We start from the raw sequence: 72,089 nt of genomic DNA, 5'->3' as shown, positions 1-72,089 counted from the left end.
TCCTTTCATCAATTAAATTCAGTATCTCTTCTATTACCCAAGGATTTCTATTAAACCTCATCTATTTACCTACTTGATCCTCTGCTGCCTTCACTATTTCATCTCTCAAAGCTACCCATTCTTCTTCTATTGTATTTCTTTCCCCAATTCTTGTCAATCGTTCCATAATGCTCTCCCTAAAACTCTCTACAACCTCTGGTTCTGTCAGTTTTCCAGGTCCCATCTCCTTAAATTCCCACCTTTTTGCAGTTTCTTTAGTTTTAATCTACAATTCATAAGAAATAGATTGTGGTCAGAGTCCACATCTGCCCCTGGAAATGTCTTACAATTTAAAACCTGGTTCCTAAATCTCTGTTTTACCATTATATAATCTATCTGAAACCTTCTGGTATCTCCAGGGTTCTTCCATGTACACAACCTTCTTTTATGATTCTTGAACTAAGTGTTAGCTATGATTTAGTTGTGCTCTGTGCAAAATTCTACCAGGCTGCTTCTTCTTTCATTCCTTACCACATTCCATATTCACCTACTACTTTTCCTTCTCTTTCTTTTCCTACTATAGAATTCCAGTCACGCATGACTATTAAATTTTCGTCTTTCTTTACTATCTGAATAATTTCGTTCATCTTATCATACATTTCATCAATCTCTTCGTCATCTGCGGAGCTAGTTGGCATATAAACTTGTACTACTGTGGTAGGCGGAAGCTTCGTATCTATCTTGGCCACAATAATGCGTTCACTGTGCTGTTTGTAGTAGCTTACCCGCATTCCTATTTTCCTATTCATTATTAAACCTACTCCTGCATCAACCCTATTTGATTTTGTATTTATAACCCTGTAGTCACCTGACCAGAATTCTTGTTCATCCTGCCACCGAACTTCACTAATTCCCACTATATCTAACTTTAATCTATCCATTTCCCTTCCTAAATTTTCTAACCTACTTGCCCGATTAAGGGATCTGGTATTCCACGCTCCGACCCATAGAACACCAGTTTTCTTTCTCCTGATAACAACATCCTCTTGAGTAGTCCACGCCCGGAGATCCGAATGGGGGACTATTTTACCTCCGGAATATTTTACCCAAGAGGGCGCCATCATCATTTAACAATACAGTAAAGCTGCATGGCCTCGGGAAAAATTACGGCTGTAGTTTCCCCTTGCTTTCAGCCGTTCGCAGTACCAGTACAGCACAGCAAGGCCGTTTCGGTTAGTGTTACAAGGCCAGATAAGTCAATCATCCAGACTGTTGCCTCTACAACTACTGAAAAGGCTACTGCCCTCTTCAGGAACCACAGTTTGTCTGGCCTCTCAACAGATGCCCCTCCATTGTGGTTGCACCTACGGAACGGCTATCTGTATCGTTGAGGCACGCAAGCCTCCCCACCAACGGCAAGGTCCATGGTTCATGGTGATACAGGAAAGGAAATGACAAGTAGTGGTGGGAAGTACCATCCACCATTCACGGTATGGTAGCTTGCAGATTATGTATGTTGATGCAGATCTAGGTGTTCATCTTTTGGTTGATATTCGCTTTATGTCCGTACCTACTTTCAAATACGTTGTTATGAAAACATATGTGTGCCTTGAACAAACACAATTTTCTTCAGTAAGGGTGTTTGCTCAGGACAGAACCTCATTTCCACAATGATGTAAAATCAATGGGGCTGGTACGGACATCGTTAGTTTCAAGTTAGGTTTTCAACGAATTACCATATGCTTGACATACAACCGTTTGATATTCAGATGAAGAGCAAAGTTCTGAAATTTAACTGACACTGGCATGCATAACGCTTCTAATTAACTACCAAATGTGGATGCAACTACAACAACGATAGTCTGTGCGCCAGGTTCCGTTCTCAGCGGCAGGGACGGTAACTAATGTTCAAAAGAAAACTGCCAGGCTAACTCCACGCGAAGCCTGTTGACACCTGTGCTGGAGAAGCGTCAGAAAAATCACCAAACGATCGTCAACAGGCCACATGCTAAGAACTACATCTACATGATTACTCTGCTGTTCACAATAAATTGCCTGGAAGAGGGTTCAGTGAACCACATTCAAGCTGTCTCTCTACCGTTCCGCTCACGAAAGGCGCGCGGGAAAACAAGCACTTAAATTTTTGTGTGCGAGCCCTGATTTCTCTTATTTTATCGTGATGATCGTTTTTCCCTATGTAGGTGGGTGCCAACAGAATGTTTTCGCAATCAGAGGAGAAAGCTGGTGATTCGAATTTCATGAGAAGATCCCCTCGCAACGAAAAACGCCTTTGTTTTAATGATTGCCACTGCAATTCATGTATCATGCGTGTGGCACTACCTCCAATATTTCGCGACAATACAAAACGAGCTGCCCTTCTTTGTACTTTTTCGATGTGATCCGTCAGTTCCACCTGATGCAAATCCCACACCACATAGCAATACCCCAGAATAGCTACGAAAGCCTCAACAGATTTACAAACGTAAGTCCCTTTGAAAGGAAATGAAAGTATTACTTTTATAGGGGGAGCTTCCAATAAATAATGCAACACTATTTTTCTCGGCCAGCTTCGTTTGAAAAGCTTGCAGAATTTGTTGTGGGACATCGTAGAATATTCCGCCTCGGCCCCTGTAGTTTCACAAAGTTCCGATAGGTGTTGAAAAGTGATACAGCTGTGTACCACTTCTGCACAATAAATAATATTTTAAAATATATTTAAGGTTTTCATTTGACTGACCCTCGTAGATGTGTAGCCGAAGGAGTAGCGAATAATAAGATATATTGGAATCCTGAATAAAACCAACCTGGTTTCAGAAAACAAATGTGCTGCATTATTTATTGAACGCTCCACATATTTAGACTTGAAATCATCTGAAAATGTTTACCACACGATTGTACTTGCGGCAGCTACGGTGCCCGCTTGGAGAAACAAATAACGTGAGGCAGCTTTGCTTGGGTACACGGCGGCATACTAATGCACGGTATTTGAATCTGGGCGCAGCCCAATTTGCGGCAATTAGAGAGGATCTCGCGAGGGAAGATTAGAGCGCAGCGTGCTGCGCGGGGCGAGGCGAGGTGGGCCCTCACCTCCCGAGCTGCCGGCTCTCGGGTAACGAGATCACCCGGCCCAGTGGCGCTGGCGAGCCACGCCTCTCTGGACGCCGCTTCGGAAGTGTTCGTGCGCGCTGCGAAAAGTGCGAGTGATGCGATTGTAGTAGAAACAGTGGACGTGGTCCCGTTAGTAATAAATCAGGACAAAAAGTTTGTCACTCACTGTAAACTATCACGGATTCCTCCTCTATTACTACCGGGCGGTTATAATTAGAGTTCAGCTATTCACAGAGCTCCAGCGCCGGCTGTCATTACCGTATAGCAGCGAAGCTTGGTATATGTTCTAATTTTTTAATGCGGAACCGATTTACGCTGAAAGAACATTAGTTTCAGTTTCGGCCAAGAGGTGCAAATCTGGCGCTGGGAATGCAAGAAAGACGTCATAGAGATGCTTTCATATGAAACGTATTAGGAATGGGACGTGGGCAGAAAAGGTCAAACAAAGTGTAGTGTTGATTTTATTACCAGCCGGAGTGGCCGAGCGGTTCTAGTAGCTTCAGTCCGGAACCGCGCGACTGCTACGGTCGCAGGTTCGAATCCTGCCTTGGGCATGGATGTGTGTGATGTCCTTTGGTTAGTTAGGTTTAAGTAGTTCTAAGTTCTAGGGGCCTGATGACCACAGATGTTAAGTCCCATAGTGCTCAGAACCATTTCGACCATTTTTAAACCCCTTGAAAAACTTTAGTGGAATACTTGTAACGCATTTTTATCGCAACGGAAGGCAATTTGAGGTCATGAGTGAGCTGAAAAGAGCGATACGAGAAGAGAGGGCTATAATTTCGCTGCAAGAATGTCAAAACTTAGCAATACCAATGCCGAAGAGAATTTTTGAGGTAATTAGGGAGAACGAAGTTTCGACAAAGTACTAACAGAGAAATAACACAACGGAACTGATGGCCTCAGAAGTTGAGTCCCATAGTGCTCAGAACCATTTGAACCATTTGTTGATTTTATTGTTAACTGCCACTTATATGATTTGTTCAAAATAAGCACTAGAGGCACTGACGTGATGCTGTAGAGCGCCATATTTGCCCCTGGTAGCCAATATTCCAGCGTGCATCGTTTCTACATTAGAATATCCACCAACTTTCGCTGCCATATGCTAATTAGATCCCACACTGGACCTCCTTTACTAGTTGCACTTTAATTATTAAAATGGTTCAAATGGCTCTGAGCACTATGCGACTTAACTTCTGAGGTCATCAGTCGCCTAGAACTTAGAACTAACTAACCTAAGGACATCACAGACATCCATGCCCGAGGCAGGATTCGAACCTGCGACCGTAGCGGTCGCTCGGCTCCAACTGTAGCGCCTTGAACCGCACGGCCACTCCGGCCGGCTTTAATTATTAACTCCCATTAACAATTCACATGCGTTTTTCTAGAAATGAAACCACTAAATGCGTGCAAAAATTTTAAGCGAAAAGGAAATTCGAAATAATAATGAAAAACTAAAGTGCACTCATCTGGTTCCCGTCGATTTTCGTCGAAAATATGGCTCTATGAAAAAAGGACTTACTGAAACAATCATTGTCACGTCTAGGAATATGATTGGGTTCTTTTACAATATAGACACTGCACATCTAAGTTTCTTCATCGGAACTTTTATTTTCTTCATTTCATATTCCAGTAAAGCGTCACGAATTATTTTCCATTCTGATACAATCCATAGATTTGCTAACTGCGAATTTTTTTAAATAATTTTCCTAGCACGGCTAGACAGTAGAGGCCACCCAGGCAGGGTGGTAATCAAGTAAGCCACTGGACAGTATTGCCGACATTACGACGAAACACTCCGGCTGGACGGAGGTTTGCAACACAGCGTGGAACAGCTAACACAGTGTGACCAAGAATGGAGCAATATTTTGTAACTCACAAACTGGGCCTAGCAACACGTGCTCGATACCTAGCGCGCTAGAAAAAAGTGATAGGACAAGTGCTATGAAGCAAACCTCTAGTAGGACTACGTCAGAGGCGTAGATATAAGAGTACAAATAATGGAGCTTGGGGGGAAAGCCTCCATTCTACCTGCGTCTTGGAAAGGAGAGAATGACGGTCTTTTGAGTTTCGGAGAAACCACGACCAACAATTGGTGATGGAAATCGGTTGGCAACCTGCCCTCAGAGTAACTCCTCAGGTTGCGGCAGGAGGCTCGCCATACTTGCGGCGTGCGGTTGCGGGACTTGGGAGAACTGAGGTCCAGCAACTGTCCGCCCTCTGAGCGTCTTCGGCCAGAGGCTGGCCCTCGTGGCGTCCTGACCACCTAGGCCTCTTCGGACACTGTCCTGGTTTACCCGTGGGGTGGGGGAGGTGACCGGAGCATCGCTACTCGCCTTCAGAACACCTAGCGTCAGCTATCGCTCCCAAGCGCACCACATGGGTACTAAGAGTACGCGCCGGGGTGCCTAGCAAAAACAACTCCGGACGTCCCGGGCGATCCGCGGTCCTCTTTGCCGCTGGTGACCCAGACGGGGCCGCGGCAGCCGTCGCTGCGACCCACGACGTCGCCGGGCTTGATAGGGGCGTCAGCGCATTCCGCACTCGGTTGAGTTTGGAAGCTCACAGTGCGGTCCCGAAGCAGGCGGCCGTGCTGTATAAGGCTGCTTGAACAAACATCTGTCAATGCTACCACTGTTGCACTGCTCGCTTACTGGATCCACAGTTCTTACCGTCTACGGCTCCCTCTAGTTCCATGGAAGTTACTTCCTGATGTCTTAACACATGTTCTACCATCCTGTCCCTTCTTCTTGTCAGTGTTTCCAAATATTCCTTAGCTCACCGATTCTGCGCAGAACCTACTCATTCCTTACCTTATCAGGCAGCCTAATTTTCAACATTCATCTGTAGCACCACATCTCAAATGATTTGATTCTGATTCTGATTTTCAGAAAGTCATTTTTCACTGCCACACAATGCTGTGCACCAAACGTATATTCTCAGAAATTTCTCCTTCAGTTTGAGGCCTATGGTTGATGCTAATACACTTCTCTTAGGCAGGAATGCCTTTTTTACCAGTGCTAGTCTGCTTTTGATATCCTCCTTGCTCCGTCTGCCATTGGTTATTTTGCTTCGTAGGTACCAGCATTCCTTAACTTCACCTAATTCGTCACCATCAATCCTGATGTTAAGTTTCTCGCTCTTATCATGTCTGCTACTTCTTATTACTTTCGTCTTTCTTGATTTACCCTCAATCCACATTCTGAACTCGTTAGACTGTTCATTGCATTCACTAAGTCATGTAATTCTTCTTCGCCTTCACTCAACATAGCAATGTCATCAGTGAATTGCATCTTTGATACCCTTTCATCTTGAATTTTAATTCTGCTCTTGAAACTTTGCTTCTTCAAGTTATGAATTGAACAGTAGTGGTGAAAGACTACATTCCTGTCTTACATCCATTTCAATTCGCGTACTTCGTTCTTGGTCTTCCACTCTTATTATTCCCTCTTGGCTCTTGTACATGTTGTACATTATTCGTCTCTCCCTATAGCTTACCCCTGTTTTCCTCATAATTCCGAACTTCTTGTACCACTTTACAAGGTCGAAAGCTTTTTCCTGGTCGACAAATCCTATGGTCTTGACTTTTCTTTAGCCTTGTTTCCATTACCAACCGGAATGGCAGAATTGCCTCTCCATAACAGTCACTCAATAGCTTTTACCAGAACTTTGCAACTAACTTCCAGCTACTTACCAAGAAATGGAGCACATGCTGGGGACTCAAGTTACATGCCAGATGTCGACTCCACAACGACTGCAAATCAACTGAAATTGTTTTCATGCAGAATTTGTTTTCTGGTGTGTGTCACTGGATCAAATTACTATTTGTACTGATTTACTGTTTTTCAGTCTTGGCCTTAATGAATGCAGCCCACCTAACACAGCTGCAATGCACTTCCTTCTTCATGGCAATTATCAGTCGAAGTTTGCAGGGGCAGTGAAGACACTCCTGCAGCCTATTCGATGGAAAGTGATCGATCACCCACAGCACAGCCCTAATTGGCTCGACCTCAGTATCATCTCTGTTCATATGGAATGCTAGATACGAAGACAACACTTCGGCGCAGGCTACGCGCTGTAGACCAGCTTAGAGAATTATCGGAAAGCACAGGCGGCTGCCTTCTATGTCGATGGTGTTGGAAATTTGGTATAAGGCTCCGACAAATGTTTAAGTCGGAGTGGCGGCTATGTAGAGAAGTATCTGGAAAGAATAGCTAACTCTTGTAAATAAAATGTTTCCGACTTTCAGGTTTCCATTTAGCGACCGATCGCAACTTACTTTCTGGACAACCCTCGTATTTAGCTTTTTCTTTTATGTGAAAGTATCTACGAAAAATTTAGTATGTTTTGGCACATAACAATAATTTTTATTTATTGAAAAAAATGAGTTCTGCGAACAATTACACAAATAATATTTTGACAAATATCTGAAATCCATGGAATTTTTAGTAACTCATGTAAAGAGCTAACGAGAACTGATTTTCTTAGCACAAAATTAATTCACAGAAGTGCGCAAAATTATTACTACGCTGTGTACAAATTTGGGAAGATACAAAGTTTAGCAAATACATCGAGAACCGTAAATATCATTATTTGCAGCTGAAAATCAAATTAAAAAGTACTAAAAAAAGGTGGTACCACAAATTTCGGGTATCGCAAGAAATTACCGTAAATCTGGGTTCGTTCATACCGTCAAAAACGTCTGTTACCTTGCTAATGACCTCAATTCAGTGTGGAAGAGAGTTCACGAGTTTATTCTCGTAATTTCTTTTCCTACGTTACAATGAGCTGCTGTCTGGTATGCAACAGCAGGCCTTGGAAACGATTATGCTAATATAAAATGTTACACAGAGTATTAGAGTATACAAGTGGTCCATTGATAGTGACCGGGCCAAACATCTCACGATATAAGCATCAAACGAAAAAACTAGAAACAACGAAACTCGTCTAGTTTGAAGGGGGAACCAGATGGCGCTATGGTTGGCCCGCTAGACGGCGCTGCCATAGGTCAAACGGATATCAGCTGCGTTTTTAAAATAGGAACCCCCATTTTTTATTACATATTCGTGTAGTAAGTAGCCGACCGTGGTGGCCGAGCGGTTCTAGGCACTTCATTCTGGAACCGCGCGACCGCTACGGTCGCAGGTTCGAATCCTGTCTCGGGTGTGGACGTGTGTGATGTCCTTAGGTTGGTTGGGTTTAAGCAGTTCTAAGTTCTAGGGGACTGATGACCTCAGATGTTAAGTCCCATAGTGCTCAGAGCCATTTTTTTGTAGTACGTAAAGAAATATGAATGAATTAAAGACTGATTATGCCTTTCAGCGTTCAGTCTGGAGTATAGCATAGCATATTTTAGTTGGACCACTTTTTTCGCTTTGTGATAGATTGCGCTGTAATAGTCACAAACGTATAAGTACGAGGTATCACGCAACATCCCGCCAGTGCGGACGGTTTTTCCTTCGTGATACATTACCCGTGTTAAAATGGACCGTTTACCAATGGCGGAAAAGGTCGATATCGTGTTGATGTATGGCTATTGTGATCAAACTGCCCAACGGGCGTGTGCTATGTATGCTACTCGGTATCCTGGACGACATCATCCAAGTCTCCGGACCGTTCGCCGGATATTTACGTTATTTAAGGAAATAGGACATGTTCAGCCACATGTGAAACGTCAACCACGACCTGCAACAAATGATGATGCCCAAGTAGGTGTTTTAGCTGCTGTCGCGGCTAATCCGCACATCAGTAGCAGACAAATTGCGCGAGAATCAGGAATCTGAAAAACGTCGGTGTTGAGAATGCTACATCAACATCTGTTGCACCCGTACCATATTTCTGTGCATCAGGAATTGCATAGCGACAAGTTTGAACGTCGTGTACAGTTATGCCACTGGGCACAAGAAAAATTACGAGACGATGACAGATTTTGTGCAAGCGTTCTATTTAGCGACGAATCGTCTTTCACCAACAGCGGTAACGTAAACCGGCATAATATGCACTATTGGGCAACGGAAAATCCAAGATGGCTGCGACAAGTGGAACATCAGCGACCATGGCGGGTTAATGTATGGAGCGGCATCATGAGAGGAAGGATAATTGGCCCCCATTTTATCGATGGCAATCTAAATGGTGCAATGTATGCTGAATTCCTACGTAATGTTCTACCGATGTTACTACAAGATGTCTCAGTGCATGACAGAATGGCGATGTACTTCCAACATGATGGATGTCCGGCACATAGCTCGCGTGCGGTTGAAGCGGTATTGAATAACATATTTCATGACAGGTGGATTGGTCGTTGAAGCACCATACCATGGCACCCACGTTCACCGGATATGACGTCCCCGGATTTCTTTCTGTGGGCAATGTTGAAGGATATTTGGTATAGTGATCCAACGACAACGCCTGACAACATGCGTCAGCGCATTGTCAATGCATGTGCGAACATTATTGAAGGCGAACTACTCGCTGTTGAGACGAATGTCGTTACACGTATTGCCAAATGCATTGAGGTTGATGGACATCATTTTGAGCATTTATTTCATTAATGTGGTATTTAGAGGTAATCACGCTGTAACAGCATGCGTTCTCATAAATGATAAGTTCACAAAGGTACATGTATCACATTGGGACAACCGAAATAAAATGTTCAAACGTACCTACGTTCTGTATTTTGATTTAAAAACCTACCTCTTACCAACTGTTCGTCTAAAATTGTGAGCCGTATGTTTGTGACTATTACAGCGCAATCTATCACAAAACGAAAAAAGTGGCCCAACTAAAATATTCGTATTTCTTTACATACTACACGAATATGTAATAAAGAATAGGGGTTCCTATTTTAAAAAACGCAGTTGATATCCTTTTTACCTATGGCAGCGCCATCTAGCGGGCCAATTATAGTGCCATCTGGTATCCCCCTTCAAGTTAGACAAGTTTCGTTCATTGTAGTTTTTTCGTTTGTCGCTTATTTCGTGAGATATTTGGCCCGGTCACGATCAATGGACCACCCTGTATAATATATCCCTGTTGTGAGTGTTCCAGCTCACTCACCCTCAGGAAGAATTCAAAGTTACCGAGTTACACGTCCCTGGGGATAGTAGACCTGGGTCGCCATTTAGTTTTCTAGAGCCTACATCGAAAATTTTAACGTAAAATTTATAGATAAATAAAAAAGTCTAATTACCATTACCAATATACAACACCCTCAAACCAACAGCAATCTCAGAATGATTTAAATCTACAGTCGTGCTCAAAAATATCCGAACGACCTGAACTGCATTTCGCCTGATTCGCATGCTACCGGCATAACGCAGCTGTCTATCAGGTCCTCTAATCGCTCCTTGGTACAGTCGTTCGACTATTGAAAATAGTTCTAACCTGTCACCACTAGAAAGCATTGCTCTGTATCGAAGTAACTCAAGATGTAAAGCGATACCACGATGCTACATATATCAGGGAACACCTTATCACAGATAAGACTGTCCTTAAGGCTTGTAAGCTCACATTTATTAGTATAATACTACTCACTTAGATTTTGATTTTATTTCGGTGATTACAAAATAGAGTCGAATGTATGCACTGGGTAGCCGAGGCATATAGTTCATGGTGATCCGGTCAACCAAGTAAATGAATTTACTGAACATGCTGCAATTTACTACAGGGAACCTGTGTGTCAGAACGGTGTTACGATAGAAAAATGAGTCACAGGAAAGAGGATTTGGTGGTCTGTTGGACTGATGAGAGGTTCGTATACCTATTGTCTGGTTTCGATTCTCACTTCTGTCAATGATTTTAGATAGGGAGAGAAAGATTCCATTCTCTTCTGGCTATACCAAGTGAAGAAGACATAATGGCAGTGTGGTCTGAAATTCACATTAAAGATGATATTCTTTCTCTGCCAAGTAGACGTCAGGTTGAACCACAATAAAGTCTGGAGTGGCGACATGTAGAAACTCTATCACCAGTAACCTTTCTTGTACTAGTTATTTATTTCTAGTGACGAAACAAACGCTATGTAGGGTCACAGGACACTTATTCAATCTTTTATCTGAGCTTCTGTATGTCGATAAAATTGTTTCTGAACTGAGAATGCAACTCAGACCGCCCTTAACGGGGAATTTGATCCCTTCGTGACAATACAGCTCGGCTACAATTTGTTGTTTGTTCAAAACTGCAGATTCCTCAACATCTCCATATATTACGCGTGAATGGGTTCGAATCCTGGCCCGGCACTAAAGATTTCATTGTGTATTATCAAGCTCTAGCATGAGAACACCTATCTGCTGGTGGATAATAATTTTGAATATTAATGTTTTTTCATTCGTTGTCAACTCTGTCGATATCTGACGTTTTTGACTCCCAGTGGGACACAAAACTATTTGCGAGATCACTGTAAGTTCAAGATGTTATTCCGAGCTGCTGGTGGAGAAAAATTCGGTAGCTGACGTCTCTTTGTGTGTAGTCAACAACGATATGTGTGGGGCTCTATTCCCAGTGAGCACTGAACTGTTCGTCATATTATTTCTACTTCAAACATGCTCACATGTCGCTGCTGGTGCAACAAACCCATATTTAACGTTCGTTTTCTTTAGAATATAACAGCGATAGGTGCCGCGTTGGAATCCTGGGAAGGAACAAATTAATGTTTCGTCTCGTCATTTCATTTAAAACATCTAGATACTGCCGCGAAAATCCGATATGTCACAATAGTTGTGCTTCGTTATCAATCCGACTAGGTTCTGGGTTCGAATCCCTGTCTAACACAAAGCTTTGCCTCATGGACTTTCAAGTAAGTTACTTATGAAGAAGCAATATTTAGCATCTCTCGTAGTTCGTTAACAAGGACAATAGATGCTGAGTAGGAATTCGCGTCCGTTAAAAATGTATGCGTTATGTAATTTAAAGTTGATATTTGCTAACTGATACTGTCTAAAATCGACGTATATCACTCTCTGTATGCCTAATCAGGAATGACTGTTAGTTTGCGTCAGTCACGAAATCTTTGCTTAGTCTGCCTGACCTGGGTTTGAATCCATATGCAGAACGAGATGGTTCGTCGTGTCATTTGCAGTTCATACATATTCTCAACTAGCTGCTCGTGGATAACTTAAATTTTTAATGTCCTTTTGTGTTAAATAATAAGTACTGTAAGGTACTTTGAAGAGGAAATCATGAATACGACGAACTTACTACGTGCATTACCTATCTGACGTAATAATGAAAGTGGTAACATTTCAGGTATGTCATTTATTGTAATAAATGTGAACTTACAAGCCTTAAGGACAGTCTTATCTGTGATAAGGTGTTCCCTGATATTTGTAGCATCGTGGTATTACTTTACATCTTGAGTTACTGCGATACAGAGCAGTGCTTTCTAGTGGTGACATGTTAGAACCATTTTCAATAGTCAAACGACTGTGCCAAGGAGCGATTAGAGGACCTGCTAGACAGCCGCGTTATGCCGGTAGCATGCGAATCAGGCGAAATGCAGTTCAGGTCGTTCGGTTACTTTTGAGTATGACTGTACCACTCCTACAGTTAAACTGCAAACTATTCCTAAAATTCCTACATGAGACGATCATCATCTAGTGAGACTATCTAATATTCAAGTTAGTAGAGTCCTCCTAGTCTGGTACTATTCTACATACAATATTGAAGCAACATTTTCTATTACTACGTTTAGGCAAAAAATATAGTCAAGCATGAGCTGCTGATAAAGTTCTTTATTTAACAACCAGTTTCAGCATGTACAATATCATACGTAAACGATAACACACACACAAAATGTTGCGGCGACTTCCTGAAACCAATGTAGCGATCGGAGACACAGCGTCGCATTGTGTGAGGGAAGCCAGCCAGGCACGAAATGTGGGAGTGTGTTCCACTTAGGGGTTAGTCACACAGCAGTATCTGTAACATTTTCCAGACTGAGTTTACAGATGTATGAAGTCTCCTATGGCGTCAGAAGGCAGCCGGACGTAAGCGTAAGCCGCGAAGCGGTGTTGACGCCTCGTCAGCGAGTTTCAGGCCACGGACAAGAGCTGTGCAGGCGGCAGCATAGGGATGGAAAGGTGTAGCCCACACAGATGTTCTGTAGTACAGTGCGCTCACACCCAGTGCTCTCGTACATTCAGGTGAGGGCAGCTGAATGTGTGCTCCAAGATGTCAGCTCTCGTGATGTCTAGGCCTTGGCCATCCACCTTGGATCGATACTACATCGCCCAGGAGACTTTGTGAATGTGGTACGCCTGGTCAGTGTGGAGATATCAACTGGAGGGCTGGGTGCACACTACTCCTCATCCGTGATATACCAGTAGGCTGCAATGGCAGGCCATGGCTTAGTATTTACAAGGTTGGCTGTGTCTCGGTGTTGAAATCAGCAAGCGGGTAGCAGGCAGACCAGGTTGTCTCGCTTTCACTGAAACTCGATTCTCTCTTGTTCCGTTCTAGTGACACGGGCAGAATGGCAGAATGCGAAATCCCCGTTATTGAAAGAGCCGAGCCCACTCCTCGCACTTCCACTCAATTAGTCTCGTCAGCTCTCCTTGCCTCGCTGTGCTACTTCAGTAATTGTTCTGAATTGCCGACCTCGAACCTTTCTGCAATGTTTTACTATTGCAGTGGCGTTCTGGAGCTGAAGTTATGGAGTGTTACTTCGTACGACGTTCTTTTGTAGCACTGCAGCGTTCGCGTTTTGTGCTTCTCTCACTAGGAGGCGTGTGGCAATGCTCTCTTGGTGACCTGGAAAAAATGGCTCAAATGGCTCTGAGCACTATGGGACTTAATTTCTGAGGTCATCAGTCCCCTAGAACTTAGAACTACTTAAACCTAACTAACCTAAGGACATCACACATATCCATGCCCGAGGCAGGATTCGAACCTGCGACCGCAGCGGTCGCGCGGCTCCAGACCGTAGCGCCTAGAACCGCTCGGCCACTCAGGCCGGCTGGTGACCTGACGTCGGTTACATAGGCGGTACTTCTTACTGACTTTCCGATTGGTACATTGGCTCCCAATTTACCTTCTCTGTTCTGAGCTCGCCAGGTAGAACTTTAAAAGAATTGAAGCATGAACAACGACATTACTCTGCGGTGAAATATGTGACATATTCACTTAAAAGAATTTACAACATCATATTAGGCAAATATAAAATCACTGGCGTCAGGTAATAAAATCATGGCTATGTCGCTAAAAATGAAAGTGTGTCACACAGTATGTAGCCACGTTCCACACGTGCGCTGCTGTGCTATGGACTGCTGTGCTGTGGCTGTAGTTTGTTTCACAGTATCGACTACGTCTTTATTGGTTTTATGTCTGTTGCCGCATATGTAACATGCGAAAGTTGCTATTAGGTGCAATATTCAAACTATCTGCTATCACATTTACTTAGCATAGCATGCGACACACATCTTGTATAATCTCACTATCGATGTATCAAGACCTTTGTGACCACATTCGGTTCTACCAGAAAATAGTGATCAGCTTTTCAGTCGGCAGCATGTGGTATTCTTCCGTGCATAGCGTTAACGCCGATTGTTAACCTAACATATAGAGTTCACTGCCTAGCACATTTGATATATTGACAATGTAATTTTTATTACGATGTGACAACAGGATAAAACACGAAGCATTTATTTTTCTATGATATGATTTTCTCGTAATTGGTTACATCACTGTATGTCATACTTCAACTTTCAACGACAAATTAATTGATATTATATGTCTAATATGATGCTGTAAATCCTTTTAAGTAAGTATGTGACAGTTTCTTATGTATGTGTTGCCGTTAACATTTACATAGCTTAACAGTTCAATCTTATGATGTTACTTATGTATTATATCGGTTTCGTATACATGAACTTGGCGATGTTCTGTATACCCTCAACTGGTTCTTAAATAAAGAGTGTTGTTATCAGGGGCTCGAGGTGCTAATCGTGACATTTTTCAAACACCTAAGGTCTGTGGGGAACCACCTCCTGAAAATATACATGTATTACATTGTCTTTCATACGTTTTAGGATGGTCAGGCGAGTGTTTTTCGTCCTTCTGTACTGTAGGCTCTGCATGCAGTAGAGTGCCTGCAGCCGTAGATGAAGACCTCATACTGAGTGATACCCAAAGGAAGCGTCGGCGGTTGGCATCGCCAGGTTCTCGTGGTCGTGCTTGTGTCGACGGCGTAGCTGAATCTACATTTGTGTCCCTGCCTTTTGTGGTGGTAGTGTGATTATTGAAACTATCCGGCATTTTCCCCACACGTCCCACACTGCCAAATCCTTTGGGCCATGACCCGAAAACGCGCCGTCTTCTTGGGCTTGAAAATGCCTTTCCTCGTATCGTACAGTACGGTTTCCATGGTAATATCTGAACCCTATCATTCAAAATGAAATTTTAAGCCGCATTTCTTTATCGGAGACTAAATTGTTCATATTATTATTGGTCCCTGCCCTGTCAACATCCTAAGTGGAACATTGAAAGGCTGCATGTTCCAGGTTGCTCTGTACACGACAATCACACACGATTAAATTTATCCATATTGTATAGATGTAATGTGAGAGCTGCGACTGTATTGTAAGATTTTAATTAAATAATATGTTGTATTGTATGGAACCGGGGACCTAGAAACGACGGAGAGGCTTCGTCCCCGACGTAGCCCTCAGTGGTTCACAACCCCACAACGGGCTACAGCAGTCCACTCACCCCACCGCCGCCCCACACCGAACCTAGGGTTATTGTGCGGTTCGGCAACCAGTGGACCCGCGGGAACGTCTCACACCAGACGTGTGTAACCTCAATGTTTGCCTGGTAGAGTAATTACGGTGTACGCCTACGTGGAGAAAGTGTTCGCACAGCAATCGCCGACATAGTGTAACTGAGGCGGAATAAGGGGAACCAGCCCGCATTCGCCGAAGCAGATGGAAAAATCGCCTTAAAAACCATTCACACACTGGCCGGCACACCGGATCTCGACACATATCCGCCGGGAGGATTCGTGCCGGGGACTGGCACGCCGTTCCGCCCGGAAAGCAGTGTGTTAGACCGCACGGCTAACCGGGCGGGCAAAAATAATATATACTGCAACAGTCATTTACTGCAGCAATCACTTGTTACTAATATTTTATTAACACAACGCGTTTCGGCAGCATGCCGCCATCGTCTGGTGCAGTTATTGTTACTTTTACATTGTAATTAATATGAACTGAGGTTAGTTTCCTTTGTGTACCAGTGAGGTTATGTGTCGAAAAAGGAGATAAATAGGTTATTTTCACCAGCTGCGACATAGTCGCGTATACAAACAGTGATCTAATAGTGTCAAATGTTTTTTTATTCCAGTCTTTGATCACAATATCAATTCTTTTGACGATGACCGGTGTCAGTCCGTAGCTCATTGAGTTGCAATAATGACTGTGTGGACGATGTGGCCCGTTCTACACCTTATTTTAGATCTATGTGACGATACTGTGCTAATTATATTTATATGTTTTGACGATGCCATTGTGGCCTTATCATTTTAAGACATGGTGTAGAAAAGATCTGAGGATGGTCATTGCGGACTGAAACCGGTCATCGTCAAAAGAATTGATATTGTGATCAAAGACTGGAATAAAAAACATTTAATAGGTTATTTGTGTACATTATGTGGAAAGCATGATTAGTCATTTTGAAGGAGCGTTTACTCACATTTTCGTTGTCTGGCACATAGAACGCAGTAACAATTACATCACAATTTACCATTTTCACAATCATTTGTTTACATCAATCCAAAGAGTTTTAGAAGCTAAGATAAACTAGTTTCTATTCCTTAAACAGTATACAGTGAACATGAAGCTTTTATATCTAGATGTATTTATGTAATGGTAAATATTAGGTGAGTAGTTTGTAACGACAGCTTTTTTTTCAATTAAATAGACATTCAACAATGCTCATGTTGCGCCACGCAGGTTTACTGGATATGAGGCATGTCCCGTAAGAAAATGAATCATTCTCTTACTGCGATTAATATAATCCATCTACATTCTTCCCCTGGTGCTAGGGAAAAATTCACGCACTCTATGACACGTACGTGATGTGACCCTCTCATGTTGCCATTCGTCTAATCTCCATTACTTCAATTGTATCTTAGCGTCAACGTTAAATCCTGTTACTTGTTCAACCTTAGCTTGGTTTTCAACAAGCAGCCCGTAAACGCTGCCTTGTATCTAGTCATGATATAGAAATGAAACCTACTAATACAAACAGTGCCACGGTGCGAGTGGTACCGAAAGCTCCTATCAACTGCAGGTGCATACCCCTCTTCAGATACGTTTAATTCATTTGACACTATTCATTGACGATTGGAACTTGTACAGCTACCAAACTTTAGGATGATTGAATGCTACTTTTCGTTCACTGTTGCAAAAGCTTTTAACATTTTCTCTAGGATTGTTGTTGTTGTTGTTGTGGTATTTCGTCCGAAGACTCATTTGATGTAGCTCCCGAAGCTACTATACCTTGTGCAAGCCTATTCATCTCCGAATAACCACTGCAACCTACATCCTTCTGAATCAGTTACTGTATTCATCTCTTGATCTCCCCGTACGATTTTGAACCTCCATACTTCCCTCTCATACTAAATTTGTGATTTCTTGATGTCTCAAAATGTGTCTTATTAATCGATCCGTTCTTTGGGCCATTTTTGCCACAAATTTCTTTTCGCCGCAGTTCTAGTCACTATCTCCTCATTAGTTACTTGATCTACCTATACAATCTTCGACATTTTTCTACACCACCCCATTTCAAAAGCTTCTATTCTCTCGTTGTCTGAACTGCTTATGCCCCAAGTTTCACTTCCATCCAAGACGGCACTCCAGACGCCTTCAGGAAAAACTTCTAAAATAGATCAAATGGCTTTGAGCGCTATGAGACATCTGAGGTCATCAGTCCCCTAGAACTTAGAACTACTTAAACCTAACTAACCTAAGGACATCTCACACATTCATGCCCGAGGCAACATTCTAACCTGCGACCGTAGGGGTCGCGTGGTTCCAGACTGAAGCGCCCAGAACCGCTCGGCCACACCGGCCGGCAAAAAGACTTCCTAACACTCAAGTTTATATTCTATGTAAATAACATTGCCCTTCGAAAATGAAGATGCTTGAGTGTTTGTCAAACAAGGAACATATGTGTGCAGCTCTTTGAACAGGGCGTCTTGGAAGGTGGTAATGTCTGCACCACAATTATTATGAAGATCTACATTGACGGAAAATATGACAACAGCAAAAGTGATGTAGAGTAATGATATTTCAGGAATACATTTTTCTAGGTAACTGAAATCCCTGAACTAGCAGGACAAAGCGGATGAGGTTATATTTGTGGAAAGGGGTCAAAATAAATTGCTGTCAGTTGCACTCAACATATAATCTTTATTTGTCAAAACACACAATAACATAAGCAAGGTTAAAAACTCTCAAAGTTTGAACGAAAGAGCTCCGTTGATTTAAATCAAATCGGCTGAAGTCCACATATGAAAATCCAAGGCCCAAGGCCTAAGCAAGGAATTGAGGTACAAGAGTCCTTCTGGAAGTTTCACTTCTTTTAAACTATTTTTTCTTCAATAAAAATAGGCTGAAGAACTTAGCTTAAATCTTTCCCATAGAACTCGGCTGAAGGCCACACATTAAGCAAGAACAGTGTTACGACTTAAGGCCAAAACAAAGATTTTCAATGTTAATTCTAAATAGACTGAAAACTCGGCTGAAGACCGCATATCAAGAAAACCATTTAACAGTTTAAAGCCTAGGAAAAAGAGCTTTCAATTTAAAAAGGCTGAGGGCCTTAGCTTAAAATACTTCATGTAAAACTCTCCTGAAGGTCTCATACTAAAGAATAACAATGTTATGACTTAAGGGCAAGACCAAGATTTTGAATTTTTAGTTAAGAGAGATTAAAACTCGGCTGAAGACCACACATGCCATGTAGAAAACAATTTTACGGCTTAAGGCCTAAAAGAACAGCCTTGCAATTTAAATGAGCTAAAACTCAGCTGAAGGCCACACACAGTACTTAAAAGTAGAAAGGAAATCACTACGTAAAACAGAAGGAGTGGCGCTCAGAAGTTTCCAAGGGTTGGCCTGGGAAGTAACACTAATGCACGTTTAGGGGAGACAGGCAGCCCGACCGACAAGCTCTTAATCGGAAGGCAACACAACCAAGAGGCGGCTCACGACCGACAGACAATCTGACCGATTTCCAACGGTCAGATCTAACTGCACAGATAATGGAAAATATCGGCCGATGAAGAGTAACCGAGGTACCAGTAACTTCCAACTGGGCCTTACCGAAATCAATACATCAAACATCAGTCAAGGCGAGTTTAAAAGAATCCGAAAACACAAATCACAACTCTCAAGTCACTACCGGAGGCTGCAGATACTAGGCAAGAAAACACACGACTTGTTGTGAATCTTCAGGTTTTGGAGGCGCAAAGACTGTTCCATTAAGTTTCGTGTGTGCAGCCGCAAGAAATCTCCTTCTACTTCTAATATTTCGGCCGTATAACGTTCAGCCATCTTCAGAGTGAGCCGCAAGACTGCCGCTCCAGTTTTTTTTTTTTTCCTTTATTGAATTTTAATTCCCCCCGAAGGGGGCGGGCTGGCAGCAGCTTAGGACGCCGCTCTGCAGCCTACAGATTTTCTGACAAAGAGCAGGAGAATAAATAATAATAAAAAACAGGCGATAAAATCGGGGACTTAGTGAGTAACAAGGTGAAAAGAAAACGGGGAAATTAAAACAAACAACAGGGGGATGATGAAGCGAATAAAAATACATACGGAGCAGACAGGGAAAACAATAGACAAATAAAAACATGGCGACAGTCTGGATTCTGTTCACAAAGGATATAAAATTCACACCCAGCGACAGCATGGTTTCTGTTCGCAACACGTGAAAGACAAACAACACTGAATAGTCACTAGAACACTGCACGAAAAAGTCGGCAAACATGACACCACAGTCGAGAGCAGGTGGCCGCTCCAGTGCTCGCTTCGTCCCTTTATACTCGTGTACCGCGCGACTGCGCATGCGGCCACAGATGCAAATGCGACAGAGACGTTGGTCGGCGGCAGAGACGTGCATAATGCGCGAGTTGTATCTATGACTCCGCAGTCGATCTGTGTTGGCATATCGATGCATCATTGTGAGCTGCACTGTGACGACGTCTTTGTGAGTTTATTACAGCAAGTGCCGGATTCCATGATTTATCAAGATTGAAACCACTATCTCTGTTTATTAAATTCGTCGTCAAGCGAATTTCAATTGCCTCCTTCACTATCGAGTCCCAAAAGGATGATGTAGTTGCCTAAATTTCGACGTTGTCATACAACATACTGTGACCATTATCAATACAGTGCTCTGCCACTACCGACTTGTTAGGTTGTAAAAGCCGTGTGTACCTCCGGTGTTCTGTACATCTTTCTTGGACAGTACGAGTTGTTTGTCCGATGTAAGAAAGGCCACATTCACATGGAACACCGGAGGTACACACAGCTTTTACAACCTAACAAGACATGTAGCTGAGGGACTTGATGTTCAGTACATTCTCGTGACGGCCACCGCCAGCAGTAATGTACAGTCTTCCTGCCAAGTCTTTCTGCAATATCGCAGAAGGAACATCCAACTTTTCGTAGCCCTATTACACAATCTCGTTCAAACCAGTGAGGTTTTAATAATGGCATCTTTGTCGCCTTCTTGACCTACTTCAAAACACAACGTACAAGACAGAGGTAACTAACGCTCACGACCGTTGCAACGTATATTTAAACCAAACCTGATTTCCATTTTCTTATGTGACTAGCGTGAAATCTAAATAGACATCGTCTTTCAGATGTAGAAACACGCCTACCAATTTCTGTTTACGCTGCTCAGCTCCTTCTTGGTGCTGCGATTTTTTCCGTCAGTGTAGGTGAAAGGACAATACATGTACACTTGGAATTCTGAAATAAATGTCCTGGTTCATACTCTCCGCAAGCTGAATGAGTGGACGCAAGTCATGCACGAAAAAAACTCCCGACATATCACAGGTTCACCTCCAGTTTGAAGTACACCCTTCACCCACTAAGGGTAAAGCCTCTCATTGGGCCGTCGAGCCACTCGAAGCCTTCCATCGACTGTAAAAAGAAAAAAATGACGGCTCCTCAAAGTACACTATATATCTCAAGAGAGTTACTGTCCAGTTTCTGTAAAATTTGACCCACTGAGGACGTGCAGCTATATCCGCTGCTGTAAGCAATGGCTTCTTTGCAATGCATCGTACTCCAAATGTCCACTACATGAACTCCCCTTCGCAATGTGCGTTTGGAAACTGGTCGAGATGGAGCTACATTCGCTGCCAGTTGCAATCCTTGTCGGTTATAACCTTTCTTTTACTGTCACTGTTTATACGCCGTGTTACATGGCTGTTAATGGTACACCATTCCTTGTAGGCGAGTTGGACCGTACTCATTGATCGCGAAACATTCATAGTGTGGTCATGGTGACATCCAAATGCGATAGTTCCTTTCTGTCACTGAGTCACGTCTACCCATCTTACTGCGCAAATTTCATACACCAAACTGCGCGCAAACACACACACATCTCTTCACAGTCATGACTTTTGGAGGACCACATGACTGCAGCGTACCAGTTCTAGTGTATACGGCGCAACAAAGCGACCACTGCATACTCTTAAGGGAATATCTGATATCTCGTTTCATTTTGTCAGCAGTAAATAGTCCGTCTTCTGGGATGCGCTCACTCGTTTAAGCCTTCAGTTCATCATTCGAGATTCCTTGCAGAATCACTGGCTTCGTTTTGCACACTCATCATAATCGGCTGTCCTGAATAAAATATAAACACTTTAGGAGTAAAGGAGACCACTCACCGTAAAGCAGAAGCTTTAAGATGTCGACAGGCACTCAAAAAAAGAAAGAAAACTTGTTAGATTTCGGAGTAATACTTCTTCGAGCTATAGTACAAATACTCACAGAAACACACACACCACACAAACGTGAACTTGTACTCACACCTATGCCTCTACATAGCGTCGGCTGGACGCATAATACTGAATAAAAGCCACCTGCAGACATCTACACCCACTATAGTGTTCAGGTAAACACATACACTTGGTTTTTCACCTTTCATTACATTGTATTTTCTCATCTGTTAGTGTCCTGCATGCTACACTCTAAGACAAAAAAGACCCACAATGAAGGAATTACCAGCCTGGGATGGATTTCGGTAGATGCGATGCACATGTGCAAACAAATGATTACAATTTCAGAATTAAGTAAGTCAATAACACGTTCGTCCACCTCTGGCCCTTATACAAGCAGTTAATGGACTTGGTGTCGATTGATAGAGTTGTTGGATGCGCTTCTGAGTTATATCGTGCCAAATGTTGTGCACTTGGTGCGTCAGATCGCCAAAATCCCGTGGTGGTTGGAAAACCCTCAGCCGTTCTCCATTGGTAAGATTCTCAGTTGGGAAGGTAGGGTTTGGCAAGCGCGAAGAGAAGCAGTAGAAACTCTCGCCATGTGCGCGCTGGCATTATCTTGCTCACATGTAAGCCCAAGATGGCTTGCCATGAAGGGAAACAAAACTGGACAGTGTCTTAGGTGTCTCTCTGACAATTGCTCACTCCTTACAGTCTGCCGCTCTCTACGAGGACCGCTTCCTTCTTGATGCTGTATTCGGCTACGGTTTACACATTTCTGCGAGCATCGTCGAACAGTAGCATCGCTGTACGACTGAGTGCATGACATAAAATTTGCAAAGGCTTTATGCCCTGGTGTCTTCGTTCCCCTGTTTACCATCCTTACCTGGTGTGCGGTGAAACTGCGCTGTAGTTTCACGTTCATCGGCCGTCAAATTTCGCGTTTCCCAACGATACCTGTTTGAATTTTTTTTTAATGTGCAAGTGTATCTTTTTAATCCATCGATCATCCATTAACCTGAATACAAGCTCCGACCATCCACATTCATTTTTTTATTATGATCATAAATATGTCTTCTTATCTGATCCACTTGGAGCGTTTTTGTCTCTTCTCTCGCCACTTCTCTACAAGCAGCCCTTAGATTTTGTGTGGTTTTTCACCCTGAAAGTTCGTTTCCCACCAGCATAAAAAATTGTATAATACACTTCTGGGAGCCTATCCTTCTTAAATTCTTCAGAAACTTAGTTTCAAAAACCCTATTTAGTCCAAGAAAACTACTACAATTCGTTTCTCCCTTCTGTTAATTTCTTTTTTGCGTGTCTAATTGTCCTTAATTTACTAAAAACGAAAATTCGGTTAGTTCTATGCCTTCGTTGTTAAATTGTATTACATTATTTTCGAACGTTGTTTATGCAGTTACGGTAACTGGCTTTCAGGCTAGCTTTCAGTTTTACTCTATGAAATTATGTGATTGGTTGTTAAAGTTTAAAATTGGACCAAACAGTTGATTGTTGTCAAAAATCCGAGTATAACATAATATGTTACATTTATACATATTTCTTCCAGATTAGGATCCGGAAAATAGCTGGGAGTAGTTCCGTAAGTTGGAATCTCCTTACTTGACTCTTTGCGTCTCATGGAGTGTTAATACAGATTTTATTGAAACTGAACAAAAATATTTATTGAATACTGATGATTCACACTCATTGCTCTATTCTATATAAATTCTTTTAGGATTCACTTGTGGTCCATTATGGTACATTCATTTACCAAGTGTTGAGTCCTCAGTCTACCGCTGCCGATTAGGCAACCCTTCAAGCACCTTTGTTTTCCGGGTTGCAAACCCCGTGAGCAGCCCAGGCCTTAATGACTGTTCAGGGGCGTTTAGAGTGCATGGAGTACTTTGGCAGACTCACCACTGACACCAGCGAGAGACTACGATGACATCAGACAGGAGAACCTACAAACGAGGAGTTCGCTATCTCCGACAGCGGCAGCCAATCGCGCGGATCCAGTCCAGCAATCCACGCATTGTTATAACCTGCGGCGCAAGGTCAGCAGAAGGATTGCACTTTTATTTTGGATCGAATTGCAGTTACAGTTACAAATTTGCCATCAAGTTCCATAGACTACTGAGACATCACATGCTTTAAACACCGCATTAGTAAACGGACTTGTTATTGAAGTCACCACACCCGTAGTGCTGCCTCGCAGATACGGATTTCGCCTCTGGAGTATATTTGCTGCTGGAAGCGATAACTTGTCACGAACTCAGTTTTCGTCTGTATTTAATACTTGTGCAACAGAGATCACGTCTACCTATTTTGTGAGTTACAGTATTTTTTTGTGTAGTAGTTCCGGAAAATAGCACTGGCACAGTCGTTGACAGTGATGCAACTCAGCGGTACTAGAGAGCATGTCACAACACAGACAGTTTGCTTCATTGCTTTATACAAATATAGAGTTTCTTCATTCCGACTAGTAACAATTTTCATGAATACCATACACATAAGGGAGAGAGGAGTGGTAGTTCTCTACTTTTTATGTCTTATTTGTCTCCTCTCTTGAACTGTTGAACGATAACACCAGTCAGTATTTTAATAATATTTGAACTCATAATTCGAACGTTAGCGATCTTGTATCGTAAAGTATCAAAAACAGTTAGTCTAGATTGTAAATGGTTTTTGTTTTAACAGCGTGGTAACCGGTTTCAGTCGTACACACCCAGTAGGCCATCATTAGAGCAGTGATGGCTCTGAAATTAATAAAGTAGGCGATGAGTAGTACAGCTGCTCGTCTTAAAACAACTGCTGGCTAGCGTTTGGAGACTAATGGGCATAGGCATATATATATAGTATATATATCAAAGTAGACATTCACTGGGGACATTCACTGACAATGTAAAGATTTTACACACCTCTCCGAGAAGTCTTTTATTAGATGCTCTAGTCACCATAAAAATCGCCCCCCTAAACTTCCTGAAATAACGAATAGATTTCAAGGAGAAATATTTTACTTTTTATTCGACGATTTATTATAATGTTCTTACTGCTTTCGTGTTTTTTAAATATTCCTATTGATCCTTGCATTTTTACGACTTTTAGCAACTGAGTTTAATTTTTGAGTACGCTTTTACCGTATTATTTTTATTTTTCGTAGAACTTATTATACAGCTTTTACTTTTTACGAATATAACACTCCTATATAATAGCAATGCTATGCTCAGTCATTTCTCAACGTGTAGTTTTGACCTATCATTGTGAAGTACTAATAAACTATTAATTAGCAAACATCTTGATTGATGCTACTCCCAGTTCTTTCTTAAATACGTTATAAAAATTATTATTAATTTTGTAATGTTTTCAGATACTAATCTGTCGTCATGGACACATAAATGTTTTAAACACAACGACGAGCCTGCAGCGGAACTCACTTCGGATATTTCCGGCAAGCAAGTCCATACTAGTGCTGGAAAGGCGGCCCTAGAGAGCGTCCGTTCCCTTGGTAACCGCTAGCGTCCTTCTCTATCCATCTTTGCGCCCATGTCTACATTGACTATGCCATAATACACTCCTGGAAATTGAAATAAGAACACCGTGAATTCATTGTCCCAGGAAGGGGAAACTTTATTGACACATTCCTGGGGACAGATACATCACATGATCACACTGACAGAACCACAGGCACATAGACACAGGCAACAGAGCATGCACAATGTCGGCACTAGTACAGTGTATATCCACCTTTCGCAGCAATGCAGGCTGCTATTCTCCCATGGAGACGATCGTAGAGATTCTGGATGTAGACCTGTGGAACGGCTTGCCATGCCATTTCCACCTGGCGCCTCAGTTGGACCAGCGTTCGTGCTGGACGTGCAGACCGCGTGAGACGACGCTTCATCCAGTCCCAAACATGCTCAATGGGGGACAGATCCGGAGATCTTGCTGGCCAGGGTAGTTGACTTACACCTTCTAGAGCACGTTGGGTGGCACGGGATACATGCGGACGTGCATTGCCCTGTTGGAACAGCAAGTCCCTTGCCGGTCTAGAATGGTAGAACGATGGGTTCGATGACGGTTTGGATGTACCGTGCACTATTCAGTGTCCCCTCGACGATCACCAGTGGTGTACGGTCAGTGTAGGAGATCGCTCCCCACACCATGATGCCGGGTGTTGGCCCTGTGTGCCTCGGTCGTATGCAGTCCTGATTGTGGCGCTCACCTGCACGGCGCCAAACACGCATACGACCATCATTGGCACCAAGGCAGAAGCGACTCTCATCGCTGAAGACGACACGTCTCCATTCGTCCCTCCATTCACGCCTGTCGCGACACCACTGGAGGCGGGCTGCACGATGTTGGGGCGTGAGCGGAAGACGGCCTAACGGTGTGCGGGACCGTAGCCCAGCTTCATGGAGACGGTTGCGAATGGTCCTCGCCGATACCCCAGGAGCAACAGTGTCCCTAATTTGCTGGGAAGTGGCGGTGCGGTCCCCTACGGCACTGCGTAGGATCCTACGGTCTTGGCGTGCATCCGTGCGTCGCTGCGGTCCGGTCCCAGGTCGACGGGCACGTGCACTTTCCGCCGACCACTGGCGACAACATCGATGTACTGTGGAGATCTCACGCCCCACGTGTTGAGCAATTCGGCGGTACGTCCACCCGGCCTCCCGCATGCCCACTATACGCCCTCGCTCAAAGTCCGTCAACTGCACACACGGTTCACGTCCACGCTGTCGCGGCATGCTACCAGTGTTAAAGACTGCGATGGAGCTCCGTATGCCACGGCAAACTGCCTGACACTGACGGCGGCGGTGCACAAATGCTGCGCAGCTAGCGCCATTCGACGGCCAACACCGCGGTTCCTGGTGTGTCCGCTGTGCCGTGCGTGTGATCATTGCTTGTACAGCCCTCTCGCAGAGTCCGGAGCAAGTATGGTGGGTCTGACACACCGGTGTCAATGTGTTCTTTTTTCCATTTCCAGGAGTGTATTTGGCAAGATACGCACGATAAAAAAGTTTTACCTATTTGTGCAGAGGGCATTTCATCGCGTTTTAGGTATCTCTTAGTGCTTAAGCCACTTCTCACTGGCTTCTTTAATGTTTAACCTCTCCATCAATTACTTTCAATAATTTTGTCTTTTGTGGCTAACGTTGTAATCTTTTATAATTACACACACGCTGTTTTGTGTATCTTAACGTTACTGGTTGTCCAGCTGATCATGCATGAACCGATGGACGGGGAACTCTCTTTGTAACCCGTTAGTGTCCCTACGCTAGCCAGCAATTGGCGACAAGTTCCTCTTGCACTTGCGACGACTCCGCGCATCGTCTCCACGCTTTACCTTCGTGTGTAAATACTATGTATTTTTAATTCATTTGTTTTTTAATGCGTTGCTTGTCTAATGTCTTATAAGGGAAACAGCTGTATTATTCTTGGTCTACCTTATTAATTTCAGCCGGCCGGTGTGGCCGTGCGGTTCTAGGCGCTTCAGTCTGGAACCGCGTGACCGCTACGGTCGCAGGTTCTAATCCTGCCTCGAGCATGGATGTGTGTGATGTCCTTAGGTAAGTTAGGTTTAAGTAGTTATAAGTTCTAGGGGACTGATGACCACAGATGTTAAGTCCCATAGTGCTCAGAGCCATTTGAACCATTTATTAATTTCAGAGGCATTACTGATCTGATGGTAATGTATGTACTACTGAAACAGATTACCATACCATAAAAATATAAACCATTTGCAATCAGTACTCTCTATTTTTCTTAATATAGATTTTTTTTAGAGCAGGGTTCACAGCCTTATTGTAATTATTCAAGGGAGACATTGGGCATTTGGCTATTAAAAATATTATTTTTCCGATTGCAGTTTCGACACATAGTTATCGTCAAGCATTGCGGGATGTTAAAATCCACACTACAACATTAAGCTCTAACATTCTGGAACGTAGTTCCCAGCTATCTGAAGCCAGATATGTATTGAGCTATAAACGTACACAGTGTTTCACACATCATGTGGGCACACACCATGTAGCTAATGTTGCAGCAACAAACAGCTAGCATGAAAGTAAAAATGACATGTACCATATTCACTGAAGTCTAACGCTAGGCCCATTAATCTGCGAATGGACTGGCCTGTCCGTTCATGCGACTTAAATCCCATCGCGCACGTATGGGATGCGTTGGGGAGACGTATTGTAGTATGTCCTCATGGACCAACGACTGTCCAACGGATGCCAACCGCATTGGCGGAGGAACTCAAACATCCTACCACAAGAATACCTTACCAGTCGTTTGGCCAGCATAGAAGCACCTTGCACAACATGTAGTGCCGTCCATGGCGATCACACATCCTATTAAGAACTAAGTCCTGTCTTTTGTAATGTCTAGGGGACCATTATGAATCACGGTGACTTCAGTGTAATTAATGTCTGTCGATAAAAGTCTCCTTTCTGTTCGTCTGCTTGCCCACTGTAGTGTAGCAGTTCTTTCTACGTACGACCCGTTACTTAGCATTGACACATCCTTAAGTCTTACGTGCCACTGTGTATGAGATTTTACAATTTCCAACTGGAAATCTGCCGATAACCTGTTACAAGCCTGAGCCGTGGTTGGCTCGAGTCATGCTTGTCTTGGGTTAAACCTTCGTTGCAGTCCTGTGGCTTTATTTCTCCTGCGGCTATCGCGATAATGTTGCTGTCCTCTCCGTGAGTGGCAGCAGCAGCGTGTACTGTACTAGTGTACTGTACGAGTACTGCTGTACTATCTTTGGTGTGGCGGATATAGTTTCCGGCAGGGAGGTGTGTGACCAGTCGGTCGGTTGACGTGGAGGAGCGAGGAAGTCTCCGTCGCGTGTACTCTGTCCGGGGCCGCTAGCGGTGTGCACGCGCGGTTGGAGTGTGAGGTGCTGCTTGCGAATGCTACGGAGTTCGTTGCCCACCGATCTTGGGCATGAAAATTGAGTCCTCACTTAAACTATTATCGACCCTCAACTGTTTACATTTCTTCGTTTGATCCTGGTTGTCGCTTTTGGGACATTCCCACAAGCAACAACGCATGTGTATTCAAGTCGGCCAAGATTACAGCCCTCTTCCTGTGGCGTTTAACTTAATTTATTCCCTGTTATTGAAATTGACCAGCGGCATCTTCTGCCTTGTGGCCGTTGATGTTCCGGTTACCAGCCTGATCGTTGACGTAATTTTCGGCAGTGTGTTTTCCTCGTCATATTGCTGCTGTCTAGGGCAGCGTGTAGTTCGACAGCTGAGGTGTTGTTGGTCATTGTGGGCGCCAATAATCTGTGTGTCCTTGTATTGAAATCTTGTGATCCTTTTTCTGGTTCCGTGGAGCGGAACAGATCTTGTTGATTGGTCGGTCGGCTGTCGGTCGGTTGGGTTGCACAATGCTGGTACATACACAAGCGTTTCGGAGCACATCGTTTATCGTACATTGTTGAACATGAAGCTTCCTTAAGTGTTCACTTGTTGACTCAACGACATCGACATTTATGACTGCAATGGGCATGGGACCATCGGGATTCGACCGTCAATCGTTGGAAACGTGTCGGCTCTTCAGGTGAATCACATTTTTGGTACACTAGGTCGATGATCGCCTCCACAAGCGCCGTCATCGAGGTGAACGGCGGCTCGAAACGTTCAGTGCACCACAGACAGAGGTTATTCGAGGTATTGTAATGCTATGGGAAACATTCTCCTGCACTGGCATGGGACCTGACGGCTGCAAACCACCTGCATCCCTTCATGATTGATGCTTTCCCCGATGGCGATGTCATCTTTCAGCAGTATAATTGACCGTGTTTCTGAGACATAATCGTTTGTGCCGGATGGTGGCAACTAGCGGCTTCCAAGTAAAAGTCTGTGTGAGTGGGCTTTCTATACACTGAATGACCTAGTGTGCCATCGCTCTTACGTCGCATCAAGACGTCTAAAAACGGCAGGCAACCCTCCTCTCCAACTCCGTAGTAAATTTTATGTTTTCGTGTATGGAGTTCAGATGTTGTAGGATCTCTCACAGACGATCCAAACCATGAGGCCAATTTATAAGAGTGTCGTCAACATATCGCCAAAGTACTGTTGGTTTAAAAGTGGCCGAGGCGAGTGCTCGCTCCTCAAAGTCTTCCATAAAAAGATTGACCACCAGGGAAGAAAAGGACTCCCCATGGCGACACCGTCTCATTGCTCATAAAAATCGTTGTTAAATAAAAAATATGTATAGGAGAGGGTGTGCTCAAACAGCGCTGTAACGTCAGCTCCAAACCTATTGCCAATGAGATACAGTGAGCCCTCAGGTAGTACTTGTAAAAAGTGAAGCCACATCAAAACTAACCAACAAATCATTCCTTTGCAGCTGCAATAACTTCAGTCTGCCGTGATGTGGACACTTTCCTACCATTGGTTTGACTAAAGACAACAAGTACTTTGCTAAGTCGTAGGTGGCTGCTCCAATGTTACTCACAATTAGACGTAATGGCACGTTATCCTTGTGGATCTTCGGAAATCCATAAAGCCTAAGCAGAACTGATTTGGCTAGTAAGAACGATGGCACACTTGGTCATTCAGAATATAGAAAGCCCACTCACACAGATCTATACTTGCAAGCCGCTAATTGCCACCATCCGGCACAAACGATGGGTGTTTTGAAGACCTTGATTCACCGAGCCCACGTCATCTCTGACACCGATAGTCTTTCTGTAATGAATTACAGAGAGACCAAAATTGTGACCCATACGTCTAACTTTTGGAGTTCTGTTATTAATGAATCCGTGGAAATACGATTGTCTGGCAGTGAGTCTCTTATTATTGGAGACGACGGATTTCAATTGAATTCGGCACGGAATCCAGTCGTTGAAAAACTTTGTGACCTCCGTAGCCGGCGTAGTTCTGTGATGGAAGCGCTGGAAGACAATCGAATTGATATCGATGCGGCGAGTTTTCACCACGGAGGGCGCGCGTTGCCACAGAACCGAACGCGTTCACGTAGCGCACGCCCAAAGCCAAGTGAATCCACCTCGCATTTGCCGGCGGGGCCTTAAATACCAGAGCTCATTGCGTCTTCGCCAGTATCACCTGAAGATTCTCAGAAGACTCTGAACCGAAGTATTGTGGCAGGAAGTTGCAAACATCCGGCAGCTCGTTCGAAATTTTGTGGAACAATCAATCTAGAGTTTTATGTTCTCAGATTAATCTGTTATGTAGCAACGGAAGCTAAGAATTATTGATCTCATATTTCAAATTTCTCTCTATGCAAAAAGGATACACGGTAAAGAATAACTAAATATCCAGGAGAGACACTTTTTATTTTGTTTTGTTTTCTAAATTTCAGAGGATCATTTATTGGCTTTTCAATGAAGAGTTGTCAGGAACCGAACTGAACTGTTGCTATAATATTACTCTCAGATATGCGGTCCAGTATTCTGTTGTAAGCTACCTATCAAAAGTGTTTGAGAACACGGGAAGGCATAAGACATCTCTATATTATATTCACTTTTATAAACGGGTGTCTTTCAGGAAATACACATTGACCAATCGACGGCTAAAAAAGGTAACAAGACAGATACCATCTATCCAACAAAATATTTCAGTACTTTCATTGAAATAGAATCATAGCAAGAAGAGTTGCCCCTTTTCAATGTTCCGGTTAGTTTTCTGATTTCTCTAGCAGATTATTTGACAAAACTGATGTGTAATGGTGGAGTATGCATTGCCTGTTTAATTATAAATAAGTCTAATGGATCTGCTTTTGATCGTCCAGTTTTTGTACTGGTATTTTCAGCTACCGTTTGATTGAATTCATTGAATTTAGTAGCCAACAGTTTGAATTTTATATCATCTGTCTCGACGATACTGTCATCAGGACATTGAAAATCTGTAGTCTTATTGAGTTTATTCGTTTCATTCCTAATAATGCCTAGACTTGCCGTTTCTTTGTTCCTGAATTTTTAATTTTTTATGCGTAGTGCAAATCTGCCTAAGCGTAGCACATTTCTTTATAAAACAGTGAGAGGTTTGGGTTTCCTTTGACGCTGCCGCAGAGGAAAGACACCATAAGAATATGAGTACATAAACGCAGCTGAATTAGCAAGTGTACTAAGCGTACAGGGAGCTAACGAAAGACAGGCGCTCAGTGACGTGGATTCACGTCAGCCTCAGAAGTCCACAAGGCCCTATAAAGGGCTGACACAGACAAGAGACAGGAGAGGCCATACGTTTGCTCGCAGATTTTACGCTTTCATTTCCCGCGCACCACTTTAAAAGCGGAGTAAAGAGAGCTCCGCCGGGAGTTTTGTGGCTATGAGCCTCCTTCGCATTTACGCAAGAAGATTATCTCCCAAAGTTTCTGGCCGGCATTACAGAGGTGGTGCGTAGGCACTAAAAATGATTAAAGAAGCCAATGGCGGTACCCTAAGAGCAGAAACACGGAACACAATTATAGCAGGCGGTGAGAACCCTCCACGACGCTTGCCGCGGTGCGCGGAGGCAGCATGAAATGAAAATAAATTAGGCTAGGGACTCCGGGTCGCAATTGTCCTCTCATTAGTTAAGTAACATTAAACCAAAACCAGGCTTCCCAGGAAAATGAATCTGCACAGAATCATGGTAAACGTTTCAACAGAATACATAACGTTACAAGAAAAATATGCGTGCATTCTTCTCATAGCCAACCCTGTGCTTAATGACGTTAGGGGTATTAGTATCCTAGTATATCAGTCTTAAAGAGTTAATACAAATTAATTTTTATAAGTGAAGGTATGGTTTCTCGATCAGTAATACTTCTGAAAAGCTGCTGTTACGGGGCCCGCATCTCGTGGTCGTGCGGTAGCGTTCTCGCTTCCCACGCCCGGGTTCCCGGGTTCGATTCCCGGCGGGGTCAGGGATTTTCTCTGCCTCGTGATGGCTGGGTGTTGTGTGCTGTCCTTAGGTTAGTTAGGTTTAAGAGTTCTAAGTTCTAGGGGACTGATGACCATAGATGTTAAGTCCCATAGTGCTCAGAGAGCCTGCTGTTACAGGCTTATTACGCTTCCTTTCTTTTTAAGATGGCAGCACGATCATTTGTAATGTTTTGCATTACAACCTGGTGGAAGCAATAGTAGTGTCGGGTGTGCCCCAAGGACGTGTTGTAGAACTGCTAATACTCTCAACGTACATAAATGATTTACGAGCAGCATTTTCAGAGTACTCACTGACGATGCTATTCTCTACAAGATACTATCATCATTTGACGATTGTCAGGAAATTAATTGAGATCGGCACAGAACGTATTTCTCTCTAATAATTTTTTTGGGAATTTGCCCGCGTCTTCGTCTTTTTAATAGACCAACATTCCGACCACTGGTCCAGGTAACCTTCACAAAGTTTGTGGATATACATTGGTCTCTAGAACAACGTGACGACGCCCCTCATTTCGTCACTTACTAGAGTACTCCATACGATCGATAAATTCACGACACAGTCTAATAAAATTCGGACTGAAATCTTGCATTTGTGTAGTTCTGACAATACTAATGAAATAATTTTGTATCGTTGCTTCTAAATTTTTTTGTTCAATGACGAATTTAACATAAACGAAATTAAGTTTATCATTTTTCAAAAAAATGTAATTACTTTTCATATATTGTGTTTATTTCAGAATCTTGTTAGTCAATATCGATTCCCTTTGAAGTCACTGACATCTAAGTTATTAAATTTTTTTTTTCATCAGTCTACTGACTGGTTTGATGCGGCCCGCCGCGAATTCCTTTCCTGTGCTAACCTCTTCATCTCAGAGTAGCACTTGCAACCTACGTCCTCAATTATTTGCTTGACGTATTCCAATCTCTGTCTTCCTCTACAGTTTTTGCCCTCTACAGCTCCTTCTAGTACCATGGAAGTCGTTCCCTCATGTATTAGCAGATGTCCTATCATCCTGCCCCTTCTCCTTATCAGTGTTTTCCACATATTCCTTTCCTCTCCGATTCTGCGTAGAACCTCCTCATTCCTTACCTTCTCAGTCCACCTAATTTTCAACATTCGTCTATAGCACCACATCTCAAATGCTTCGATTCTCATCTGTTCCGGTTTTCCCACAGTCCATGTTTCACTACCATACAATGCTGTACTCCAGACGTACATCCTCAGAAATTTCTTCCTCAAATTAAGGCCGGTATTTGATATTAGTAGACTTCTCTTGGCCAGAAATGCCTTTTTTGCCATAGCGAGTCTGCTTTTGATGTCCTTCTTGCTCCGTCCGTCATTGGTTATTTTACTGCCTAGGTAGCAGAATTCCTTAACTTCATTGACTTCGGGACCATCAATCCTGATGTTAAGTTTCTCGCTGTTCTCATTTTTACTGCTTCTCATTACCTTCGTCTTTCTCCGATTTACTCTCAAACCATACTGTGTACTCATTAGACTGTTCATTCCGTTCAACAGATCATTTAATTCTTCTTTACTTTCACTCAGGATAGCAATGTCATCAGCGAATCGTATCATTGATATCCTTTCACCTTGTGTTTTAATTCCACTCCTGAATCTTTCTTTTATTTCCATCATTGCTTCCTCGACGTACACATTGAAGAGTAGGGTCGAAAGGCTACAGCCTTGTCTTACACCCTTCTTAATATGAGCACTTCGTTCTTGATCGCCCACTCTTATTATTCCCTCTTGGTTGTTGTACATATTGTATATGACCCGTCTCTCCTTATAGCTTACCCCTACTTTTTTCAGAATCTCGAACAGCTTGCACCATTTTATATTGTCGAACGCTTTTTACAGGTCGACAAATCCTATGAAAGTGTCTTGATTTTTCTTTAGCCATCCATTATTAGCCGTAACGTCAGAATTGCCTCTCTCGTCCCTTTACTTTTCCTAAAGCCAAACTGATCGTCACCTAGCGCATTCTCAATTTTCTTTTCCACTCTTCTATATATTATTCTTGTAATCAGCTTCGATGCATGGGCTGTTAAGCTGATTGTGCGATAATTCTCGCACTTGTCAGCTCTTGCCGTCTTCGGAATTGTGTGGATAATGCTTTTCCGAAAGTCAGATGGTATATCGCCAGACTCATATATTCTACACACCAACGTGAATAGTCGTTTTGTTCCCACTTCCCCCAATGATTTTAGAAATTCTGATGGAATGTTATCTATCCCTTCTGCCTTATTTGACCGTAAGTCCTCCAAAGCTCTTTTAAATTCCGATTCTAATACTGGATCCCCTATCTCTTCTAAATCGACTCCTGTTTCTTCTTCTATCACATCAGACAAATCTTCACCCTCATAGAGGCTTTCAATGTATTCTTTCCACCTATCCGCTCTCTCCTCTGCATTTAACAGTGGAATTCCCGTTGCACTCTTAATGTTACCACCGTTGCTTTTAATGTCATCAAAGGTTGTTTTTACTTTCCTGTATGCTGAGTCTGTCCTTCCGACAATCATATCTTTTTCGATGTCTTCACATTTTTCCTGCAGCCATTTCGTCTTAGCTTCCCTACACTTCCTATTTGTTTCATTCCTCAGCGGCTTGTATTTCTGTATTCCTGATTTTCCCGGAACATGTTTGTACTTCCTCCTGTCATCAATCAACTGAAGTATTTCTTCTGTTACCCATGGTTTCTTCGCAGCTACCTTCTTTGTACCTATGTTTTCCTTCCCAACTTCTGTGATGGCCCTTTTTAGAGATGTCCATTCCTCTTCAACTGTACTGTCTACTGCGCTATTCCTTATTGCTGTATCTATAGTGTTAGAGAACTTCAAACGTATCTCGTCATTCCTTAGTACTTTCGTATCCCACTTCTTGGCGTATTGATTCTTCCTGACTAATGTCTTGAACTTCAGCCTACTCTTAATCACTACTATATTGTGATATGAGTGTATATCTGCTCCTGGGTACGCCTTACAATCCAGTATCTGATTTCGGAATCTCTGTCTGACCATAATGTAATTTAATTGAAATCTTCCCGTATCTCCTGGCCTTTTCCAAGTATACCTCCTCCTCTTGTGATTCTTGAACAGGGTATTCGCTATTACTAGCTGAAACTTGTTACAGAACTCAATTAGTCTTTCTCCTCTTTCATTCCTTGTCCCAACCCCATATTCTCCTGTAACCTTTTCTTCTACTCCTTCCCCTACAACTGCATTCCAGTCGCCCATGACTATTAGATTTTCGTCCCCCTTTACATACTGCATTACCCTTTCAATATCCTCATACAATTTCTCTATCTGTTCATCTTCAGCTTGCGACGTCGGCATGTATACCTGAACTATCGTTGTCGGTGTTGGTCTGCTGTCGATTCTGATTGGAACAACTCGGTCACTGAACTGTTCACAGTAACACACCCTCTGCCCTACCTTCCTATTCATAAAGAATCCTCACCTGTTGTTAATTACAGAGTTAAATAACTTGAAAACGATAATCGATTATTAATTGACTTGTTACGTAACAGATTTTGTTTGAGGTATATGTATAAGCTTTGTTCTTCCCGGTTGGTCGCTGGAAGTCGTCTGATCTTGGCGGGAGTGAGATTTAATCGTTGACACATACTGCCTTGTTTAACAGTTCTGATGTCCATTTTATATGTTGAAGTTAATTCTAATGTTTCTTTATGCTGAAAAGTGTGAATGTAATTACGCGCTGACGTATTGTTTTTAATTACGTAAATCTTTTTAAGAGAAAACATAATTTTTTATTTATGGAACCTTTGTCACTGACTACAGTCAAAAAGTTGTAAATTTGAAGACAAAGTGGAAACATGAGAGCTACTATATGTGAAATTAAGGCAATAAATCAACATATGAATCCATTTTAACCACACGGCGTTCTTAGCTGAATATCAAAACCTGGATCATACATTTCCGAGAGCCACGTTTTCGCAGAGGACCCACAAGAAATATGTGAGCAATAATGTTTTCACGGTGCGACCTTCTTCCTCAGACATTTTGGCACAAGCGTTTCCACTGCTAGAAAAGTGCAGTTGATTTTCACAATAAGACATTTCTCAAGTTTGTGCATTTTTTGTTTTACGCATTAATAAACAGGACACAGCCTACTTGGAAGACGACCGGGCTGCCTACGAATCAGATGCAACATAGTTTGGCCAGACTCATAGAGGCAGCCATTCACCAAGAATCATGTTATGCATCTGCCAGACGTCACATAAATGGTTGCTAAATTGAGATCGATCTGCAAAATGCTGGTATAATCAGACACGTGGCCCCAGCTACCTGAACAGTAACACAGGACATTACCTTATCACAGGATCGTATCTCAGCAAGTGTCCCAGGACTAATCAATAGTTGCGGCCAAGAAGAGTCCAAATGGACATTTTACCAGTGATGTTAGCCATCTTTCACTGGATCTAGGACTATACGAAGATCAGTGCAAGTGAACAATGAGATACGTCGCCACGCACCATCTTCATACTACAGTAAGGCATCGTAAATTGTAGTTAATCTCTGCTGTCACCTTTTCTTGCGTAGCTCTGTTTGACCCTATAACAAAGCTGTATAGTTGCTACGTGCAAGAAAGCTATTTCACAACAGCAACTACCTTTGGCGTAGGGGTTTCTCTTCCTGGCACATTTATACACAATGTTACGCAATGTTCGCGTTTTAGAGGAGACTTATTAGACCAAATGCGTGAGAACCCTGTCCAGAAACGTTGTCAACGACGCTACAGATTCTCAAAGCTATAGGCGCCGGCGCCTGCAAATGTATGTGTATACAGAGTGATTCCGTGACGATGTTACAGACTTTCAAGGATGATGGAGACGGATAAATAAATCAGTTTTTAGGTTAGTGTCCCTGGTTCTGAAACGATCGAGTCGAAAGTTACAAGCTGAAATCATTCTGATAGCTCTGACAGTGTAATATATGTACTGGTACTGTTGTTGCTAAGAATGTTGTGTATGCAACTTTCAGAGATTATAGTATGGATGAAGACCAAAAAAAAAGTCCAGCTCTAAAATTTATACCTGAGGAGCAACGAGCACTCCGAGCCCATGTTAACTACACATTTCTTCTTGTTTTGATCCATACCACCATCTCTGACAGTAGTCTACCGTAAATTGTTAGCAAACAACAGTACCGGAAAATATATTCCGCTGTCAGAGGTATCAGAATGGTTTTCGCTTATAACTTTCGAATCGTTTGTTCCATTACAGGTACCCTTACTTCAAATTGATACATTTATCCTTCTCCATCATCCCTGAAAGTCCGTAACAGCACCACAGAATCGCTCTGTATATAATTCACATATTTATAGGCACCTTAGCCTTTACCTTTGACGCTCTGTAACGTCGTTCAATGACATTTCCGGGCATGGGTTCCTATGTAAAACTTGATCTACAAAGTCCCCTCCACAACCTGTAGAAGTGTGTAACATGAATTGTGAAACACCTTGTACATTTGAGGTTAAGTTCAGTTGGTGACACAGCGAAGTAATTACAGGGCCATTCAAAATGATTCAACCGGCTCGAGTGGCCGTGAGGTTCTAGGCGCTACAGTCTGGAGCCGAGCGACCGCTACAGTTGCAGGTTCGAATCCTGCCTCGGGCATGGATGTGTGTGGTGTCCTTAGGTTAGTTCGGTTTAATTAGTTCTAAGTTCTAGGCGACTGATGACCTCAGAAGTTAAGTCGCATAGTGCTCAGAGCCATTTGAACCATTTGAGCCAAAATGATTCATCCGATTTCACAAGATAGAGATGGAAACTAGAAGTTTACCTTGGGGCCAATTTTAAGCTGTCAGCAGTGGTCTCCTTGATGCAGCAAGTAGCTTGTTCATCACGGATATCTCCACAGTTGCGAGAGCGCGACAAAAATTTCATTTTTCCACAGAAACGCACCTGCGTATAAGAGCATTTCTGAACAACGAGTTGCCGTGTGAGCTGTACGGATCTCGGATTTGCACAGTTGGCCTTTAAGATCGATTGAGTTCATGGAAGGATATATCTTTTCCCGGGTTTGTGAAAGATCTATGAGACTCCCTTCCAACAATTTTGACGTTGCATAGGAACGCAGTGAATTTAGGAATTACACACGTGCTCGGAAAAGAATGGGACGTGCTGGACTATCATCTGGATGTCTATCGTGCGTCCGTTGTAAGGCACATCATAAATTATGAAAAGTACATGAAAACTATGATCCTAAACGTAATTGTACAAAGTACAGGGGGTGGACGAAAATATGGAAACACCAAAAACACAAGAAATTGTCATCCCTAATAATGGAGTGTGCGCTGATATGAAACTTCCGTCCAACTGAGTTACTCAAGCACGACTCACGCCCCGTCCTCACAGCTTTACTTCTGCCAGTATATATGAAACTTCCTGGCAGATTAAAACTGTGTGCCGCACCGAGACTCGAACTCGGGACCTATGCCTTTCGCGGGCAAGTGCTCTACCATCTGAGCTACCCAAGCACGACTCACGCCCCGTCCTCACAGCTTTACTTCTGCCAGTACCTCACCTCCTACCTTCCAAACTTTACAGAAGCTCTCTTGCGAACCTTGGAGAACTAGCGCTCCTGAAAGAAAGGATATTGTGGAGACATGACTTACAAGGGAATGGTCAGACTTGACATGCCGAAACATGTATTGCTTTTTTTAGCACTGTTATTTAACTGTGCAAAAAGGTCCGTATGCAAAATTGTAGCTGCTGACATGAACTGGAAGTCACCTAAAAAAAATCACGAACATGACTATGTTTCCTGCTTGGCGCTTGCAGTGACGGCTGGCCACCCCTGGAAATGGTGGGTCGCTAGCGTTGTGCGCATGGTTGGGAAGTGCGACCGTCTTAACGCGGCGTTCACTAAAGAGGAATATCGCTGCGCGGTTTTGGTGGGAAGGGGAAACGAATATTCGTTTCTGTGGCATGCACGTCCTTTAAATTTCTGGTACGTACTTCGAAACATACCGTCCTGAAACTGGTTAGAGATGTGAAAGATGTTCTGTACATGTTCATCTATATTCCGCAAGCCACTTTACGGTGACCATTCAATCTCCCCTCACAGGTGATGGCGAACCCTGTAAATGGTTTGCTGCTTGCCATGGAGATATACCACAGACGTCAAATGAAGCAATCAACAGAAAACACGCGTGAAGACTTTGTGTTGTGCGACATGGTTGTTAAACTTCTAGACGAGCATGTAAATGACGCAGACATGTGGCTAGAAACAACTGAAAAACTCGATATTGCAGACTGTGAATCTACAGACGGCGAAGACACCGACGAAAGTTGCACTCATGAAGACTCTTCTAGTGATAGTGCCACGTACCATCATCAATTATCTCCGAAATTAACACCAGCAACTACAATTACTTTATCAGACAAAGAAAAAGCGGTGACGTACTGATTGAACGAAAGTAGTAAGAAACGCCTACGTGGGCAGTACTGTTCAAAATAAGTATCGCTTTGTCCGTTCTGAACGTAAATTGTATAGATGGAAAAAGGAAGTCGCTGGACGACGTAAGAGTCAACTGGAAATTGCGACGGAGATAAATGCACGACTTTTTGAGCTATTTACCGATGCCAACCAACAGTCATTTAGTGTCAGCAATACAACTTTGCGTAATTGGGCGTTAGAGATTGCCAACGCGATAGGCGCTAAAGAATTTACAGCTTCTCAAAGTTGGATTAGTCGCTTAAAAAGCTCACATAAAATTGTGGCACGAAAAATAACAAAATTTGTGTCGAGAAACAGGTCGGAAAATGAAGTGACACAAATCGAAATGATAGCTTTTCTTACGAATGCAAAAAAGTAAGATCGCTAGTTTTAGTGAATCGCACGTGTACAATGCAGATCAGTCAGGTTTTCAAAAAGAAATGGGTACGAAAAGAACACTGTCATTCAAAGGGGAAAAACGTATTGAGGCGATTGCGCAGTCCACGACTTCACTCACCCATTCATACACTATAATGCCCATAATTAGTCTGGATGGTTCATTGCTGCCTAAACTATATGTGTGTCTTCAAGAAGCAACTGGTCGTTTTGGACCACGTGTCAAAAGAACAATGTTCTACGCAAACAATCTTGCGGTAGACGCATCGAAGTCTGGAAAAATGAGAAATGAAAACGTTACACTTTTCATGCGTCATGCTTTTATTCCGATCTGCGGGAACAAATCTCTTCTCCTAGATTCGTGGTCAGGTCATAAAAGGTCTGATTCATTAAAGCTGTATTTCGAGCGCACCCTGACAAAGAAGTAGAGATACTTCAGATTCCACCCGGCACGACGAACGTAATCCAACCTTTAGACAGAGAATTTTTCCGTCAGTGGAAGGCATTTTACAGAAAACTAACAGAGAAAATTATTGTGTGCAGATATCTGCAATTTCCTGTCTATCACTGTGACAATATTCTCAAGCTGCAATCAGTAGTACATTATCAATTTTCCTCCCCACGGTTTCAGAATTTGATTAAATATGCGTGGCACTCCTCGAAATATACTGATACTAGGCCTGATTCATTCCTAACACCAGCCCAGTTTTGTCTGCGGACATCTAACAACGTCTGTGATTCGCAGGGTCGTCTTTGCTTGTATGTTCTTGGTGCACAAAAAACCTAGGTTTTGAACATTGTATCAATATTTCACATTTTTGCGGTAATTACAAGAAATAAAATTTGGACGTGTTCTAAACCGTATATTTATTTGTGTCTATTTCATTGCTATTTGGAAAGTGTTGTAGATAACATATCAGCCATATTTGTCAACGAATGTTTAATTATCATACGATCGCTTTCACTGGGGAATCAGCTCTCTCACTGCTGTGGCAAGAGAGCGGCGCGTAGCTAACGCCACCTTGTCCCTAGATGGCGTTGGTATAACGTAACGAGAGAGGTCAGGGTTGTACAAGATGCAGTTATAAGCGCGGAAACCATGCGACAATAATGTCTTACTTCATCAAATTGTTTACAGACTTCCAGGTCATGTCAGCAGCTAAAATTCTGCATACAGACTTCTTGCAATGTTAACTCACAGTGGTAAAAAAAGCAACACAGGTTTCGACATGACAAGTCTGATCATTCCCTTGTTAGCCACAGTCTGGGGGATGTTTCCAGAATGATATTTTCACTCTGCAGCGGAGTGTGCGCTGATACGAAACTTCCTGGCAGATTAAAACTGTGTGCCGGTCCCGAGTTCGAGTCTCGGTCCGGCACACAGTTTTAATCTGCCAGGAAGTTTCACATCAGCACACACTCCGCTGCAGAGTGAAAATCTCATTCTGGATCCCTAATACTGTTTAGCAAACCCATTGGCGTTCAAAATAGCTTTCAGTCCTCTCGAAGTGGACGAAAACAGGTCATTGGTGGTGTTCAAGGGAATGTTACATCTGCAAGATAATGGAAAGTTCAGGTAACGACGATGGAGGTAGACATCGATCACGCACTCTTCTCTCAAAAGTAGATCACAAAGGATCGTGTGACTCTGGTGGTCGTGTGAGATGCGACAATTCATCCTCGTGTTCACAGAACCAGTCCTGGACGATGCAAGCTGTGTGAACACTTGTCCTGTCCGCTTGGAGCACAACATAGCATTAGGGAACAAGCATTGTATCATTGATCAGTCAGAATTGTCGCATAATCCTGCCCAAATTAACACCGAAGCCCCACCATTTTGTATTCTTTGGACGTAAACTCGGCCAAAAGTTGAAAATACTGTGCAACAATACTCTTGCGACCAAATGATTTTCTTCGGTGGCTCCACAGTCCATGTTTTAGGGTCTGTGCGCCACATTTCCCTGCTATAACTGTTTGCACGACTGATGTGTGGTTTCGGAATTGCATCTCGCACTTCCCAGCTTAGGGAGCTCCCTTCGTGTTGGTTTGGTGCTAACAAGGTTCGCAACTGCGACATTCAGTTCTCCAGCAACTTTTACGGTTGTCGTCCTGTTTATTTTTCATCACTATCCTCTGCAATGACCGTCTGCCAGGATCACAAAACACACATTTTCGTCTGCATTGTGACTTAGCTGATGATGTTTCTCTGCTTTCCCTGTAAGCGGTATAAAACTTTGATACGGTGCCTCTTCAAACATCAAACGCTTTCGCTGCCTTGGCTACAGAAGCACCCACCAAATAAACACCAACCACTTGCCCACCTTCGAATTCACTTACCTCCGACATTATGCATTTACAAATATACAGAATACTGTTCTGGTCACGCCATGACTAACACTCGAAACGTATTGACAACATTGCACAGATGCCGTTCGTGGTCAATACAACAGCGCAACCAGCAGGCCGAGGACTGCTCGGAAAGTAAGTTCCGATCGGTCACGAAATGGAAACCACTGTGAAAATCCGATGAAGCTTTGCACTTTTGTGTTCGGCAATGTCTTTAGAACGCATATCGATCGCGTCACGTCGCTCTTATCAGTCTGAGTGCATGGTGACCACGTAAAGATGCCTAGAAAATAGTTTCTCCCTACGAATGTGAGGGTCTGGTGAGAGATTTCGTCTGACGTCATGCAGACCACATAACATAACTGTCATTCGGATTCTTCTTCGTGACAATTCTCGGCCGCATTCTGCAGGGGCAATGAAGATGCTCCTGCAGCATTTTCGATGGGAGGTGTTTGATCACCCTCGATACAGCCAGTAATTGGCTCTCGCTGAGTTTCGTCTCTGCTCACATTAACTGCTGATTATGAGGAGAACATCTTTTCACAGACGACGAGCTGCAGATCAGCATAGAGAATTGGCTGAAAGCACAGGCGGCTGCCTTCTATGACGAGTGTGTTGGAATGTCGGTACAACGCTACGATAAATGTCTAAGTCGGAGAAATGACTCTGTCGAGAAGTGGCTGGAAGTTGTAGCTAGCTGTTGCAAATCAGGCATTTTCGATTTTCACCGTTGTTTTCCATTTCGCGACCTATCGGAACTTACTTTCCGAATAGCCCTCCTATGTCTAAGCATACAATTCTCACGGTGTCAAATATTTTTGACCAATCCCTGTACCTCAGGACTCTGTGCATGCTTGTAAAAATGTAAAAATCGGATGGTTCTTTGGAAAATAAAAGTATTGCTGGTTAAAATCTCAGTAGAGGCCATGGCAGTGGAAACTTCATACTAATATTAGCCATTCAGCCCTATTGTTTCTATGTTCGTTCTCGCAGAACATATAGCCCTGTGAAATCGGATTAATATTTTTGAACACGCCGTATACACAGATAAATCTGCAAAGGAAATCGCACACATTATGCTAGTGAAACGTAATCTAGCGCACTGATCCAAAATTATTGAGTCTTTATTAAGCACATCTGATAGCACAAAATCTTTTATAGACGTGTTGTTAGAATCGTAACAGGCTGGTACTGTCCATTCGAACATACAACAGACACTTTCAGGAAACATAAATGAAAATTTCTGCAAAAAAGGCACTGGAGACCATGCAACAGTTCCTCTGTCTCCGTTCTGTACCTCTTGTAGCAGGTGCTAGATGAAGGGAAGAGAGACTGGGTACGAACCAATGCAAGTAAACATTTTTCCTCTTTAGCCATTCACAAGTAGAATGAGACGGAGTGGGTAATTTTCATACGAAGTACCCAGCTCCGTATCTTACTGTTGCTTGCAAAGAATTAGTGATTTCATAGTTACTTTCGTAGATACTTCCAGATGTTAGGCTGTTGTACTAATTCATTTCTGCCAGACATCACTCAAGATATCAGAAAACACTCTGGGTCCAATTGTGCCATAGTGTCTGATGGATAACCCATGGAAGGAGCAGAAAAAAGTATAAAATTTGCTTAACGTCTCCGAAAAGCCCACACCTTGTATTCCGTATCTGTTTGAATTGATGAGACAATGTCATCAACTACGTCAAAAGAAACAGTCTTACCAAACGCAATTAATAAGAAACGTCTTATCTCAATGTTGATGAAAAAATTATATGGTGAAGTGTATCAAGTGGAGCAGACCATTGAGGACGAAGGCCCTTCATTGTTGGCTCTGTCTCAGAAACCCGAGACAGGAATGCAACGTCCTCATTGCCGGGGAAGATACTTATTTTTTGGTGCTGCTGACTGATCATGTAGCTGGTAATAGTGGGTAGGAAGCACCCGTCACCAATGTCTTCCTTATGAAAACATGGAAAAGACAACTAATACACATTCATTTATGCCCCCAAAAGCTCTAAGCTGTTTGAAGAAGCCAAAAAAACATGTGCTATTTCTTCATGCCTTCAGTGGCTGTGACACCATCTTTACATTTTTGAGACAGGGCAAAATCGAATTTATAAACACAATTCAAAAGAACGCTAATCTCCACACGTCGCTTCAGACTTCGTGGTTCCCAATGCCACTCCTTATAAGATCGCTGAGGCAAGAGTGAAATTCATTGTGTGTTTATACACCGGCGGCAGCTCCAGATGTCTGGATGAAATCCGTCTGTAGCTATTTCAGTGAATTTCATCGAAAAATAGTAACTTTAGCTTGGCATTTTTTCCTCCCACCGAGGCCGCCGCTCGCCAACACTCCCTATAGGTCTATTAGCAGGTTCAGATCTGGAGGAAAAATCGACTGGACCAACTGAAACGGGGTTGGAAGACCACAAAAAAAGAGTCTGATCCACTTTGAAACCGCCCAGCCACCAGCGCCCCAGCAACTGCTCAACACTATATCCTTCACGTGCAAGAAAGGTTGCCAGCAGCTTGTTCCTGCAGGAAACAGTTGCTAAAGTGCTTGGTTATACGCAGTGATTGCAAGGGGGTCCCATGCCTTAACTCTCTAACGGAATAGTACATATTCCTTGATTCGATTCAAATCAGGGACTGCATTCGTCGATGGAGAAATCGATTTAGATGCCATGCAACAAGATGATGGAGAATCGGACATGACGTTTCCTTGCAATGACAATCTTCACCAAAATGCAGAAAAAGAACACAAAATAAATTGTAAATGAATATAAATAAAGAACAATAACTGTGTAAAGAATATTTGTAAACAGTTTATGTGTCATCAGATTGATTTATTTTTCATTTCTAAACCCGTTTCTATCATTTTGTAACGGCATGCTAATTAATTAGTATTATTACAAAAGCTGACTACTTAGGTAGGTAAATGTCTAATTAAATTTGCGTTAAATTTGAACACTGGACGAAGATGAATGATCTAGGGTCCAAACATAATTTTACTTAACAAAAAACAGTTAGCAGGAATTTAGCGGTACGAATACTTCCATGTTTTACTGGTATGTTCGCCTAGGACTGACCGAATTTTAAAATTTGTGAGCTCATTGTACGTATAATTTTATGTTCTACAACTTTTATACGTAACATTTTTTTTCATTTCGTTACATATTTTTAAACTGTTTTTACACCAAGTTGGTAAAAATTGCCGAATTTCGACGACTGATTATGGATAAACGGCTGACCCAATTTTAATTTTTAAGTAAGTCACTCTACGCAAAGTTTTATGTTCTTTCATTTTGGTATTTTGAAAATTTTCTGTAGGATGCGTCGTTTTCGAGTTATAAACGAAAATCTGAGAAAAGTCCAAAATTTTCGTGTTTTTACAGCCATCGAAAGTTTTTCACCGCCCAGAAGCCGTCGGAAAGTCCGCCCCCGGTATCTGAGTAGTCAGCACGACAGCCTGTCAATCCTAAGGGCCCGGGTTCGATTCCTGGCTGGGTCGGAGATTTTCTCCGCTCAGGGACTGGGTGTTGTGTTGTCCTAATCGTCATAATTTCATCCCCATCGACACGCAAGTCGCCAAAGTGGCGTCAAATCGAAAGACTTGCACCAGGCGAGCGGTCTACCATACGGGAGGCCTTCGTCACGCGAAAAAAAAAAAAAAAGAATTAGCCGTCGGAAACTCATATGACTCTTCTTTTGGCTGCCTAACGCCGATTAAAATTATTTCCAGCTTGTAATATTTATTGGGTAGCAAAAATCTAGTTTGTGTACACTATATACTCTAACGGAAAAATGTAGACAGACTGACAACGAAGTCTTCATCATACCAGAAACATTATATCGCTGCGTGAAATAAAGAGATGAGATGGAGATTCATTGTACCGGTAACCTGTCAAGCACACTATGTGAAAACTGAAAATTAATCCATTAAAAAGTCAACGATGAAACGAGATGATGCAGGAATTGTAGAGTGAAGCGTTAGCATCTGTAAAGAATGCAAACAGTGGTATTTACAAAAAATGGTTCAACTGGCTCGGAGCACTATGGGACTTAACTTCTGACGTCATCAGTCCCCTAGAACTTAGAACTACTTAAACCTAACTAGCCTAAGGACATCATACACATCCATGCCCGAGACAGGATTCGAACCTGCGACCGTAGCGGTCGCGTGGTTCCAGACTGTAGCGCCCAGAACCGCTCGGCCACATCGGCCGGCTTGGTATTTACACAATCAAGCAGAGAGTGCGGGCAACGAACAACAAATACAAATAGCAGAGTAATGACCTCACCAGTATTCTCTAAATTGACGAGAAAGTTGCTAAGCCGAACTCGAGTAATCTCACAAACAGAAGTGGAATGACACAGAAATAAATTAGATGTATATCCCGCAGAGATTAAACGCTTTTAGGCAAACATTTTCGTAATAAAGACAAAAGAAGGTGAAAGACAATGCCATTTTAGAGTACTCCATCAGAAAAATTACGGATATAACATAATTATCTCTCGCATGTACATAGTGCCATCTCTTTTAGTTCCCTTAAGAGAAAAATGATGCAATCGACCTATGGTATCTGTTATTGCTATTGATTTTTCGGCTGCATCTCTAACAAGCGAGCTGCTTAAGACGCTTGATACTATTACTGTACAGCTTGTTGGGCTTATAGAAGCTTTAGAAAGGAAGTACTGCAGATGATGTGTGCTTCTTCTCTAAGAGAAACAGCAGAATCGTAGAGACAGTGTGTCGCAGAAGATAATGAATTCCACTTTATTATGTTTCATTCCATTATTTTTTCTTTTGATACACAAGTTCAAATTATGTAAAAAATTTCCGACGACGCAGCTCAGGGGACGTATGGCCGGCAATACTTAGTATGTTGTTAGGGACATCCAACTGCTAATTTTTGAGGAATACCCCTGTCCAGAAATGCATAATCGGATCCTTTAGGACGTAGAAGTTTGAGAATGGAGACATCGAAGATCCTTCGGATTGTATTTCGTATACTAACGAAATATCCAAAGCATTACACAACAGTGTAAGGTGGATGCACAAAAGGCCCCTAATAGCCCTCTTGAACGTGTCATCCATCTTTACAGTCCTTTGGTCTAGTTATACCTAGGTTGTTGTGTTGTGTATCTGTTCAGTAATGTTATTGACATCATTACGACGTGTACCTGTACACACGATTCAAATTAGTATACTGACTACAGACAGAGAGTGTGATGGTAACGACGTAGCATCAGCACAATTTTACGTGGAAAGTTCCCAAAAGTCTTCTGAATAAACTGAGATAAGTCAAAGAGACATGAGAAAGCAGCAAGTAATACGTAAACACCACTCGCAGATTACGCCATTTCCGAGTGGCCTCTTGCTGCCGATAACGCAGTAAGAGCAGCGCTCTCTGATGATGGGACATCTGATCAGCACGTAGTCATTGTCAGTAGATCAATCCTGATACTACCTTGCTCCCTTATTCAAGCAGCTCCTCATCTGGCCTCATGAGACTAAACTGGCCCTGCTCCAGGCCTCCCTACCTCACAGGAATGCAAGGCGGCACCGCGAATCGAATCCGGACCTTTCCGTACTGTGGGCAGTGATACCGAACGGTCGGCTACAAATGCAGCCAGTAATGAGTAAGGTGGAGCTTTACTTTCTGTCTACAGTGTCTCCGTAATTGTCAAGCGTGCACACAGCAATGTATGTTTCCTGTGCTTGTTAAATTTTACTGCATACAACATGCATATCAAACTCAAAGTCTAACTAGTATCAAAAAAAGCGATGTAGGGGCGCAAAATTAATAAAGAAAGTAAAAAATTTGTATTCACTTTAGTGATAGTGAATGTATCTCACTCAAAATGTTTATGAAGGTAATAGATGCTTCATGAATGCTACGCAAGGACTGATTCTTGTTCGAAGTAGCCGAGCGAGGTGGCGCAGTGGTTAGCACAATGGACTCGCATTCGGGAGGACGACGGTTCAATCCCGTCTCCGGCCATCCTGATTTAGGTTTTCCGTGATTTCCCTAAATCGCTTCAAGCAAATGCCGGGATGGATCCTTTCAAAGGGCACGACCGATTTCCTTCCCCATCCTTCCCTAACCCGAGCTTGCGCTCCGTCTCTAATGACCTCGTTGTCGATGGGACGTTAAACACTAAATCTCCTCCTCTCCTCCTTGTTCGAAGTACTATGAATAATAACGAGTACATTCAAGAGGGTCAAGAAGAGAATCAAATTATGTTGGATGGATAGGTATAGAAAATGTTGCATATGTCTGTAACAGACGAGGAACACCTTAAACTTTTATATCTATTGAATGCATTTATTCAACTACCAATAACTTTCCATGCATGGTAACTTCACGAGTATTCAGTTCTACCAACAACATTAAAACAGCAGTACAGCTAGAAAAGCCTGGATGCATTATTTTATCACAAGTGATAACACTCAGGACGATTTTCTCCACGCCCTGTACCATGCAGCCACAGTTACAGTACGCATGGTTTCCTCTTAGACGTTAGCACTGTTCCTCAAACGTCATGCCCTAGAGCCCTCTCCTGCCATACTAATTGGTAACATTGTGTCCGATTCACGTCTCTTGCCGACTCACCCTGTTACTGGATATGATATAGCGCTGTACACAATGGGCCGTATTCGAATAGAGAGTTTGCCTACATAGTATTTTCTTACGGCAACAGGCGGCAGGCAGCATGGTTGTAACAGAAGACCTATCCCCGCCGACAACAACCATAGCATTCAATGTCTGCGACAGTGTTTCGCCGTTTTTCTGTGACAGCGTCGTTTCAGAAAGCGGGAATTCATGAAGGACATATGCGAAATGTTCGGATAGCAGACTTGGAGAAAATATGATTAATACTGTGAAAGACGTCCGCCGTGTCAGTACCAGGCAGCTGACTCGCCAGTACAAGGTAAGTCGGACGAACGCGTGGAACATTCTCCATGACAATTGCTTCAACCCTTATCACTTACAGCGTGCGCAGGGCTTACTAGTGACAGCCTCTCCACATCGGGAGCAGTTTTGTCACTGGTTTCTTCACCAGGCAACAACGATTCCGGGATTTGTGTCATCCATCCTATCCGCAAATCAGCCCACCTTTACGGGGAGTGGTACCTTCAACTTTCCGAACAGTCATCTGTGGGATAGTGTGCAGTTACCCATTTGTCTTCCCACGCCCGGGTTCCCGGGTTCGATTCCCGGCGGGGTCAGGGATTTTCTCTGCCTCGTGATAGCTGGGTGTTGTGTGATGTCCTTAGGTTAGTTAGGTTTAAGTAGTTCTAAGTTCTAGGGGACTGATTACCATAGATGTTAAGTCCCATAGTGCTCAGAGCCATTTGAACCATTTTTTTAACCCATTTGTAAGGTGACAACGAAACATTAGGGTCGGTGCAGCCGGAATGCGTGGGCCGTGAAAATTGCGACCGTATTTTGGGAGCAGTCTTCCTTCCACGTCGCCCAACAGGTCGGAACTATGGGCATTTCTTGCGGGTGACTTTGCTTCCCCTGATGGAAGAAATGCCATTGATGATCCCATGGGTTACGTGGCTGATACACGATGGTGCTCCAGCCCACTTCGCTGTTAACGTCCGGACACATATCAATCGTGTCTTCCCTGGCCCATGGATCGGACGAGGGGGTCCAGTTGCATGGCCTGCTCGTTAACCGGGTATCAAACCGTGCGATTTCTGGTTATGATGTCATCTCGAAAGAATGGTGTATGCAGAGCCCATTATTCCAGATGTGGAGACACTGGAGCAGCTTAATCATGCCACCTTTGACGCTGGTCGGATGCAGTCTGGCCGATGTGAAAGTGTGAGTCTGAACATGCAACAGTGCGTCCACGCATACGTTGAGGCAAATGGGAACCATTTTCAACACATACTGTAAGTGTTGTTACATGGTACAGCGCGTATTATACCGCAGTATGTGATTGAATAAATGGTCTCTAGCATGGAAACCATGCATTTCCAGACATAAGTTCATTAGACCTTTTTTGTTCCGTATCTTCTCATCGATCAATCCCTAGAGTTTGTACACGGTGGAAAAAAATCACCCTGTACACTGGTAAGGCATCTGTAATATTGGCTCTCTCCACTTCCTATTAAGCATCTTAAGATTTCCGTCGATGAGATGTTGAGAGAGGGAGTGATAAGACCATCTGTATCATCACATTGTTTCCCTATATTTGTTGTACCCAAGGGGCAGGAAGGAGTACATCCTATTGTAGATTATCGAGCCCTGAATAAGAAAATTGTGCTTCAGTCAGCACCACTTCAAGACTTGCATAAGTGTTTTAGCTGGTTTCAGAAGACAAGCATCTTTACTTCTCTCGACCTCAAACAGGCTTATTAGCAGATTCCGCTAGCCAAAGAATCGAAACCCGTAACAGCTTTTACAATTTATTAGAATCTTTACCAGTGTAACAGAGTTATGTTTGGGCTGTCTATGGCAGCTGTGACTCATTCCAGAATATGGGACAAGGTTTCCTCGGATCTGAAATTTATACTTATTTACTACTATATTGTTGAAATAAGAATTAGTAGTAAACTTTGATGAACATCTGGAACACGCTAAGGAAGTTTTGTTGCGTATTCGTAGTGCTGTATTTACTGTCAAGCCATCCAAGAGGAGGGTGGCATTTAATCTCCACTTAGGGTGTCAGTGTACACCCCAAAGCCGCAGTGAAGAATTCAGGCCTTCCCACCCCCAAGAAACACGAGGGGAATGCCTCCTTTCGTCGATATAATCAATTTTTTCATAAAATTTATTTCCAACATGTTATTGGGGTATATGTAACAAAGCATATATAAAAAAAATCAACATAAATGTAAAAAGCAAGGAAAAATGTGTATATTATGCAATAGCAAGGAACATGATACAACAGAAAATAAAGTATATTATGAAAAATGTAATAGATATTGTTATAATCAAGAATGTTGAAACAGTCATCAAACAGTCTGTGATACAGTATATAAATGTGAAGAATGTAAAAAGATTTGTTTGAGATCTGAAGAATATAAGTGTGGTTTTGGAATATGTAGAAACTGTCATCTAGAAGTTAAAATTAAAACACATAAATGTTACAGGCAATATAAAAAACCAAAAGGTGGTCAAGGATGTCATAATTGTAGTAAAAATGGTTGTAATATTAATGGTGAAAGTAAAAATTATTATGTATTTCAATCTGAGGAATGTTATAATATAGTTACAGCAAAGAATTCAAATGTTGTGAAAATGCTAAGCCAAAGAAAATTGATTGCTCTTATTCAGAAAAATATATGTGGTTTGATTATGAAGCTGATCAAGAAACAGGAACACATAATCCGAATCTGATAACAGTACACAATTTGAAGGTGGAACAGTTTATAGATTTAAGACCAATGATGAATTCTGCAAGTGGATGATATCTAATAAACATAAAAATTACACTTTTACAGCTCATTATGCTAAAAGTTATGATTCACAATTTATTTTGAAGTATTGTGTTGAAAATACAATAAAACCATATACCATGTACATAGGTACAAAATTAATGTTGTTAGAAATAAAGCAATTAGGTTTGAAAATTACAGATAGTAGTAATTTTGTACAAGGAAAACTTGGTGAGTTTCCAAAAACATTTGATTTGAGAATTAAAGAAAGGTTACTTTCCACATTTATTCAATACACAAGAAAATGAAAATTACATAGGTCCAATTCCTGATATCAAATGTTGTTGAGTTGATTCAATGAAACCAAAAGATAGAGAAGAGTTTCTCAAATGGCATAGTCAGAAAGTCAAAGAAAATTATGTTTTCAATATGAGAAAAGAGATTAATGAATACTGTAATTCTGATGTAGTTATATTAAGAAGAGATTGTTTAGAATTAAGAATACAATTTCTAGAAATTACTAACATAGATCCATTCTGTTATTTAACCTTTGCTGGAGTTTGTATGGCTATATATAGATCTAAATATTTACCTAGTAGAAAATTGCAATAATAGATAAAGAGTAAAAAGAGAATTATAGTAAAGAATCTATAGCATGGTTAAATAGTTTAAATAATGATAATATTCAACCTGCTTTTAATGGTGGTGAAATAAATATAGCTGGAGCAAAAGTAGATGGCTTTGATAAAGAAACCAATACTGTTTATCAATATCATGGTTGCTTTTGGTATGGTTGTAAAAAATGTTTTAAAAGTGAAACAATGAACAACAAAAAACAAGAATCAATGGATGATTTATATCAAAAGACTTTGAGTAGGAGTGCAGAAATACGAAATGCTGGATACAACCTGGCAGAAATGTGGGAATGAGATTGGATTAAATCAGATGAATATAAAAAAACTTCAGAAAATGAAACATCTACCTGAAATTATAGAGCCTTTGAATCCAAGGGATGCTTTTTATGGTGGTCGTACAAATATAATGAAATTGAGATCTAAATAAGATGGTATAAATACTAAAGTAAGATACATTGATGTTTGTAGTCTTTATCCAACTGTACAATACTATGATTATTATCCTGTAGGACATCCTACAAAAATATATAAACCACAATCCTATAGTAAAAAATGGTATGGATTAATAAAATGTAAAATATTAGCACCTAGAAAATTGTACCATCTTGTTTTACCAGTATGTATAAAATACGATAAAAATAAAAACTGTTGTTTCCATTGCATATAAAATGTGTAGAAGAAAGAATAAATGAATGTAATCACAATAATTATGAAAGAAGTTTTATTGGTACTTGGACAACTGATGCAGTAAATAAAGCATTAGAAAAAGGATATAAAATTATAGAAATGTATGAAGTGTGGGATTTTAGAAATAAAAGCAACATGTTGTTTAAAAATTATGTGAAAAACTTTATAAAAATAAAATTAGAAACCAACCAACATAATTTCATAGGCAATAAGGAGTATAAAAAATATGTGAAAGAAAAAATGGATATTGAATTAGATCTTAATAATATAAAATCAAATCCAGGAAAAAGAGCTGTTTGTAAGATATGTCTTGTTTCATCATGGGGAAAATTTGGACAACATCAAAATATGAGTAAAACTGAATACATTACAGATTTACAAAAATTCTATGAAATATTATTAGATGAGCGATTAGATAAAATAGATACAAATTTTATTAATGACAATATGATTCAAATTAACTACAATTTCAAGGATTATTATGTGGAAAATAACACAGCTACTAATATTTTCATAGCTGCATTTACAACATCGAATGCTAGACTTCGATTATATGAAATGATAGTTAAACTAGGAAAAGATGTTGTTTATTTTGATACTGATTCTGTAATCTATATTGATAATCAGAAAAATACAACAGAGACAGGTTGTATGTTAGGAGAGTGGAAATAATAAATCGATTAGAAACTGGGATTCAACTGGTCCTAAAAGTTATCGTCATGAAACAAATAATAAAATCTCTGTAACGAAGATAAAAGGATTTACATTAAACTATAAGAATCTTCAGAAGTTGAATGGTGAAGCTATGATAAGATTAACCGAAAATGAAGTAAAAGAAAAGGTACAGATAACTAGAGATGTAAATACTAAAAATTTAATAAACAAAGATGTTAAAAAAGAATTCTCATTTCAGCACAATAATAGAGTAGTTCTGGAAAATTATGATACTCTTCCATATGGATATTAATTGAAAACCTGTCAATATGTAAATATGTAATTAATTGTATATAAATAGCGCTTTTGCATTGTTTCCTTTTTAATCGTTTTCCAAACAACCGGTACTGTGCTCAACATACCCATATACTACTCATACAATCATCTATTTACAGTATATCACATGGGTTCACATCAAAGATGCGTAATATGGCTGATATTGTGAACAGTGTATAACCATCAAACACAGTATGGCGTATTTAACAACTGTAACACACAGTATGGCATATTTAACGGCTTTCAAAAAGAGATGGCTTGTGTTTGATGCTAGTACTTCACTACCCACTTTGTGCATGCAGTGACCTTGTTCCAGCGATAGCGGACATCTCGTGAATTGAGCACAGTACTGCCAGCCCTACTGCGAGAAAGTTTAGTGTTATGACTTCAGCTACGACTGCTGTGTCTTCAGATATGACAAGAAGTAGGAATTGGCCTGCACGTCTTGCTGTGCACCTAAATAGTTTTGGAGCTCACACTAGCACAACTGTGTAATCTGGCTATCTGGGAGGCAGCAGCTAAGGAGAGGAGGTCACATCTCGCCATCTCACCATGCTGTAATCTTCACTCACGAGAGCCTTGCTAATTGCTGCAAATTGCACATTGTCCAAGACCAAATACCATGTATCAGTATGCTACCTTGTGGCCTAACAAAGCTCACACAGGTTGTTAGTTCCTCCACGTGGGCGCAAAAGGTGAACAAGTAAAATCATGTAGAGATCGTTCCCATATGAATTCGCTTCTAAATAAATACGAAGTCTTCACTTTTACTTGCTTTTAATCAAAGTTTCTCTTCTTCGTGTATATTACCTATTATCTTTTCAAATTTCAGTGACTACCGTGTTCTCAGGAACGGTACTTAGTGCTCAAATTTTAGATGCAATAATGATAATTTATAACTACAATTACACATACTGGAGAAAACCTAAATTGCTCCACTTTGCACTTCAGTTGACTACGAAGTTGCTAGCTCGCAAACATATGATAATTGGATGGAACTCTGTGAGACAAGCAGTCTCAGTACAAACCCCGTATTATTTTAATCACATTTAAATGTATACCAGAGGCTCAGCTTTCTGTGCGATCCAAGAACTGAAATGTACGAAGGCAGGTCAGTAAGTATCTGCACTTCCGTTCTAATTGTCTTTAGTAGGCAGTGCGCTTGCTAGTCGCTAGACGGCATTGTTCTCCTCGCTTGTGGCATGTATCGGCGTTGTCACATCAGTTTGCTTTGCGCTCTTGCTGAGTAAACAAGGGTGTGTGACTCTCACTTTGCATTAAAAAAGAACAGCGTTCTGTGGTCTGAAGATGTACAAGGAGTTGAAACAGTTTTCCAGCATAATATGATGGCAGGGTTTTTCCACAGTGAAGTGTTTACAGTGAACTGAACAATTCAGAAGCGACCACCACACATACATGAAGGACGAGGAGAGTGCAGGAAAGCAAAATCACCCCCGATGCAATCTCAGTGTCTCTCAACCTCCATGGAGGCCTCTATGGAGAAGTCCTCGAGTCAATCGGAAGAGATCACCTACCTACACTCCTCATTATCTCTCACTCCCAACATCATCCTCATGCACCATCCTAATCTCCAGCCAAGAGTTATCCATGGCTACTCCCATGCCAACTGTTGTCCCTACCGGCAATCCATGACATCCAGATCTAAAGCCAACTGTGTCCTTCCAGCAACCTGACGATATCCCTCAGGCCATATCCTTCCTTAAGCAGACATTGTCAGACGCTAAATAAACCCACATTCCTACCAAGACCATATATCCTCACCACCCCCACCGTCTGCCACGAGCCCTGCTGCTCCTCCGAGAATCCTGTCGTATATACTGCCCCTTCTTGCAGACTCATGACTGGGATACACACACACGCACAACACAGGCAAATATTGATACATATAAGGAATTTCTTAAATGCAAAGAAAAAACGCCGGAACATGCACCAAACTCAACGCTACACTTCCCATTAACTCTTGCAAGTAGCCGGCCGGAGTGGCCATGCGGTTCTAGGCGCTACAGTCTGGAACCGAGCGACCGCTATGGTCGCAGGTGCGAATCCTGCCTCGGGCATGGATGTGTGTGATGTCCTTAGGTTAGTTAGGTTTAATTAGTTCTAAGTTCTAGGCGACTGCTGACTTCAGAAGTTAAGTCACATAGTGCTCAATGCCATTTGAACCATTTTTGAACTCTTCCAAGTACTCTTTCAAGTACTTGCACTAACCTCATACCTAATTACCCACTTCTCCACGATAAACATCCCTTACCTGGCAACCTTGGCAAAGCTAACCATTTTACATCCTACCCATCTGATATCTCCTCCATCCCTGAGGACCCACATTTTGATTACTCACTTTTCTCTACCATCCATGACAGTACAAATGCCGCTGTCCTACCCTTGGCCCCAGCTTCCAGTACTTGGACAACATACCACAAACAGAATTAAATACACCATTTACTGCCAGTGACATAAAACGAGTACTCCATAAAAAACGCAGCGGTTCCCCTAGTCACGACTGCATTACTTATCAACACCTCAAAGAATGCCCCCTATCCTTTCTCATCGCCCTTCTAACACTTTACACCGCAATCCTCTTCACAGGTTACTATCCTAAACAATGGAAAACATCAAGAATCTTACTTTTCTCCAAACCCCGCAAAACCCCTCCTTATACTTCCTTCTACAATTCCATCTGCCTCATCTCAGTGTTTAGCAAGGTCTTTGAATGAATCCTCCTCTGACGCATCTTCGAGCACTTGAACCAACTACATCTTCTTCCCGTTAACCAGGATAGCTTCTGTCCCAATTTCTCCTCTGACGACCAGCTCCTGCACCTCACCCACCTCCTATCCTACCAATTCAACTCCTGCAAATCCACTATTTTTATCTCGCTCAACCTAGAAATACCCTACGACCATTTATAGCACTCTGGTCTCCATTTAAAACTGCAGGCATAGAAACATCCAATTAACTATGTCTGCCTTATTGTATCCTTTCTATCCAGTTGCCCATCCTTTTTATTAACAACAGAAATTCCACTGCATGAGTAGTAATTACTAAAATTTTAAATAATAAGGTAAAGCAATTACATAGGGAATAGGGAAAAATTAATCAAGATAAAAGGCTACCACCTAAAATAGCAACCAAAAATAAATCCCAAGGCTCTATCTCCTATACACTGCTGATATCCCAAAACCACTACCATCAGTCCACCTCCTTCAGTGTGCTCATTATACCGCGTTCCTTTGCCTGTGCTGTACACCCAGAAATCCCAACGAACCCTCCGAATCCACATCAATCAGTTTACTCACTGGTGTAACCAATGGCTTCTCAAGATCAACCCCTCCAAAATGCAGGCAATAATTACAGGATGAACCACCCCACACTTTCTGCCTCCATGACTTCTACCTTGTCATTTACAACCGTTCTATATGGGTAATTAAAGACACTAAAATATCTTGGACTAACCCTCGACTGTCAACTAACTCGAAACCTCAGCTACTAATCATCCAATAGAAAGCCCTCAATAGACTAAAACTATTAATAGACCGAATTTGCTTTTTACACAAGTTGGATTTTATACCACCCCCACCTCCTCACACCATTTTCCACACCTACAACACTGTACCAAAGTTCTATAAGTCGCCACAAATCCTCGAACACCAGGCATTCCATCACGTTTTCCACATATGTTTACCTTCATCCACCTGGATTCTCTACCATCTCATCAGTTCCCATCCCTCCTCAACCACAACGAACATGTCTGCATCTCCTATACCAGCAAATTAGATTCAAATGACCCCACTGTCTCCCCTCTGATCACCAACCCTGGTACGCTGCCGAACCTTCAAAAATGCATCCCTCCGTCCCTATACCTCCACACACTCCATATCCTGTCCCAACACCACTTCAACCAACAGTGACAGCCGCCCCAATATTTATCCCTCCTACCAATTTTAACTTTTCCCCATCTGTCCCACTCCACATCAGAACTCTTTTCTCCTTTCCCTATCCATCCATCCCCATTCCTTTCCTCTTCCAACCACTGTCCTATCCACACAACACACTACTCCTCGCCCTCTGTCTTACCCACCGATTGTATTTCCATCATCAGCCTCAGATCCTACATCTCATCTGCATAGTTTTTCCCATCTAACGAATCTCTATCTTCCAACCCACACTCCTCACCACTATGGAATATAATTCCTCCTCTAGCAACACCTCTCACTCTAGTGCAGCTTCTTCATATTTTAAGTGAAAGTGTAGGTTTTAATGTTTTTGCCAGAAGAATTTCAACTTCCTACGATCTGTATTTAAAATGTATATATTTTCGTTTATTAAAATGCCTATCTGTGATTCTTAATTTAAAATAGAATATATATCATTGAAAGGTTTTAAATTCGCTTGGTTAAAGAGCGGAGAATTGTACCGTTGACAGCCCACCCCACGTCCATGTGGGGCGAGGCGGATGAAATGGCAATGAAAGAAAAGAAAAGGGAGAAAGCAGGGCGTCATGTCACATCCACTCTGATCCCAACATTGAGCAGTCTGTGACCTCACTTTGAAAAAACGAACGACTGTTGATGAAGTGGCAAACCAGATGCAAATTACCCATAATTCAGCATATGACAGACTCCATAACAGGCCCAGTTCATAATGCCCGTGTAAGATGAGTCCCAAAACACGCGAATGAAGAGATGAAGCCGAGTAGTGCTGAGGCAGCTAGGGGACCTCCATGTTAACGAAGGGGAAATATTTTTGAAATGAATCATAACTTGAGATGAAATATGGATTTATCACTTTGGACCAGAGAGTAAACGCCATAGCATGGAATGGAAACACCCCAGATTTCCAGCCAAAAATATGTTCAGGAGTCATCTACAGGTAACGCTACGCTCTGTTATTTTCAGCCGCCAAGGGGCAGTTCCGGGACGTTACCTGAAACTGGGATCAACATTAAACTGACGACGTTAAATAATCGCCATGGTCAAACAGACTCTTTTTCTTTTGCTTGAAAACGAACGTCCACATATCACCGCACACGCCGTTTATACTATTCACAATATGCATTACAAGGTTTTCGAACATCCTTCATATAGTCCTGATAACGGCCCGTCGAATCTGTATTTGTTTGGTCCGCTTAAAGCTGGTTTAAGAGGTCATCGATTCGCTTTCGATGATGAGACAAGGGAAGAGGTGCATACGAGCCTTGTTGCTTAACTGAACTATTTTTCTGAGGATACTGGGAAGATTTTGCAACGATGTATCAGGTTTATTGAAAATCTGGGCGATGTTAAGTACCCGTTTTTGTCAAAACTGTCACGTACCATAAGCAATCTCCATCAATTTCTTAAACCCTTCAAATCTAAATTATTCTCAGGTAGAAATGAGAGTATGGTATGGTTAAAACTAACATCAGCGATAGCCATATCTTACTACAAAAACTACGCGTTAGTTTCTTATTCTACATGACTGTTTAAATGAGTAGTTGGGAATCCTATCGAATACATGTTGAACAGAGGCTAGCTGAACAGGGGAGGGAAGAGGCAGTATTGGGCCATTAGGGACCACAGTCCTCTTCAAATGACATGAACCAGAGGAGGCGAGCAGCCAGATAGAAGCACCGGACCGCCTATATTGTATGTTGGCTGAGTTCTGCCAGACGAGCTCGGTCTGTGTTTGCGTCCTAAAAAATGGAAAGCTATTGAGTAAGGAAAATATATTTTAATGTGATGTGTTCAGCAGTGCCAGAGAGGTGCGACGTGAGCTAACAGCGTCAGGGCGTGTCATGTCATATGGCGCTATGCCCGGTAGGAAGCCTGTATTCTGGGAACTGCTGAGTACCGGGCAGTTCAAAGATAAGATGTGTAAGGTGTAGTAAGATGAGACTATCCGGCTGTTTTGTGCTTGATAATATGCCACCCGCAATCATCAGGCTGGTGACAAACTAGCTGCCGGCCGAAGTGGCCGTGCGGTTAAAGGCGCTGCAGTCTGGAACCGCAAGACCGCTACGGTCGCAGGTTCGAATCCTGCCTCGGGCATGGATGTTTGTGATGTCCTTAGGTTAGTTAGGTTTAACTAGTTCTAAGTTCTAGGGGACTAATGACCTCAGCAGTTGAGTCCCATAGTGCTCAGAGCCATTTGAACCATTTTTTTTTTGAACAAACTAGCTGAATCGTTGTTGTCTCTGGCAACAAACAGTAAGAGCAGGTATCATGGCCAGTAAATAAATTCAGGAGTGGAAAAAATAACTCATTTGTGTGTTTGTGGAGAAGGGCTTATTGGCTAGAACGCGAAATAGGACATGCAGTAGGAGTCACAGAATGTGTGTTTCTAGGCTCCAGTACAAAGAACCCATATTTGATTGGATATATTAAAACTGAGTACGGAAAGGAGATTACGCCTTATTAGAATGGGTGTGATCGGTCGGCACCTGAAAGAATCACTGTCGTTGTTCCTCAAAATCATGCACAAGTCTCACACTCAAAAGGTGAAACTTCAGCTGCTTGCTGGGAGTACTCGGTAGAACGACTTTCGGCCAGACTTGAGAGGGTACACTTTTGCCCAGAAAGGAACTTCGATTTCGATCTCTGAGGTTGAGCAGCCTTCCACGCAGGCCAGATGACGTAGAATTCTGCAGTCACCTCAGCAGCGACTCGTGGCGCTGGTAGCACTAAGTGCGGTGAGCAACTGTAACGTTCCCAAATCGAGCTGTAGGAGACACGCGAAGACATCAGACTGGCGTTAGGACTCTCACGATTTTAACTGAAATACGTTTTTTTAGCAATAGTGAGCTCAATACGCCCTCAGTGAAGATACTAGGTGCATGCATGATTCTTTCTGTAGGACTCTTGTCTTTTATTAACATTCGGCTATCACTGCCCAACTTTCACGAAACTAGGTATTTCCCAAATGTTGTGTATACTTTAACCTATTCAGTTCAAAATCATTATTCTATCATTGCTAAGATGTTGTTTGTTAATTCCATTGTAAACTGTCTTAATACTTAGCGAACATAATCGTTTGTCATCTATGTACACTTGTGTTTAATTTGAAGTCTATAGAGACTTGTAATAAATAGTCTTTTATAGTGACCACTGTGTCGTTCAGTAATTTGATGAACCCCCTACTTTTATCATCTTGTGAGTTACAGCACGCGTTTTTCACATATGCTAGGGCCGTCTCTGTTTAATAAATTCAATTCGTTAAGTTACCTGTTACAAAACACCAATAAATAAATTCAGAGACCCTATGGAGAGCAATCTGTTTATCGGTGAGGTCACACGGTGCAGGCCTATCTGTTATCCACAGGATATGTCAAATGCTCGGCTGAAACCTCACAGTGACTACACGGAAAAATGTAAATTTTGCGTTGTTGTCATAATAAATTAGAAAAACATTGTGCACATATTTTTGACTTGCTTTCAAAGGTGACTAGCAGTTTTTCTCATATAAAATGATTGTTTGTAGTTACAGAACTTAAATTTTTTGTTGGAAAGAAAGAGACTGTCATTAGAGAAACAATGTTTTCGATGACACTGTCATAGACGCATTGGCCATGTTTCTGCTGTTGCACAGTCCTGCACGGAATTTTTTTCCTTTATTGTTATTTTAACACCTTACAAAAGGTAGGCCGGCAGCGGCCTATCTGCGCCACTCTTCGGCCACAGAATAACAGATAGAAAAGATGGAGACAGATAAAACAGGCATACATGAATCGTAAAAACAGGAGACATACATAAGAAATGAAATGAGGGCGTTCTTGGAAGGCACTGGTTGTACATGTAAGTTCAGCAGTGCACACATACGTAGACAAACAGTTTCACACACATAGGTGAAGAGAACACTGTCACACATTGGTGATGATCTTCAGCGCACTGTACACACTGATGAGATGGGGGGGGGGGGGGGGGAGTGTGCCACTGGGAGCAGGGGACAGGCAGGGGGGAAGGAGGGGGCGAAGTAGCCAATGGTAGAAAGGAAGTGAGAGGGGAGGGGAGAGGGTAAGGGAGAAGGTAGGGTTATATGGGGAAGCCCAGGGAGAGGGAGAGGGAGTGGGAAACTGGGAGTGAGGAGATGGGAGGGAGAAAGGAAGGGTAGGAGGGAGAGAGGGAGCCCTGGAGGACAAGGGGAAGGAAAAGAAGGGGAGGACTATATCTGATAGGAGGGGTATAAGGAAGGAACGAGAACATCATCAGGAAGGGGGAGTTGGCGGAAGCCACCTCGGACAAGGGTGTGGAGAGAGTGAAGATGGAGAGCAGGTCGGACGCAAGAGTACAGGTGCAGCAGCAGGTTGGGATGGAAGAGGATGGGAGAGACAAGTGGGTGGCGAGGATCAAGCTTGTGGGGGGTGTAAGGGAATAACTGTAGGGATTTTTATAGATCTGACAGATGCTTTTGCCACACTTGTCTGAAGTGCTAAATGGCGCAGCGATTTAGTCCATCTTTTCCAAGGCAACTCCGAACACATCTCGTCTATTCTCGGTTAACAAACTGAGTACCACGAAGCTGCCGGCAGCCACAGCAGACTCTTAAGCCCCTTTTACACGATCGATTTTCTTGTCTCAAGTGACTGCTCGAGACAAGCGAGTCTACTGCAGCGGCACTGCTGTGTTACGCCTGTACTGTCTCTCGTCTGTCTCAAGTGGTCACTTTCGTTTACACGTCAGCACCAAAATCCCATGTGCCGTGACAGCTGTCAGCCATGGAGTTTGACATCTGAACAGTGGAAGTGAGGTTATGAGGGACTATTACTTTTATGAAAAAATCGAAATGTAGTAACAAAATGTAGGAACAAGCAATGATAACTGAGTATGTTAACGATGAAAGAAAAATTCATACAGGATGTTCCTGTTAAACGCAGATCCTCTACACTCCGGTAAACTGAAAGAACAGGAAAACTGTCGTCCAAAAGTTTCAGAAAATTTACATTTAATTGCTTGAGAAAATATATACTTGCAAACACACCAAACAATATCTAGAAAGCAGCAAGTAGTGCCTTTTTACTTAATCGTTTGTATCCTGTTTTCTTGCTGTCGAATGACATTGACGGTTATTTTTCTTGTAAACTACTTCCGACTTTTTCACTGCTGACATAATTTCCATTAAAACATGTTTATCTATTTACGCTCTTACATATGCATACTGTAAAACGCAAGTATTATTTTGCATTAGCATATTTCATCTCTCTCATAGGAAAACATTAGTATGGAAAACACCAGGACTTCGTCCATCCTTATGTGAGGATGGTATCCGGCCGGTGTGGTCTAGCGGTTCTAGGCGCTCAGTCCGGAACCGCGCGACTACTACGGTCGCAGGTTCGAATCCTGCCTCGGGCATAGATGTGTGTGATGTCCGTAGATTAATTAGGTTTAAGTAGTTCTAAGTTCTAGGGGACTGATGCCCATAGATGTTAAGTCCCATAGTGCTCAGAGCCATTTGAACCATTTTTTTGAGGATGGTATCTGTTCTTTCAGACATGTCCGAAAGAACATATACCATCATCATATAGATAAGGCTTACTGGCCAATGATCTTCTTCAGTGCGGATGCACTCACATTGCTCAAACTCTTATTGGTATCGGTAGATTGACTGCCGCGAGTAACGAGTATAGTGGGCAGGGACACTACAAATGCAGTGTATGGACAGTAAATTGGAAATGTGGGTCTCACGGGAAGCATGCCACAGATACGTCCACGCAGTCGCACTATCCTCTGTTTCCTCGATGGCTCAGTCGGATAGAGTGTCTGCCATGTAAGCAGGAGATCCCGGGTTCGAGTCCCATGGGGGGCACACATTTTCAACTGTCCCCATTGATGTTTATCATCGCCTGGAAGCAGCTAATGGTCTGGAACACTGCAATTTCATTCGACCATCCTTTCCAATGAGATACGAAACATGCAAATATGTAGATGACTCTGAACGATATACGTGCAGTCGTGCTCAAAAGTGTCCGAACGACCTGAATTGCATTTCGCCTGATTCGCATGCAACCCGCATAACGCAGCTGTCTAGCAGGTCCTCTAATCGCTCCTTGGTACAGTCGTTTGACTATTGAAAATGGGTCCAACAAGTCACCACTAGAAAAGACTGCTCTGTATCGCAATAACTCAAGATGTAAAGTAATACCACGATACTACAAATATCAGGGAACACCTTATCACAGATAAGACTGTCCTTAAGGCTTGTAAGCTCACATTTATTACAATAAATGACGTACCTGAAATGTTACCACTCTCATTATTACGTCAGATAGGTAATGCACGTAGTAAGTTCGTCGTATTCATGATTTCCTCTTCAAAGTAACATACAATACTTATTATTTAACACAAAATGAGATTAAAATTTAAGTTATTCACGAGCAGCTAGTTGAGAATATCTATGAACTTCAAATGACACGACGAACCGTCTCGTTCAACATATGGATTCAAACCCAGGTCATGCAGACTAAGCAAAGATTTCGTGACTGACGAAAACTAACAGTCATTCCTGATTAGGCATACTGAGAGGATATACCTCGATTTTAGACAGTATCAGTTAGCAAAGACCAACTTTAAATTACATAACGCAAGCACTTTTAACGGACGCGAATTCCTACCCAGCACCTATTGTCCTTGTTAACGAACTACGAGAGATGTTAAATATTGCTTCTTAACAAGTAACTTACTTGAATTGCCGAGAGGTAAAGCTTTGTGTTGGACAGGGATTCGAACCCAGAACCTAATCGGATAGATTTCGACGCACTATCAACTGTAACATTTCGGATTTTCTCGGCAGTAGCTAGATGTTTTAACTGACATGACGAGACGAAACATTAATTTTTTTTCCTTCCCAGGGCTCCAACCCGGCACCTATCGCTGTTATATTCTAGAGAAAACGAACGTTGAATATGGGTTTGTTGCACCAGCAGCGACCTGTGAGCATGTTTGAACTAGAAATAATATGACGAAGAGTTCAGTGTTGACTGGGAATAGAGCTCCACACATGTTGTTGACTACACACAAAAGAGACGTCAGCTACCGAACAATTCTCCAGCTCGGACTAACATCTTGAACTTATAGTGATCTCGCAAATGGTTCTGTGTCTCACTGGGAGTCAAAAACGTCACATTTCGTTAGTGTTGACAACTAATGAAAATACATTAAAAATCAAAATTACTATCCACCAGCAGATAGGTGTTCTCATGCTAGAGCTTGATAATACATAATGAAATCTTTAGTGCCGGGCCAGGATTAGAACCCATTCACGCGCAATATGTGGAGATGTTGAGGAATCTGCAATTTTGAACAAACAACACATTGTAGCCGAGCTGTATTGTCACGAAGGGATCAAATTTCGCGTTTATGGCGGTCTGAGTTGCATTCCCAGTTCAGAACCAATTTTATCGACATACAGAAGCTCAGATAAAAGATGGAATAAGTGTCCTGTGAGCCTACATAGCGTTTGTTTCGTCACTAGAAATAAATAACTAGTATAAGAAAGGTTACTGGTGATAGAGTTTCTACATGTCGCCACTCCTGACTTTATTGTGGTTCAACTTAACGTCTACTTGGTAGAGAAGGAATATCATTTTTAATGTTAATTTCAGACCACAATGCCACTATATCTTATTCACTTGGTGTAGCCAGAAGAGAATGGAATCTGTCTCTCCCTATCTAAAATCATTGCTAGGAGTTGAACTCGAACCCAGACCATAGATATACAAACATATCACCAGTCAACCGACCACCAAACCAGCTTCTCTGTGGCTCATATTTTCTGTCGTAACGCCGTTGCACCACACTGGTTGAGAAATTTGACACACAGGCTCCCTGTAGTAATTTGCAGCATGTTCAGTAAATTCATTTACTTGGTTGACCGAGTCACCATGAACTAGCTGCCTCGGCTACCCAGTGCATACATTCGACTTTATTTTGTAATCACCGAAATAAAATCACGTAACTGCCACCTACACAGAACTGCCAACAGTGTAGGATGCAGAAATTTAAATAGGAAGTGTTTCTTTCCACTTGAGCTATTCTATTGCGCTATCTCTTTGTTGAAAACGTCGTGCAGTGCAAATGTGGCATTTCATAAATAAAGCTTTGTATTCCTAGAAACCCAAAATTTGCTTGTCAGCGGCGGGAAGAGGAGCTACCTGTTGTGCAGCATTGTAAGTTTTTCACCATTGCACTATGAGCCGAAAGAAGTTTCTTGCGATTTCCTTATCGATGTTTGATCTGTCTGCTTGTAGCTCTTTCATAGAAGGGATAAAAACGGTACAGTCAGTGAGACTTGACGGTTGGTTGGTTGTATGGGGAAGGAGACCAGACAGCGAGGTCATCGGTCTCATCGGATTAGGGAAGGATGGGGAAGGAAGTCTGCCGTGCCCTTTCACAGGAACCATCCAGGCATTTGCCTGGAGCGATTTAGGGAAATCACGGAAAACCTAAATCAGGATTGCCGGACGCGGGATTGAACCGTCGTCCTCCCGAATGCGAGTCCAGTGTGCTAGCCACTGCGCCACCTCGCTCGGTAGTGGGACTTGAACTGCGAACCATAACAGACGCTCTTTCACAGGTCAGCACATTACCACAGAGCTGGCGAAAAAGTACGTGGCTTAGCTTCCTCTTACGAGATCAATAGTGTCTAGAACTCGTAAACCGCTATTTAAAGGACGAGATTAGTTGCGATTTCTACGTGCAACGACTTTCCTGGGCTGAAAACCGTAAATTTACAATCTTTTGTTACACCTCAAGCGATAATAACTCAGATTATTCAATGGAAATGACAGGTAAAATCAAATGAACTTTGAGGCTTAATTCCGTGCACACCAGGAAGTAACTCGTCGATCACAGAGTTGCCAAACATACCTTGTCTTGTTGCCAGATCTCAGTTACAGTACTAGCAGGAAGAAGACGAACCGCTGTGATCGTACAGCGGGCTGGGAAGTGACCATAGCGGGTGTCTCCAAGTCGCGGCTGCTACGGCCTGGAATACGTAATGCGTCTGATTCGCATTACCGTAACTAGGTTTAGAGACTGGAGCGTAGTTACTAATAATACTCAAAACTGACTGCAAACTAAGCATCATAAATCAGTAACTCTCATAGTTGTTTTTATATTTCTTTCGTAAATGTACTCAAAACTAACAAACTCATTCATTCACAGACGTTTTCGTGCCTCGCCGATAGTCGAGCACATCAAACGAATAAAAATAAAAAAAGAATGTGTGTGTGTGTGATAGAGAGAGAGAGAGAGAGAGAGATAAAAATCCAAAAGAATGAGAGAGAGAGAGAGAGTAAAAAATTGTCGTAAAGAAATTGAATCATGGTATGTAAAGAAATCTTTCATTAAAATGACACGTTCCACATCATTACGAAATATCGTATTCATGATCTATGAAACAAGAATTGATCTAATGTAATCTAATCTAATGTAATCATATCATATTGATGACTAGCCATGAAGAGTCATGAATTACCGAAATTTTTGCCAATACCAGTAATCAAATCTAAACTTGAAAATAAAAGACGACAATTTTTGTAATAAACCGGGACTCCTATCAAGACCCTTTCGTCCCTGTTAACTAACCACGAAAGATGACTGATATACCTCCATTCTGAAGTAACAAAGTGTGCATGCATTTGAAGATGAAGTGCATGATGTGAAGTTCTGTGACGGAGATACGAACCCAACACGTAATCGGATTGTTAACGAAGTAAAATCAAATGTTACGTATCGGTTTTTCTTACCAGCTGCTAGGTGTTTGACTCTAAAATAAGGATACAAACTTTTGTGCCTAAGCGACAATCTAACTGTACACCTGCCGTGCATCCACGAATATAGCTTAAATATCAGTTGCTTACTCACCAACGGTAAGATGTGTGCGTGTTTGACCAGAAATAACGACACCTATTGCGATTCTTGGCAACACATGAACAGACATTAAAAATGCACGTTAATTTTCACTAACAGGACGGTGTGCACGTGATAGGGCTTGAAATGGAATTATGAATATATTTGTATTGGATCAGGATTCGGACCCACATATTTACCTTTGGAGGAGACCTAGAGAAGATTGCAGTCTTGATTGAACAATACTGTTCCGAGAGATTCAGATCCTCGAAAGAGGAGATACAATTCAAATCACAGTCCAGCACCAAATTTTTCAACGTCTCTAGTTCAATCAAGTACAAGTAAAATAAAAGCCCCGTTCCTTTAAATGGCTATCGGTTCACCAAATAAAATAAGATTTTCTTATGTAAGTAACTTTACTGGCGACTGTATTTCTGTTTACCATGTCTTCCGCTATGTCATTTCCCAAAGTAAATCGGCTCTGCCTAGTTGGTAATGAAGGAACGTGATGTTTAATGCGGATTCTGGATTATAACGTTTTTCTCTTGAGGTTACCAGAGGTAAAGTAATTCTGTTTGTGCCTCTTAAAAGTAAATGCCTGAACCCACGCATTGCATCTGTGATAGTTCGTTCCACCAGACCATTGTGGCCACATTTCCCAGCCCCAGGAGTGTGCTGTAACGGATGATGTGCTTAGCTTACAAAATTAGTCACGGTGAAAAAAACGAGAGTCTATTAAATGGTTAAGTAGAAGCAAGCTTCTGACGCGGAGATTATACAGTACTATTCTCATGTCAGCAGGATGTAAAGATTCTTCTAGTCTTCTAGGCATCATAGGCAGGATGTAAAGCCATTTTGAAATTTTGACAAATTCAGCAAAATTTTTAGTTCGAGAAAATCCACTGCGAAGTGTGAAGTTACCGGACAATTCGATTATTACAGTCATTATTACTATCATTTTCTTCATACCGCTGCTGGAACACTGTACTTGAAGATCAGTTGATGCCTTTTGGTCACTATAGAAGTAGTTTCCCAAGAACAGGTTCTTTCCCTGTCTACGGAATTCTTTTCATGTTAATATCAAACATCAGAAATTACTCATAGATTACATTAAAACTAAAGTAATTAATGAAGACGATACTTGATAACAAAACCGCGCTGCCTTTCCTCTTTTACTTGCGCCTAGAAATGGCTATCGAGTACTGCCAAACCAAAAGGCAAGAGATCTTACTGCCTGCCGATATACGTCGCTGTCAGTTCTTCCATATGATTTGGTCGACGTGACCTGTTTCAAGTTGTGTATGTTAGAGAAAGTTTTAAAAAATCAGTTGATTTCCTTTGCAATAAACAGAAAGATTTTCATTCTAAGCTATCCAAGTACAAAATTTTCGCAATATTAGTTCAAATTTAATATTCGCTTCTATAATGTAGGAAAGTATTTCACAGTTGCAAACCTCGCATCCGACGCACTGACCTTACACTTAGTCGCTAACTATAAATTCTAGCTCAGAGTGACACCAGATTAAGTAACCTAATGTAGCGAAGACTGTTTGCCAGTGCTCTTTCTCACCGGAAAATACGCAGTTCACTCATTTGGCTCCATAAGTACACTGTAACAGTAATTTCTGTGTGTATGCAATGCATACTTCCCAAGGCTGTTTCTCCTTCCAATTATATTATTTCTAGTTCAAACATGCTCACATGTCGCTGCTGGTGCAACAAACCCATATTTAACGTTCGTTTTCTCTAGAATATAACAGCGATAGATGCCGGGTTGGAGCCCTGGGAAGGAAAAAAAATTAATGTTTCGTCTCGTCATTTCAGTTAAAACATCTAGCTACTGCCGAGAAAATCCGAAATGTTACAGTTGATAGTGCGTCGAAATCTATCCGATTATGTTCTGGGTTCGAATCCCTGTCCAACACAAAGCTTCACCTCTCGGCAATTCAAGTAAGTTACTTGTTAAGAAGCAATACTTAACATCTCTCGTAGTTCGTTAACAAGGACAATAGGTGCTGGGTAGGAATTCGCGTCCGTTAAAAGTGCTTGCGTTATGTAATTTAAAGTTGGTCTTTGCTAACTGATACTGTCTAAAATCGAGGTATATCCTCTCAGTATGCCTAATCAGGAATGACTGTTAGTTTTCGTCAGTCACGAAATCTTTGCTTAGTCTGCATGACCTGGGTTTGAATCCATATGTAGAACGAGACGGTTCGTTGTGTCATTTGAAGTTCATAGATATTCTCAACTAGCTGCTCGTGAATAACGTAAATTTTAATCTCATTTTGTGTTAAATAATAAGTATTGTATGTTACTTTGAAGAGGAAATCATGAATACGACGAACTTACTACGTGCATTACCTATCTGACGTAATAATGAGAGTGGTAACATTTCAGGTACGTCATTTATTGTAATAAATGTGAGCTTACAAGCCTTAAGGACAGTCTTATCTGTGATAAGGTGTTCCCTGATATTTGTAGTATCGTGGTATTACTTTACATCTTGAGTTATTGCGATACAGAGCAGTCTTTTCTAGTGGTGACTTGTTGGAACCATTTTCAACAGTCAAACGACTGTACCAAGGAGCGATTAGAGGACCTGCTAGACAGCTGCGTTATGTGAGTTGCATTCGAATCAGGCGAAATGCAATTCTGGTCGTTCGGATACTTTTGAGCATGACTGTACATCCAATAAATAAAACAAAACAAATAACACAATGAAGATTAAGAAGACACGAAAGCACAAAATACATTTCTGTAATAGGACTGAAGTTCCGATGTTAGCAGGCGCCGTTACGTCGCCGTTTCCGCGCATGTGCGGTATTCAGCATACTCGGAAATTTAGAACTGCACATTCGGCACAGTCTATAGATCACTGACGTCATAGACACACTCCCGACGTGGTTGGCTGCTGATTTACACGCAGGCACGAAAAGTGCACGCACTTCGGGTAATCGATTATGACCAAAAAGTCGCTTGCGTAAAATTTGCTTTATGCCAGCTGCCGTGTGCCTGCCGGCGGCCGGATCAAAGATCGACGCCTGACGGCTCGCCTCGCGCTGAAACATCCATCACTGTGCTTGAGGCGGACAGTGTGTTAAGATGAGGTAGCGTGCATTTCACAACACGTCATGCAAACGTGACGTCATTTTGACGTCACCCGCTGTATCTAAGACAAAAGACCTGTCTATCGACTTTCACGATCGTTCGGTTGACAATATGTGAGGCGAACATGACGTTTAAAACAATAACAGTCAACTGAAATAGAATAAATGTGTAAAGTTCTGCCTTCATCTGGACTAAGCTGCGGTCAAGGGAGCCATTAAAATTTTTACAAGAATTTACTCCGAAACTTTCTGAAACAGTTGTACCAACTATTTTCCAAAATACACTTTCAT

This window comes from Schistocerca cancellata, chromosome 6 (genome assembly GCF_023864275.1).
Source record: "Schistocerca cancellata isolate TAMUIC-IGC-003103 chromosome 6, iqSchCanc2.1, whole genome shotgun sequence".
Taxonomy (NCBI): Eukaryota; Metazoa; Arthropoda; class Insecta; order Orthoptera; family Acrididae; genus Schistocerca; species Schistocerca cancellata.
The sequence above is the reverse complement of the archived record's forward strand: the minus strand, read 5'-3'. Positions refer to the sequence as shown.